We start from the raw sequence: 72,089 nt of genomic DNA on the forward strand, positions 1-72,089 counted from the left end.
TTGCCGGAGATAATTTCTCTGCCAGAATTTCACAAGAAGAAGCAGCTAGAGATGTTGGAGGAGTGACCTAAATATTATCGATCTATTTTGACTAGAATATGGTCGTATGTTTGTGTGTCAAAGGAGTCAGGTACTTATTATGTTTTTGGGCTGAAGATGTTTTGGGCCAACTGGGTCTTTATTCATTTGGGCTTAACACTTGGGCTCAATATTATTTCTTGGACTTTCCAGAAGACACCCGAAGAGTATCTCCAGATTAATTCACTATAAATTCTTTATTTATATTTGTATTTATCTGATAGTTAGTTAGAAGGCAGCAAATTGTATAGGCACAACTGTCATAGTTAGTTATTAGAAGATTCCTTTATTTTTGCATATATACACGAGTTGTACAGACGATTTCTTATTCAATACACAGAAAATTGAATCAATTCTTCCATAAATCCTTTTCTCCTTTAAAAATTTTCATAGAGCTTTAATCAAAGCAATCTGATTTACATTTTTTTTCTTTTCTTTGATCAACTATGGTAGAAACTACTCTTCCTCCTCCAGCTGCACCTATTAGCAACACTTCCCAGATTAGTCTTACTCCTGCTCAATAGATTGATTCTTGTCATCCCTATTTTTTTTTAACTTCCTCTGATAATCCTGGAATCAACCTCATCAACATAAGCTTTGATGGATGTAATGACCTGATAGGTCGTTTTGAGCTTTAGCTCGTTGTTCAGTGGTTTGAGGTTCTGAGTAGCTTCACTTCAAGTATTATGACTTGTATGCGTGGCCGAAATTGAATTTCGGGAAATTCGGAATTGATTTGGAGAGAAAATTCTCATTTCAAAAGCATTAAGTTGGAAGAATTGACTAAAGTGTGATTTTTGAGTAAACGACATCGTAATTGGGATTTGAAGGTTCCAACAGGTTCGTATGATGATTTTGAACTTGGGCATATGTCCAGATCTGGTTTTGGATGACTCGGGAGCATTTTGGCGCATATTGTGGAAGTTGATATTTTGGAAGAATTTCATAAATTTGGGTTGAGCTATATTTCAGTATTATCGATGTCCGTTTGGGATTCCGAGTCTGGGAATAGCTCCATATGGTGATTTTGGTATTAGGAGCGCGTCCGGAAATGGATTTGGAGGTCCATATGTTATTTCGTGGTTATTTGGCGAAAGTTATAAATTTGAAGGTTTTTGAGAAGTTTGACTAGAAGTGAACTTTTTGATATCGGGGACGGATTCCGATTTTGGAAGTTGGAGTAGGTCCGTAATGTCGAATGTGACTTGTGTGCAAAATTTGATGTCAATCGGACGTGATTTGATAGGTTTCGGCATCGAATGTAGAAATTGGAATTTCTTAGTTTCATAAGACTCGAATTGGTGTGTGATTCATATTTTTAGCGTTGTTTGATATGATTTGAGGCTTTGACTAAGTCTGTGATATATTTTGAGACTTGTTGGTATGTTCGGACGGGGTCCCGAGGGGCTCAGGGGGAGTTTCGAGGTGGTTTTAGACCATTTTTGGGCCATTTTTAGCTGTTGATTTTTGGGTATAGCAGTGCGCTACGCGATCACGATGAGTAAAATGGGAGAAATTGGCCAGTGATTCGCGATCACCGAAGCCCTTTCACGATCGCGTAGAGGAAAGTTTCTGCTGCACTAACCCGACTTTGGAAGTTTGTATCTTGCAATCTTTAAGGAATTTGAAGATGATCTAAAAATAAAAGTTGTAGCCCTTTGTGTCTAGTTTTCAAAAAATTAAACCATTTGGCATTTGGAATTGTGTACAAAAAGTAATGAGTGGTACATAACAGCCTATCCGGGAAGAGTTTGAAAATTGCGAAAAAGAAATTTGTGTTGCACAGGGCTGATGTTGGAAGCTTATATCTCGTAATCTAAAAGGAACTGGGAGATGAGTAAAGCATGAAAATTATAGTCCGTGGAGTCTAGTTTTCAAAAGTTAAACTATTTGCAATTTAGAGTTTTGTACAAAATGTTATAAGCATTATACTAGAGGCTGTCTGGAAGAGCTAGACATTTGTTTTTCGCGATCGAGAAGCATTTTCCGCGATCGCAAAGGGCAAATTTTGGGCTGAGAAATGTTTTGCTTTGTGATCGCGAAGAGTAAATACTTGGGTAGAAGCTATATTTCGGGGTTTTGGCTTTTTAATATATTTGGACATATGGAGCTCGGATTGAAGCAATTTTTTAGGCAATTTTCACCATATGTATTGGGGTAAGTGTTCTATCCGAAAGTAATTATACTTCATGATTATATGGTTATATTCATCATTTATTTTGGATTTATATGGAAGAAATCAAGATTTTTGCAAAACTTTTCAAGAACGAAAATTTAAGATTTGGAGGTCAAGTTGTTATCAGAAATTGATAAAAACTCGTATCAGAATGGGTTGTCGAATTTTTTGAGTTTCATCGGGTTCCGAGATGTGGGCCCCACCGCCGACTTTTCAAGCGGAGTTGAAATTTTTTATAAATTGTTAAATTTCAAGCATTGGAGTATATTTTTAATAATTTGCATGTTGTTTGACTAGTTTCGGATTTAACGGCACCAAGTTGGGGCTTTAGAGAGAAATTGTGACTGTAAATTAGGCTTTAAGACGATGTAAGTCTCCTTTCTAATCTTATAAGAGGGAATTTACCCCATAGTGAACTAAATTATTATGTGCTTCTATTTGTTGAGGGGCTACGTACGCACGAGGTGACGAGAGTTTGTACGTAGCTACAAGTTATGCCTATGTGCGGATAGTTCTAGGCTTACATCATGCCTTGTTGATATTGTTATTGATTTATATTTATTGTTTGCCTTGAGAAGGAGCAGGACTGAGTTTGCTTATTAAATGTATTGAAAGGAGTTGAAATTGAGAAAAAATTGGGATCTTAAAAGTTTTCATTTGAACTTTGTATTTTGAAAAGAATGGAAGAATACTATAATAACTTAAGAAATCTATGTGTAATCGCGTCGCAAGTATGATCCGTGAGCGGGATAATTCTTTAAATTTATATTTGACCGCGTCGCAAGTATGATCCGCAAGCGGGGTAACTCATTCTACTATTCTCATGGGAGCGGGCTAATCGCCTCGGTAGGTTAATAGATGCATCTATAGTTTGCGTCGTTCGACCCTCGGCAGTACACAGTTTACAATTATGCTAGATCGGGCCGAACGTCCTCGGTGGTATTTGTGTGTGATGATAGAACTAGAAGTTCTTTTTTTTAATTGGTATAAATTTATTGTTTGGTGTGATCATAGGTTTTGAAGGAAGGAAGTGGTTTAAGCTCTTGAATATGGTGAAGACTTGTTCAGTTATTTCTTATTCTGAGTCTTATTGTTGTATATCATGCTTAATTGGAATTTTGTATTATCGTATTGTTGGCCCTTAGTAAGTGTCGAAGTCGACCCCTCGTCACTACTTCCTTGAGGTTAGACTGGATACTTACTGGGTAGGCGTTATTTTCGTACTCATACTACACTTACTGTACATTTTGTTGTACATGCACATGTATAAATAGTGGCCTTGTGGGCGCAACAGCGTGGTTGATACGGAGACTTAGGTGAGCTGCATCTTATGAGACGATCCGCGGCTAGCAGAGTCTCCTTCAGAGTTCTTGTATTTTCTTTTCTGTCCAATTTTTTTATTCCGGACAGTTATTATATTTTGTTTTACTTCTTAATAAATGTTCATGCACTTGTGACACCAGGTTCCGGGATGACTAGAGGATATTCAGTATTGAAATTGGAAACATCATTATTATTTTGTAAAGTTCATCTTTTACTAGTTAAATTGAAGGAAATTTATGATTTTAAAAATATTAAAAAGAGAATGAAATTAACTGTTTTGTGTTGGGTTGCCTGACAGTGGTGTCCGGCGCCATCACAACCTTTAACGGATTTTGGGTCGTGACAATATGGTATTAACTAACTGAACAATCAGTATTACCTAAGGTTTTGAGATTTTGAATTGATTGTTATGGCAATTCGTGTGTTGTTATCGCACAATGTTTGTGTAATGGTAGGATGCTTGTTTAGGCGTCGAGACAGTGAATGACCTGAAAGGATGTGATGACCCAAAAGGGGCATCACTAGTTTTGAAAGTAAATTCAGTGTTCTGAGGCCTTAAAAACTTATTTTTGTCTCACCTCGATTTGTGTGCACAGTCCGGGCGCGTTTCCGGAAAGCTTTTATGTGAAAACTAAGTGAAATAAGGAAATTAACTTTTAAAATTGAATAAAGTTGACTTTGGTCAACATTCTTGGTAAACGGACCCGGACCCATAATCCGACGGTCTCGTACGGTCCGTAGTAAAATATGGGACTTGGGCGTATGTCCGGAATCGATTTCTGAGGTCCCAAGCCCGAGAAATGAATTTTTTAAAGAAAATTATTTTCTGTAAAATATAAAGGTTTTTAGAAGTGAATTGATGCATTTTCTGGATGGTATCGGGCCCGTATCTTGGTTCTGGAGCCCAATACAAATTTGAAATAATAATTAAGATGAATCTGTAAAATTTGGTAAAGATTGGAGTTGGTTTGATATAAAACGCACCTATAGTTGAGAAAATAGTAACTATGATGTTCTTGAGTGATTTCATGAATTTGAGGTTTAATTCATAGTTGTTGATGTTATTTTGATGATTTGATCGCGCGATCAAGTCTGTATGATGTTTTTAGGTTGGTGTGTATGTTTGGTTTGGAGACCCGAGGGCCCGGGTGAGTTTTGGATAGGCCACAGAGTGAAATTTGACGTAGGAGAATTGTTGGTGTGTTGCAGATGTGTAACAGGCCTCTGATCTCGCAAATGCGAGATCGGGCATCGCAATTGCGATGCAAGCAAGGGTCGCAAATGCGAGACTTTTGTCGCAAATGCGAAGAACCTAGGGCCAGGCTTGTCTCGCAAATGCGAGGCATACTTCGCAAATGCGAAGTCTTCAACACATGCCTAGAAGTCGCAAATGCGACGATTCCTTCACAAATGCGAAGGAAGCAGGAGTCGCAAATGCGGCATATACCTCGAAAATGCAATATATACCTCGTAAATGTGAAGGTAGAAGGGTCCTTAAGGGTTCGCAATTGCGAACCCTGGTCGCAATTGCGACATCAGACACCTGTTAAATGAATTTCAGACGGGATTTCAACCATTTTTACAACTTTCTCAAAACCTAAACTCTCTTGGGCGATTTTCTAAAGAAAAGTTCTTCTCCAAATCAATTGTAAGTCATTTCTAACTCATTTTTTTTAATCTATAACATCTTTTCACATGATTTCAATCCAAAATCAAGGGTTTTCATGGGGAAAATTGAGTGTTTTAGGTAGAACTTAGGATTTTTAAATTTTGGGGATTTGGACCTTGATTTGAGGTTCGATTTCAAAACAAATTATATATTTGAGTTCGTGCGTGAATGGGTAATCGGGTTTTGGTTCGAACCTCGGGTTTTAACCATATAGGCTCAGGGTCGATTTTTGACATTTTGGGGAAATCATTGGAGAACCTATTTTCATGCATTAGAATTGATTCATTTAGCATTTATTGATATCGTTAAGTAAATTGTGTCTAGATGCTAACGAATTGGTGGTGGAAACAAGAGGTAAAGCGATAGTTGAGGCTTGAATTGTATTCGTAGCATTGAGGTAAGTGTTTGGTCTAATCTTAGCTTGAAGGATTAGGAGTTGAGTCTTATTTGCTATGTGTTAATTGTTGAGTATGACATATAGGCATGGTGATGGGTATCTATACGTCGGTGTCAAGCATGCTCGTGAGTCTTATACTATGATTAATGTGACTCTGTTTCGTATTGTACATGCTTTATATGATGATTTCTATTGTTGAACAAGGCTTGTGGAAGTATTATTGGTAATTGAACATTGTAGAGCATTGGCTCAAGTTGGGAATTGAGTTGTGAAGTAAATGTGGAAAAGAGAAGAGGTTTATGATGTTGTCTCCCTTGCCGGGATGTTATTGCTTTTGATATTATCTCCCTTGCCGGGATATTATTACTCATGATATTATTTTCCTTGCCGGGATATTGTTATTATGCTATTGTTCCCTTGCCGGGATTTTATTGTGGTATTATTGATTCCCTTGACCAAATTGCTTTGTGATTGTTGCTTGGGTGAGGAAGAGTGTAAAGCACGAAGGGTGATGTCGTGCATGATTTTGAGAGTGTTAAAGCACAAAGGGTGATGCCGTGCCACACGATGTACAATGTCGTGCCATGATATGAGTGATAATGCACGAAGGATAATTCCATGCCATGATTATGTGAGGTAAAAGCACGAAGGGTGATGCCGTGCTGATTATATTGATTCTTATGGTGAGGACGAGAATAAAAGCACGAAGGGTGATGTCGTGCACTTGTCTTTGATTTCCGATTTTTGTTGATAATTGAATTTTGGTGTTCTTTACATTTATTTGTTGGTTTTTTGTTATTATTTGTTGTTCCCCGCAGCACGTTTCCCCCCATCCTTAACTGTAAATTTCTACCTTTACTTTCCCGATATGATTTAACTGCACAAGTTTATTTGGTAGTCTTGTCCTAGCATCGTCACTACTTCGCCGAGGTTAGGCTAGGCACTTACCAGCATATGGGGTCGGTTGTGCTGATACTACACTCTACCACTGTGTGCAGATCCCGGTGCTGCAACTCTTGGACCGTAGTGAGGTTGCTGCCTTCAGTCCATCAGGCGACCCGACGTAGTTCTGCAAGCGTTCACAGGCCTTGGCATCTCCTTCTATCTTTCCATACTGTTTCTTTTATTTATTTCAGAAACAACTTTGTATTTATATTTCGAACCCCTAATTGTAGTATTCCTAAACAATCTGTGAGATTGTGACACCAGTTCTGGGTAGATTTTGTTTATGGATTTGTATCGGTATTATTTAAATTGTTACATTTTGTTCTTCCGCTTATTTAATTTCGCTGCTTATATAATGTTAATTCACAATTGTTAAAGGATTAAAAATGGAAAAGGTAAAATATTTGGAATGATTGGCTTGCCTAGCTTTCACTAGTAGGTGCCATCACGACTCCCGAGTGTGGGAAATTCGGGTCGTGATAAGTTGGTATCAGAGCTCTATGTTACTTAGGTCTCACAACTCACGGACAAGCTTAGTAGAGTCTGAGGGATCGGTACGGAGACGTCTGTATTTATCCCCTAGAGGCTGCAGAGTTAGGAAAAACTTCACATTTATTCTTTCCGGTCGTGCGACTTGATTTCTCGATGCTAATTGAACTTCCACTCTGTTCTTTCACAGATGGTGAGAACACGTACCACTTCATCATCTGACCAGCAGCCCGAGCCCTCAGTAGTAGCTCCTGCGAGGGGCAGAGGTCGAGGCCGTGATAGGGCCTGAGGTAGAGGCAGGTCTCAGCCTAGAGCTCGAGCAGCAGCACTAGCGGCGGAGCCTCAGATTGAGTTTGACAATGAGGTTCCAGCCCAAACAGTTCCAGCCGGACCAGCTCAGGTCCCAGAGGGGTTCATCACCACCCCGGTACTTCAGGATGCTCTGGTCCGTCTAGTGGACCTTATGGAGATTGTCGCCCAAGCAGGCTTGCTTCCTGTAGCACCAGCCGTCTCTCATGTTGGAGAAGGAGCCTAGACTCCTGCTACTTGCACTCCGGAGCAGATGGCTCCCCAATTTCAGACTCTAACACCTCAGCCAGTTGGGGTAGTTCAGCCTGGTGTTGTGGCACAGACCGTAGAGGGGCCAGCTATGTCTGCTGATGCCTTGTGGAGATTGGACAGGTTCACCAAGCTCTTCACTACTACTTTTCGTGGTACATATTCTGAGAATCCCCAGAATTATTTGGACAGCTGTCATGAGGTTCTTCGGAACATAGGAATAGTAGAGACCAATGGGGTCGACTTTGTTGCTTTTCGTTTGTCTAGATCTGCCAAGACTTGGTAGAGAGATTATTGTTTGGCTAGACTAGTTAGGTCACCAGCTTTGACTTGGGATCAATTCTCTCAGCTAATTATGGAGAAGTTTCTTCCTATCACTCAGAGAGAGTACTATCGAAGGCAGTTTGAGTGTCTCCAGTAGGGTTCTATGACTGTTACTCAATACGAGACCAGATTTATTGACTTGGCCCGTGATGCTCTTCTTATACTTCCCACTGAGAGAGAAAGAGAGAGAGTGAGGAGGGACTCGTTCAGCCTATTCAATTGCAGATGTCTTAAGAGACGGGGAGCGAGATTTCTTTTCAGGATGCGGCCAATGTAGCTAGGAGAGTTGAGATGGTTCTATCATAGGGGAGTGGTCAGGGGTCTGACAAGAGACCTCGTCATTCGGGAAGGTTCAGTGGTGCCTCATCTGGAGGCAGGGATTCTTTTGGTAGGGGCCATTGACCATTTTATTCAGCACTTCAGGCTTCTCACGGTGCTCTAGGTGGCCGTGGTTCTCATTTGCAGTATTCAGATCAGTTGTCCTACAGTGCACCGCCAGTTCCTATTAGTGCACCTCCACTCCAGAGTTTTCAGAGTGGTTATTCAGGCCGTCAGGGTCAGCAGTTTCAGCAACCGAGGGCTTGTTATACTTGTGGCAATACGAGGCATATTGCTAGATTTTGTCCTCGAGCGCCAAACAGTTCTCAGCATCAGGGTTCTCGTGCCATGGTTCAGGCACCGAGTGTTCCACCGCCACTCAGCTAGCTTGAGGTGGAGGTAGAGGTATTAGAGGTGGAGGTCAGGCCGCTAGAGGTGGAGGCTAGCCAGCAGGAGGCCTTCCCCGAGATGTAGTTCAGAGTGGTGGGGCCCAGCCCCGATGTTATGCTCTTCCAGCCAGGCTTGAGGCTGAGGCTTCCGATGCAGTTATCAATGGCACTGTTCTGGTTTGTAGTAGAGATGCTTCAGTTCTATTTGATCCAGAATCTACGTACTCATATGTGTCATCTTATTTTGCATCGTATCTGGTCATGCCTAGTGATTCTTTGAGTGCTCCTATATATGTGTCTACGCCGGTGGGTGATTCTATTGGGGTAGATTGTGTCCATCGTTCATGTATAGTTGTGATCAGGGGTCTTGAGACTCGAGTAGATTTGTTACTTTTGGACATGGTTGATTTTGATGTCATATTGGGGATGGACTGGTTATCACCTTACCATGCTATCTTGGACTGTCATGCTAAGACTATGACCTTAGCCTTGACGGGTTTACCTTGTTTAGAGTGGAGAGGGACTCCTAGTCATTCTACCCGTAGGGTTATCTCTTATATGAAGGCTCGACGTATGATTGAGAAGGAGTGTTTGGCCTATTTGACATATATTCGTGATTCTAGTGCTAAGGTTCCTTCTATGGATTTTGTGCCTATTGTTCGTGAGTTTCCCGAGGTATTTCCTTCAGACGTGCCGGGTATGCCACCCGACAGGGATATTGATTTCTGCATTGATTTGCCTCCGGGCACTCAGCCCATTTCTATTCTGTCGTATCGTATGGCCCTGCCTAAGTTGAAAGAATTGAAGGAGCAGTTACAAGACTTACTTGATAAAGGCTTTATTAGACCTAGTGTCTCACCTTGGGGTGCGTCGGTGTTGTTTGTTAAGAAGAAAGACGGATCGATGAGGATGTGTATAGATTACCGGTAGTTGAACAAGGTTACAATCAACAATAAGCATCCATTGCCAAGGATTGGTGATTTGTTTAATCAACTTCAGGGTGCCAAGGTGTTTTCAAAGATTGACTTGAGATCTGGCTACCATCAGTTAAGGATTAGGGCATCTGATGTCCCTAAGACAGCTTTCCGCACTCGGTACGGGCATTATGAGTTCTTGGTAATGTCATTCAGATTGACAAATGCCCTAGCAGCTTTCATGGATTTGATGAACCGGGTGTTCAAGCCTTACTTGGATTCGTTCGTGACAGTCTTCATTGATGATATTTTGATTTATTATTGCAACCAGAAGGAGCATGGGCAGAATCTGAGAGTTGTTCTTCAGACTTTGAGAGATAGTTAGTTGTATGCTAAGTTTTTAAAGTGTGAGTTCTGGTTGAGTTCGGTTGCATTCTTGGGTGATGTGGTTTCAGCATAGGGTATTCAGGTAGATCTGAAGAAGATAGAGGCAGTCAAGAACTGGCCTAGACTCGCATCAGCTATAGAAATCTAGAGTTTCTAGGTTTTGGCAGGCTATTACGGTCGGTTTGTGGAGGGGTTTTCATCTATTGCGGCCCCAATGACCAGGTTGACCTAGAAGGGGGCCCATTCAGGTGGTCGAACGAGTGTGAGGCGAGCTTTCAGAAGCTCAAGACCGTTTTGACTACGGTGTCAATGTTGGTTTTGCCTACAGGTTCAGGGTCATATATAGTTTATTGTGATGAATCTCTTATTAGACTTGGTGCGGTGTTGATGCAGGATGGCAAGGTCATTGCTTATGCTTCGTGAAAGTTGAAGATTCATGAGAAGAATTATCCAGTTCATGATTTGGAGTTAGCAGCCATTATTCACGCGTTGAAGATTTGGAGGCATTATCTGTATGGCGTGTCATATTAGGTGTTCACGGATCACAAGAGTCTGCAGTATTTGTTCAAGCAGAAGGAGCTAAATTTGAGGCAGAGAAAGTGGTTAGAGCTGTTGAAAGACTATGATATCATTATCTTATATCATCCGGTAAATGCCAATATGGTGGCTGATGCTTTAAGTAGAAAGTCAGCCAGCATGGGCAGTCTTGCGTATATTCCGGTCGGTGAGAGACCGCTTGCTTTGGATGTTCAGGCTTTGGCCAACTAGTTCGTGAGGTTAGATGTTTGTGAGACCAGCCGTGTGTTAGCTTGAACAGTTGCTCGTTCTTCATTATTTGAGCGTATTCGAGATCGGTTGTGTGTCCTTAGGGACACAGAGCAGCACGGTGGTGCCAAGCAGGTTACATTTGGAGATGATGGAGTTTTGAGGATGCAGGGTCGAGTTTGTGTGCCTAATGTGAATGGGATTCGAGAGTTGATCTTAGAGGAGGCCTATAGTTCCCGGTACTTTATTCATCCGGGCGGCGCTAAGATGTATCAGGATTTGCAGCAACATTATTGGTGGAAGAGGATGAAGAAGGATATTATTGTGTATGTGTCTCGGTGTTTGAATTGTCAGCAGGTAAAGTACGAGCATCAGAGACCTGGTGGTTTATTCCAAAAGATTGAGATTCCTGAGTGGAAGTGGGAGCGTATCACTATGGACTTCATTGTTGGACTCCCACGGACTTAGAGGAAGTTTGATGCAGTGTGGGTTATTGTTGATAGGCTGACCAAGTCAGCACATTTCATTCCTGTGGAAGTCTCATATTCTTCCGAGAGGTTGGTTGAGATCTATATCCAGGAGATTGTTCGTCTTCATGGTGTGCCTGTGTCTATCATTTCGGACTGAGGTACACAGTACCTCACATTTCTGGAGAGCAGTTCAGCGTGAGTTGGGCACACGGGTCGAGTTGAGCATAGCATTTCATCCTCAAACAAACGGGCAGTTCGAGCGTACTATTCAGATTTTGGAGGATATGTTCCGAGCTTGTGTCATTGACTTTGGAGGCTCGTGGGATCAGTTTTGCCTTTAGCGGAGTTTGCCTACAACAACAGCTACTAGTCGAGCATCCAGATGGCTCCTTATGAGGCTTTATATGGTAGGCGGCGTCAGTCATCGGTTGGATGGTTTAAGCCGGGAAAGGCTCGATTGTTGGGTACAGATCTAGTACAGGATGCCTTGGACAAGGTCAGGATCATTCAGGATAGGCTTCGTACAGCTCAGTACAAGTAAAAGAGTTATGCCGACCGTAAGGTTCGTGATGTGGCATTCATGGTCGGTGAGCGGTTTTGTTTTGGGTGTCGCCTATGAAGGGCGTAATGAGATTTGGGAAGAGAGGCATCCTTAGCCCTAGATTCATTGGCCCGTTTGAGATTCTTGATCAAGTGGGAGAGGTGGATTACAGACTTGCGTTGTCGCCGAGTTTATCAGCCGTGCATCCAGTGTTTTATGTGTCCATGCTTCGAAAGTATCACGGCGATCCATCCCACGTGTTAGACTTCAGCACTGTCCAGTTGGGCAAGAACTTGTCCTATGAGGAGGAGCCGGTAGCTATTCTAGACTGGCAGGTTCGTCAGTTGAGATCGAAGAGTTTCCCTTCTGTTCGTTTTCAATGGAGAGGTCAGCCTGCTGAGGCAAAGACCTGGGAGTTCGAGTTCGATATGCAGAGCCGATATCCCCATCTTTTCTCCGACTTGGGTACTTTTCTTATGTCCGCTCGAGGACGAACGATTGTTTTAGATGTGGAGAATATGATGATCTAAAAGGGGCATCACTCGTTTTGAAAGTAAATTCAGTATTTCGAGGCCTTAAAACCTCTTTTTGTCTCACCTCGATTTGCGTGCGCAATCCAGGCATGTTTCTGGAAAGCATTTATGTGAAAACTAAGTGAAATAAGAAAATTGGCTTTTAAAATTGAATAAAGTTGACTTTGGTCAACATTCTTGGTAAACGGACCCGTACCCGTGATCTGACGATCTCGTAGGGTCCGTAGTAAAATATGGGACTTGGGCGTATGTCCAGAATCGAATTCCGAGGTCCCAGCCCGAGAAATAAATTTTTTAAAGAAAATTATTTTCTGGAAAATATAATAGTTTTTAGAAGTGAATTGATGCATTTTCTGGATGGTATCGGGCCCGTATCTTGGTTCCGGAGCCCTGTACAAGTTTGAAATAATAATTAAGATGAATCTATAAAATTTGGTAAAGATCGGAGTTGGTTTGGTATAAAATGGACCTATACTTGAGAAAATAGTAACTTTGATGTTCTTGAGCGATTTCATGAATTTGAGGTTTAATTCATAGTTGTTGATATTATTTTGATGATTTGATCGGGCGAACAAGTCCGTCTGATATTTTTAGGTTGGTGTGCATATTTGGTTTGGATCTCCAAGGGCTCGGGTGAGTTTTGGATAGGCCACGGAGTAAAATTTGACTTAGGAGAATTACTGGTGTGTTGCAGATGTGTAGCAGGCCTCTGATCTAGCAAATTTGAGATCAGGCATCGCAATTGCGATGCAAGCAGGGGTCGCAAATGCGAGACTTTTGTCGCAAATGCGAAGAACCCAGGGCCAGCTTTGTCTCTCAAATGCGAGGCATACTTCGCAAATGCGAAGTCTTCAGCACATACCCAAAAGTCGTAAATGCGACGATTCCTTGGCAAATGCTATCACACCTCCTTTTTTACCACCCGAGAGGGAGATATAAGGGAGTTTTTCCAATTAAAGTGACATTATTCGAAATGAGATTATTTTATTTAATTTTTTCAGAGTCGCCACTTGGGATAATTTATTTGGTGTCCCAAGTCACCGGTTTGTTTAAAATCCCAAATCGAGGAAATTGATTTTATTTAAAAGTCTGCGAAACCAGAAATTCTAGATAAGGAACTCTGTTAACCCGGAGGAAGGTGTTAGGCATTCTCGAGTTCCGTGGTTCGAACACGGACGCTTAAACTATTAAAATTGGCCTAATTATTTGATTAATTACATGTTTTAAACCTATTGTGCATTTTTAGCTTTATAACCGTTTTTATTTATATAAAATCGCTTTTTATGATTTATGGAACTTATCTCTTGAACAAGTTACGATTGTCGTACACTTGTCGTTTTGGAACACGTCGCGAACCACGCTACATGAAATGCACCCGCGATTCACGACATGTGTATTTTATTAACATTCGAAGTTGTTATGATCGGGTTACATGAAATGCACCCCTGAATTTGGGAATTAGGTATCATAACTATGTCACGGGAACCGTACCCATAGCCACGATAATTTATTAACAATCGCGTCTAAAGCAAGCTACGAGTATTCAAAATATTTTCTACACTAAGTTATAATATTAATGTGAGGGTCATAGATTAGGTGATTCAATTGTGAATGGCACGCCTCGATTTATTTTTAAAAGATTTGTATTTCACTAAAGCAAACTAAGGATGCTCCTATTTAAATCTAATTTGAAATTAGGTATCACAACTACGCCACGGGAACCATACTCGTAGTTGTAATGATTTAATTGCGTGCCTAAAGCAAACTACGGTATTCATGAGTTCATTTGTTCAATTCCTAAGTTTAAGACTATGGATTAATTTGACGAAAGTAAGTACATTGTTGAGTTACTAATTATTCTGAGAAAGCAATGTAGTGTGAGGAATTGCAGCTAACACATCTTAAACGAAATGAATCATATTAGGTACGCTTAATCTTAACATTCATACTGATTATGAATATATCGTCTCTTCCTAGTATCAATTTCTACCAATTATACAAATGACTCTCAGCATCAATTCCTTTTGGTAGATCAAATGAGATGTACATATGGGCTTGGTCACGACAACCATAAGAAGAACGGGCCCAATAAGACTTTATGTGGCTATGTCTTACATAGGCATCCAGTGTGCCTTATTTACAAGCACACACGAAAATAGACTTGTCTTACTCCCCCAAGCCCAATAGATAAAACTTAAATGTGAAATCAGTGTTGCAGTATTCCGGATCAAACATACAATTACGCATGAACTGGATCGCTATATTTAAAAAGGAATTTTTACATTCTTATACCATATAAGAAATCTTATTACCCTCAATGTTTAAGGTTTGATATAATTACATTTAGTATACCAAATTACCAATTCTATACCATAGTATATTTTAAGGGTACAATTAATGCAGCGTATATCCCTCCTTAATTCAAGGTACCGTATATCCCACCTCTCCCACGTTTCTCTTTCCCAAACCCTCACCCTCACCCTCACCCACGTTTATGTACTGTTATTAAACATAAAAACCTATGATTATGGAAACATAGATTTGCAGCATTGGGTTTATGTAGTCATCAGTTCAGCTCCAAGTCCAACACTTCGTTTTTCCTAGGTCGTTAAAGTCATCTTTGCAAACACCAATGTGGTTACCATCCTGGACTAGAAATCTTTAGATCTAATAATCTAATACTATCACAAACATAAAAATTCAGAAGTAACAAAACAATCTCCATTAGACAATAGATTCTACATGTATAAGTGGGAAAGAGGGAAAGAAAATGCATTTTACGGAATAATGATAAATAGTAGGGACTGTCTAAAAAACCTCAAAGAACCATTTACGAATTAGGATTATACTTGATATATATCATGATATTAAAGTATGAGATCACATAGGAAAAGATTCAATCAAATATGAAATCTTCCAAGTTTGACTACTCCTCAACAAGCAACAATCCCATTCAATTGTAGCTTAATTGGTATTTTCAACATAATTGCGTTTTTTGTAGAAGTTTTAGACGTTTTGGATTTGTGAAAACAGAAAACAATGCATCTACAATCAGAATACAAATAATCTACAATTCATCTACAAAATATCTACAAACTGGGTATATTGAATTTTAATATCCCAATTCTCATTCGATTGTAGTTTAATTGGGATTTTCGACATAATTGCATTTTTTGCAAAAGATTTGTAGAAGTTTTAGTCGTTTTTGATTTGTGAAAACAGAAAACAAAGCATCTGCAATTAGAATACAAATTATCTACAGTTTATCTACAAAATATCTACAAACTGGGTACATTGAATTTTTATATCTCAATTCCCATTCAATTGTAGCATAATTGAGATTTTTGACATAATTGCGTTTTTTCATAAAATTTGTAGAAGTTTTAGCCGTTTTTTATTTGTGAAAACAGAAAATAAAGCATCTACAATCAGAATACAAATAATCTACAATTTCTACAATATGTCTATGTCAAAACCAAGTTTAGCCGTTTTTTATTTTTCATAAACTTCTTCTTCTTTCAATCTGAAATTCAGTCAAAACCAAGTCTAATCTTCACCAAAACCCCTCAAAATTGAAATATAAACTCCAAACCATATTCCCGATTATTTTCAACAACACCCAATCCAAACAAATAATGATTTTTGAAAATCCAAATTTGAATTCAAAGCTTTCAAGCTTTTTAATGGTTGTCAATGGTGGAATTGCTGCTCTCATTTCATTTGTTTTGTATTACTGAAATTTGCGATTGAGAAATAGAGAGAGATGTAGAGAGAATGCCGACGAACTGAGCTTTTGCATAAGTGATTTCTACAATTTAATTCGAATTTGTTGACGATTTTATCTTTTTTTTGATTTGTGGCTTAAGGAAAAATTTCGAAGAACAGAGTTTTTGCAGAAAAGAATATATGTAATTTGATTTTAAATTGAAGATATAAGATTTGCGTTTCAAATTTGATCTGAAGGTCGCTAAATCAATTAGAATATTATGTTCCTGATTTGTAGCGCGCCTAATTAGGAAGATTCAGCTACTAATAATTAGTATTTATTGAATGGTATAATAATTGTAGAAAAAATATGAACATAGCGGGTAAATTAGAAACTATGCACATATTTGGTAATAAAGTTTCATATATGGTATATGAAGAAAAAAATCTCATTTAAAAATAGATTCCATTCTAATTTGATCCAAAACATAAAATATTTACACTCAATGAGTACTGTGGAGCAAGTGTCCGATTCAATTGACAACAATTCAGTTTACGACTTAACAATTAGTAACCTTGTTATTAAACAAACAGTCTAACAGATTAAAACAAACGTCCATAGAATGAATCACAGAATGGACATGTTGTTCATCAAATCGGACATCGTATGCCAAATAATATCGGATTTTATTTATTAATTTGGAATAGGCAAATACAGAGAAGTCATGAAACTTACTTGGTGTTAGAAGGAAATCACTACCAACCAAATAGAAATTGAAGCGGAGAAACAGATGGAATCCGTCTCAATCAACAAGAACAGCAGCAACCCCACAACGATTTTTGACCAAATGAGGTTTCAAAACCAGAAAATTGAAGATAAACGAATGTATTTCCGACTGATATCTTTTTCAAGTTGCTTTCCTTTTGCCTTGTTTCTGTTCTTTGCCCCTTTATTCTTGAAAATCTCTCTTATTCTTCTTCGAAAATACAGAGGTGAGCGAGAAGGAGGGAAGGGGTCCTCTTCTTCGTTGTTTCAAATGGGAGGGTGTTTTGGGTCTCTCATGCGTTGAAGCTGAGAAAAATGAGGAAGATGATCGAATTGGGGGGGGGGAGGGGACGTCGCTGATCTGATTTCTTGGAGTAAACGGCAGATTCCTTTTATGGGAAGGGTCCTTGAATTTAGGTCTAGGAGCTAGGTTTTAACTAAAGGGGATGGTTTTGGGTCGGGTCGGGTCGGGTCAAGCAGGTTTGGGGCTATTTTGGGGGAATTTGGGTCTTAATTTATTGGGCAATTTTAGGAATTGGCCCAATTTTAAAAGAAGCAAGACCAAAAAAAATGTATTCTTCCTATTTTCCTTTTCTTTATTTTTTTTTCTTTTCTTTAATTAATTAAAATCCTAAATCAATCTACTTCTGTAGAAAAATAAAATTCTTTATCTATTTTTAATATTAAAACAACTAATTAACTTAAAACTACAGAAAAATACTAATTTAAAAGGCTAAAATCTAAATATGTAAAAATGACCATTTTTGTGATTTTTTTTTTTGCTTAAAAAAATTAATTTCTACATGCGAATTGAACCTAAGATGGCATAAAATTAAAACGTGATAATTTTTTCTTATGATTTTTAAAATATTAAAAATGCATGAAATGTAACTAAATAAAGAAAAAACTTATAAAATCCCTTAAAAATTATTTTTGGTCTATTTTTAGGAGTTATTTTCATGTAGGGCAAACATTAGGTGCTCACAAATGCGAAGGAAGCAAGAGTTGCAAATGCGACATATACTTCACAAATGCAAAGGTAGCAGGGTCCTTAAGGGTTCATAATTGCGAACCCTGGTCGCAAAATCAGAGACCTGTTAAATGAATTTCAGAGAGGATTTCAACCATTTTTACAACTTTCTCAACACCTACACTCTCTTGGGTGATTTTCTAAAGAAAAGTTCTTCTCCAAATCATTGTAAGTTATTTCTAACTCATTTTCTTTAAACTATAACACCTTTTCACATGATTTCAATCCAAAATCAAGGGTTTTCATGGGGGAAATTGGGTATTTTGGGTAGAACTTAGGATTTTCAAATTTTGGGGATTTGGACCTCGATTTGAGGTTCGATTTCAAAATAAATTATATATTTGAGTTCGTGGGTGAATGGGTAATCGGGTTTTGGTTCGAACCTCGGGTTTTAACCATGTGGGCTCAGGGTCGATTTTTGACTTTTTGGGGAAATCATAGGAAAACCTATTTTCATGCATTAGAATTGATTCATTTAGCATTACTTGATATCGTTAAGTAAATTGTGTCTATATGCTAACGAATTGGTGGTGGAAACAAGAGGTAAAGCGATAGTTGAGGCTTGAATTGTGTCTGTGGCATTGAGGTAAGTGTTTGGTCTAATCTTAGCTTGAAGGATTAGGAGTTGAGTCTTATTTGCTATGTGTTAATTATTGAGTACGACGTATAGGCATGGTGACGGGTATCTATACGTCGGTCTCAAGCATGCTCGTGAGTTTTATACTATAATTAATGTGACTCCGTTTCGTATTGTACATGCTTTATATGATGATTTCTATTGTTGAACAAGGCTTGTGGAAGTATTATTGGTAATTGAACATTGTAGAGCGTTGGCTCAAGTTGGGAATTGAGTTGTGGAGTAAATGTGGAAAAGAGAAGAGGTTTATGATGTTGTCTCCCTTGCCGGGATGTTGTTGTTTTTGATATTATCTCCCTTGCCGGAATGTTATTACTCATGATATTATTTCCCTTGTCGGGATATTGTTGTTATGCTATTGTTCCCTTGCCGGGATTTTATTGTGGTATTATTAATTCCCTTGCCCAAATTGCTTTGTGATTGTTGCTTGGGTGAGGAAGAGTGTAAAGCATGAAGGGTGATGTCATGCATGATTTTGAGAGTGTTAAAGCACGAAGGGTGATGTCGTGCCAATATTGTGAGGTAAAAGCACGAAAGGTGATGTCGTGTTGCACGATGTACAATGTCGTGCCATGATATGAGTGATAATGTACGAAGGATAATTCTGTGCCATGATTATGTGAGGTAAAAGCACGAAGGCTGATGTCGTGCCGATTATATTGATTCTTATGGTGAGGATGAGAGTAAAAGCACGAAGGGTGATGCTGTGCACTTGTCTTTGATTTCTGATTCTTGTTGATAATTGAATTTTGGTGTTCTTTACATTTATCTGTTGGTTTTCGGTTGTTACTTGTTGTTCCCCGCAGCACGTTTCCCCCTCCTATCCTTAACTGTAAATTTCTGCCTTTACTTTTCCTCTGTATGTGATTTAACTGCACGGGTTTATTTGGTAGTCTTGTCCTAGCCTCGTCACTACTTCGCCGATGTTAGGCGAGGCACTTACCAGCACATGGGGTCAGTTATGCTGATACTACACTCTACACTGTGTGCAAATCCCGGGGTTGCAGCTTTTGGACCACAGTGAGGTTGTTGGCTTCAGTCCATCAGGTGACCCGAGGTAGTCCTGCAGGCATCCGCAGGCCTTGCGTCTCCTTCTATCTTTCCATACTGTTTCTTTTATGTATTTAAGAAACAACTTTGTATTTATCTTTCGGACCCCTAATTGTTGTATTCCTAGATAGTTTGTGAGATTGTGATACCAGTTCTGGGTAGTTTTTGTTTATGGATTTGTATCGATATTATTTAAATTTTTACATTTTGTTATTCCGCTAATTTATTTCGCTGCTTATATAATATTAATTCACAACCGTTAAAGGATTAAAAATGGAAAAGGTAAAATATTTGGAATGATTGGCTTGCCTAGCTTTCACTAGTAGGCGCCATCACGACTCTCGAGGGTGGAAAATCCGGGTCGTGACAAAGGAGGTTTTACACAGTGCATGATTCAAAGATTTAGTATTCTATTTCCAACAGAGGAAAGGCAATCAGACTAGGAATGTTTAGATTTGGGTTGAGGGAGTAACGAGGCTTGGTATTTTCGAGCGTGGTAGAGTTTTCAATTGTGATGGGGTGTCATCGTCCTTGTTAAGCGCGTTAAGGTTCGCCGATGTTATGGCCTTCTTCAATTTGCCTTCGAGGCAGGGTATTGTGAAATGGTGCTTGAGATGCGGTTGTCAGAGATAACAGAGTGTAGCAATTTCGGAATTGAGTTGGTACTTCTAGTATTGATGGCTCGAGAAAGATGATCTTCTAAGAGGTTTAGAGTTGGTAGAAGCTCATTTGTTCGGGTGTTACGGAGATGGATTCGAATTTGGGGCAATAATTGGGCGATGAAGGACAATGAAGGACATGTGGGAGGTGTTTTGCGGTGGTTGAATTGCTAGAAGGTCAAGTGTGAAAAGTATAACTCGAGGAGTTTCTTAAAGGAGAAGGTTGAACCAAAGTTGGAGAGTGACAGAGTAACATATGAGTTCTATGGTAGGATGGTCACACGCCTTGAGGAAAGTCTAGAGCCATTTGGGAAATTCATGATGGACAACGACTAGGTCCACAAATTTTTATTTAGGTGCAACATGACTTTGAGGTTGGAATGCGTTTTTTGGACTTTTAGTTGATGCCAATGGGGAAGAAGGAACCTCGGTGGGTCTCAGGGTTATGTAATTGTAGCTTCAAGATAAGTGGGAGAGCCCCACTATATATGATTAGACTGCATAGTTGTCTACTTATGCGGTTTCTGGTTATCTGTGTGTTAGTGGGTTATTACGACTAAGGAAAAAACATCGTGATAATTTGAGCAAAGGATTTGAGGAATATGTGCTATCTTTGGCCTTATCGGTTCATGTTTAAGTTTTGGGAAGACTCGGAGTCTATGCTTCGTGTGGATATGATGTATAAGGAAAGAAATTCATCCGGTTGCTTCTTGGAGAGGGTGTTCATGTGCTAGCAGGGACTTGGAGTGTGACTATATTCGGGAATAAGTCAGAGTGAGTGACTCTCAACAATGACCCTAATAGGTTTAAATTAAAGTTCGGTGCCTAAGGATTTCGATTATGTGGTATGGTTAAGTATCGAGCTTTTGCAGCGGATTATGAAAAGGGCTTGGAATGTTCTATGTTATCTTCAGTGTGCGGTGTAGCATTGGAGGAACGGGAGAAAATAAATTCGGAACTCATAGAGGAATTATCAGAATGGGTGTACCAGTTGAAGATGCGAATGTGCACATATGGAGGGTATGAGATGATTCATGGGTTTTGAGACAATGTGGTCTCGTGAAATGGGACACATGAAGAGTGCAGATTGAGTTCGTTATATTTTGAATGGAGCCATTATTATTTCTAAGGAAAGTCCAGATTAAATTAGAAGAAGTTTGTTCGGCTAACAATGGTTGAATCGTCATGGTGGTGGCAATGATTAGTTCCTTCAGCGTGTTAAGTTATGCAGGTGATTGGTGGCGGTACGTGCGAGGCTTGGAAACCACTGTAATTTGATTTATTTAGAGATATTCAATTATAATGGTCTGATAATTGTAGATGGATCCTGAAAGAGTTATGGTGGCTTAGACCCTTACTTGAGGATTGTATTTTCTGCAGTTATGGGAATTCAGTCGCGTGTTGCAATGGTTCTTCTGAAATGAGTTAAGTGTAAGGTTTCTATATGATGAAGTGTGTATCAGAGTTATGATAGAATTCTTGTGCTCTCACGCAATGGTAGGATAGGTGCAGTGAGCGGCATGAAATTTGAAAGTTGAGGATCGAGGTTGCAATTTGGTATTGACAAGAATGTCACGAGCTCGGATGAGCAGGAAATGATTTGAATGTTTAGAGGAAGCTGGTATTGTCTTTAGTGTCACCTGAGGTCGGTGTCATGTGTAAGAGGCTTTGTGTACTAATTTGCGGATCCTTGATTTGCTTTACAACATTAGTATGGCCGGTGGTATGGATGTGCAAACTTGTTACTTGGAGCGGAATGTCGTGGGAGCGTGGCCACGGGAAGATTGCATAAGTGTGACATGTAGTCACTTGATTGATCGAAGATTGGAACCAAGTATAGAGATTGTGGTACTATCGTTCATGTGAGAATTTATGCTTGGAGGGCGCTCAGTTTATTTGGTTGTGGACTGTGGAAGTTTGTTCTAGATCAATGGCTGTTCTTGTGTGTCATGGGAAGAAGGGTTATTGTGGATCCTTGAAAGGTTACTGGCCTAGTGCGATACAATCAGAATCGGCTTGAGGTCTATGGATGGATCTAAACGTGAACGTGGGCTCTATATTAGGCCGGATATATTCATTTCAGCATAGCGCTCCTTGTGGAAGAGTATTCGGACGTTGGATGTTATTTATCATCGGCTATTTCATGTAATACTATATTATGCCGTGTGATTTGTGAAACGGCTTGATAAATTTCATATGTATTGAGGTTCCGTGTAGCGATGGTATTATGTGAGCAGGATAGCTCTCGAGATTTAGATCATATATCGCACCTTAGTTGTGCTTGAGATTTGTAGCGTATGGCACTATCCGTCTCCACAGGGATGGTATTATGCACTTGGCGTGCTTGTGGCCGATATTCGGGTATTTTGCAGTAATGAGCATTCTAGCTCAGTAAGTATCTCCTTATATAGACTTTATGTGTGGATCAGGTTGTACGCTGCAATAGTGTGATGTTGAGTACAATCCCCTATATCTTCGTAACACCTTTTCGGTTATCTAATTAGTTACGTTGGTTGAGTAGTCCTTTCCAAAGTTCGTTTTCCTTATGTATCATATTCGAGTTGGTAGCTTATTGGCACATTGTGGAATCATATGAGACTCTTGGTCGTGTCTGAGGTGGCTTATTGCATAAGCAGGTCGTATTGGGTGAGACAGGATTTTTGGATCCGGGATAAGTCGATCAGATTTATATGAAGCATATTAAAGAGCAAATATCGTTATTTGGTTCATAATGGGGTAATGGTTCTTGTTAGGAAGAGAGACTCAATGAGTTGTTGACTCGGCAGTCGGTTATGAAATTTCTACACATCTCTTCTGTCGTGGCAACATTGCAAGAGTTAGAACATGACTTATATGTGTGTCATGAGGTGTGTTGTGGGCATCAGATTCATGGAATTTCGGCTATTGTTATGAGAGGATGCAATTATGGTCATGTGAAATATTAGGTTCATGGTGTGAATTTAGAAAAGGTATGCAATCATGTTTTGGTACGGTGTGTAGTGACTAATACGATGTTCGTATGTTGAAAGCAGGCCCCGTGGAGAGTTCCGGATGTTGGAATTTGACTCTAAGGCTTATTTGACTATATAAAAGGGAGAATCTTTAGATTGACTCGAGCTAATGTGCTCAACTGGGTTATGGTAGTACGGGCAGATGCATGAGGTGTTAAACAGTGATTTTGGACAACTCCGGAGCAGTTCTTGGCACGTTCGAGGACGAATGTATGCGTAAGTGGGAGAGAATGTAACAACCCGATCGGTCATTTTGAGTTCTAGCACGTCGTTTAGCGGTTTGAGGTCCTGAGTAGCTTCACTTCAGGTATTATGACTTGCATGTGTGGTCGGAATTGAATTTCGGGAAGTTCGGAGTTGGTTTGAAAAGAAAATTCTCATTTCGGAAGCCTTAAGTTGGAAGAATTGACTAAAGTGTGATTTTTAGTAAACGACCTCGGAATCAGGATTTGAAGGTTCCAACAGGTTTGTATGATGATTTGGACTTGGGAGTATGTACAGATCGGGTTTTGGATGACTCGGGAGCGTTTCGGCGCCTATTGTGGAAGTTGGCATTTTGGAAGAATTTCATAAATTTGGGTTGAGCTGTATTTCAATATTATCGATGTCCATTTAGGATTTCGAGTCTGGGAATAGCTCCGTATGGTGATTCTGGTATTGGGAGCGCATCCGGAAGTGGATTTGGAGGTTCGTAGGTCATTTCGGGATCATTTGGGGAAAGTTATAAATTTGAAGGTTTTTGAAAAGTTTGACCGGGAGTGGACTTTTTGATATCGGGGTCAGATTCCGATTCTAGAAGTTGGAGTAGGTCTGTTATGTTGAATGTGACTTTTGTGCAAAAGTTGATGTCAATCGGACGTGATTTGATAGGTTTCGGCATCGAATGTAGAAATTGGAATTTCTTAGTTTTATTAGACTTGAATTGGGGTGTGATTCGTCTTTTTAGCGTTGTTTGATGTGATTTGAGGTCTCGACTAAGTCCGTGATATGTTTTGAGACTTGTTGGTATGTTCGGACGGGGTCCCAAGAGGCTCGGGTGAGTTTCGGGGTAGTTTCGGACTATTTCTAGGACATTTTTAGCTGCTGGTTTTTGGCTATAGCAGTGTGCTACGCGATTCCGGGGAATTGGTCGCAATTGCGATGAGTAAAATGTGAGAAATTGGCCAGTGATTCACGATCGCCGAAGTCCTTTCGCGATTACGTAGAGGAAATTTTTTGCTGCACTGACCCGACTTTGGAAGCTTGTATCTTGCAATCTATAAGAAATTTGAAGATGATCCAAAAATAAAAGTTGTATCCCTTTGTGTCTAGTTTTCAGAAAAGCAAACCATTTGACATTTGGAGTTGTGTACAAAACGTTATGAGTGGTAAACTACAGCCTATTCGGAAAGAGTTTGGAAGCGAAGAAGAAATTTGTGTTGCACATGATTAACTTTGGAAGCTAATATCTCGTAATATATAAGGAACTGGGAGATGAGTAAAGCGTGAAAGTTGTAGTCCTTGGAGTCTAGTTTTCAAAAAGTTAAACCATTTGTAATTTGGAGTTTTGTACAAAAAGTGATAACTATTATACTAGAGGCTGTCTGGAAGAGTTAGACATTTGTTCTTCGCGATCGCGAAGCATTTTCCGCGATCACAAAGGGAAAATTTTGGGCTGAGAAATGTTGTGCTTCGCGATCGCGAAGAGTAAATACATGGGCAGAAGCTATATTTCGAGGTTTCGGCCATTTTAAACATATTTGGAGTTATGGAGCTCGAATTGAAGCGATTTTTGAGGCGATCTTCACCATATGGATTGGGGTAAGTGTTCTATATCCGAAAGTAATTATATTTCATGATTCTATGGTTATATTCATCGTTTATTTCGGATTTAAATAGAAGAAATCAAGATTTTTGCAAAACTTTTCAAGAACGAAAATTTAAGATTTGGAGGTCAAGTTGTTATCGGAATTTGATAAAATTGGTACGCAAAAGATCAAATATGTCCCTGTACTATCAAAAATAGTTTAAAATTATCCTTCATTTAAGTATCAGCCCATAGATGTCCCTACCGTTATACTATTGCTCAAATTTACCCCTAATTTCAACAGAGGGGCACGTGGCACTACAAAAACTGAAGACACGCCCCTAACTCTAATACCTGGTTCCAATTTAAAACCCACTTCCTCCCCTTACCCGACCCAAATATAAAATGAAGGTAAAGAGTCATACAATAATGTGACTAAGGGGAATGAGAGAGGCCCGTCACCGGCAAACACCCCTCGTTCTCCCCCCAAATCTTTCATTTATTTTTCTTCTTTTTTTAAGATAAAGTTTAAAATGGCATTAATTATGAGCTAAAATTTTCAGAAAAATATCTAAACAGAGTAGACGTACTTACAATGGAGCACCTCTACTGGGTGTGGCGTTTTAGTTCTAAAACAGAGTTCGAACTACTAAGCAGTAATCAATTATCAATGACAAGCCAGGTTGATGCTTTCCTAGTGTGTTTATTCAAATACTACTTTGCAGTAAACAAATATGATGCATTCTTTGAAGTAGGAAGAGATTACCAATAGGCTACTTCTCCATTGCTCACCACTCTTATAGCAAAATCACAAGATAGAGTTCGCCGGTGATGAGGAAAGTAATTTTCAGATTGATCGCCGGTCCAGAAATCCGATTGATACCAATAATTTTCAAATTGCTACCAATAATTTGCACTCAAGGTATTCCGTCTTCGTCCTGCTCAACCTGAAACCTTTGGACTCAAGGGTATGTCTCCAAACCTCTAACCTCTCGCTGACGCCGCGTCGTGTCTCGTCGATTAGGACTATGTCATCAGCAAATAGCATGCACCATGGCACCTCCCCTTGAATATGATGCGTTATAGCATCCATCACCAGGGCAAATAGGAAAGGGCTGAACGCAGACCCTTGGTGCAACCCCGTAATAACCGGAAAATAATCGGAATCGCCTCCTGCTGTCCTAACCCGAGTCTTAGCTCCATCATACATGTCCTTAATCGCCCTAATGTAGGCAACCGGGACCCCTTTAGCCTCTAAGCATCTCCATAAGACCTCCCTAGGAACCCTGTCGTACGCTTTCTCTAGATCGATAAACACCATGTGGAGATCCTTCTTCTTATCCCTGTATTGTTCCACCATCCTCCTAATAAGGTGGATAGCTTCTGTGGTAGATCGCCCCGGCATGAACCCGAACTGGTTGTCTGAAATAGACACCGTCCTTCGCACTCTCATTTCTACCACTCTCTCCCAAACTTTCATGGTATGACTTAGTAATTTGATGCCCCTATAGTTGTTACAGCTCTGGACATCACCTTTGTTCTTATACAACGGGACCATTGTACTCCACCTCCACTCTTCAGGCATCCTATTAGTCTTGAATATAACACTAAACAATGCAGTAAGCCATTCCAAGCCTGCTCTACCCACACACCTCCACAGTTCAACCGGAATTTCGTCTGGCCCGGTAGCTCTGCCCCTTCTCATCTTACGCATTGCCTCCATGACTTCATCGATCTCAATGTCCCTACAATTACTTACTTCATGGTGACTGTCGGCATTCCTCGATTCCCCAAGTATAATATCCTGATCCCCTTCTTCACTTAGAAGTTTATGAAAGTAGGTCTGCCACATCCTCTTAATCTGGTCATCCCCCATCAAAACTTTGTCGTCATCATCTTTTATGCACCTCACTTGGTCCAGATCCCGAGTCGTCCTCTCTCTCACCTTAGTGAGTCGGAGTAACTTCTTCTCCCCGCCTTTGTTCCCTAGTTCCTCATACAAACGAGCAAAAGCTGCCGTCTTAGCCTCCGTCACTGCCATCTTTGCCTCCTTCCTAGCTACCTTATATCTCGCAATGTTCGCTCTCTTCTCCTCCTCGTCAGTGCTCCCCACTAACCGTAGGTAAGCCACCTTCTTCGCTTCCACTTTACCTTGTACAACTGCATTCCACCACCAGTCTCCTTTGTGGCCACTGGTGCGGCCTGAAGATACCCCTAACACCTCTCTCGCCGCCTTCCTTATATAGTCCGCCGTCGTCGACCACATAGTGTTTGCGTCCCCACTACTTCTCCAAGATCCCATTGCCGACAACCTTCCTTCCAACTCCTGGGCTTTAACCTTAGTCAAGGCGCCCCACCTAATCCTCGGGCGGCCTCGTACTGACCTCTGCTTCCTTCTTATCATAATACTAATGTCCATCACCAAAAGCCTATGTTGCGTTGCAAGGGTCTCACCTGGGATAACTTTGCAATCCTCGCACAACCTTCTGTCGCATCTCCTGAGGAGGAGATAGTCAATTTGAGTCTTCGCCACCGAACTTTGGTAAGTAACCAAATGCTCCTCTCGCTTCGGAAAACTCGAGTTTGCAATCACTAGATCGAATGCCTTGGCAAAATCCAGCAGTGAGGTGCCCCCTCCGTTCTGTTCCCCGAAACCAAAGCCGCCATGCACCTCAGTATAACCACCTGCAGACGACCCAATATGACCATTGAAATCCCCTCCTATGAATAACCTCTCGGAAGGCGGAATACTACGAACAATGTCATCCAACCCTTCCCAAAAGCGCCTTTTAATCTCCTCATTACAACCTACTTGCGGTGCGTACGCGCTAACGACGTTTAAAGTACACTCACCCACCACCAATTTAATAATCATTAGTCTATCATTCATACGCCTGACCTCTACCACCGACTCCCTAAGATGTCTATCTACCAGGATACCCACTCCATTCTTACCCCTCACGACTCCAAAGTACCACAACTTATACCCATCCGCGTTTCTCGCCCTCGATCCGACCCACCTAGTCTCCTGGACACACGCTATATTAATCTTCCTCTTCTGAAGGATCTTCGCCAACTCTATAGACTTACTCGTTAGCGAACCTATGTTCCATGACCCGATTCTCAACCTATAGACTCCCTTGCCCCCTCTACCTCCCCTGCCTCCCGACCCACCCCCTGACCCCGGCCCCACTCTTTGCCCCACACTCTGCCCCACCTGAGGACATGCCTTTAATCTATCATCCCAGACTGCCGCCACTACCTACGACAAATCTACAGAAGACTCGCTAGTGCACAACGGACAACGAATCAAACTAGAAGGAAACAAGTGAATACCGGTACACCTATTGAATAATTTAACTATTGTGAACTAAAGTAACATCAATTTAGCTAACACCAAAAGGAAAATAGTAGAACGGGAGGTACCAATTCCCGAGAACCAAACCTGTGTTGATTTGCAACCCTCGATGTACTTGCAAGCTCACTCACCGCTTCCCACCGCCCTTTGCTGACGCTCGTCCAGGTTGCTCTCCTTTGCTAGTGCTCGTGCGCCCAACTTGTCTCCAACAACCTTGAGAATTTCCCTGAAAACACAGAAAATACCACGACCCAAAAACCAAAAAGGACTGTCACCTCTACCACTGGTGTAGCACCGAAAGTAACTAGCAGCCGAAATTAACTGAAGAAAAACAACAAGCAAGCTTCTGAAATAGGCGAGGAGATCCGGCAACATAACATCAACAAACCGGTGACCAAACGAGTGCAACTCGATAGCAATGGACAGCGATTCAATCCACCAAATTCCCAGAAATTATTAAGCTAAAATCAGAAATCGAAAATAGCAAAGAAACAAAATCGAAAATCTTCTCTTATTTCTGGTTTTTTCTTGTTTATTCTTTTCAACCCTTTCTAAAATTTCAAATCTGGATTTTTATTCCAGATCTCTCAGGTTCTAGTGAGGGGATGAGAAGAAGAAGTCAGCGACAGCTTCCTCAAGGGGGGGGGGGGAATCGGGGAAGAGATAACAATATAGTGGCAAAAGAACTGGAATTAAAATGGCAAAAAATTAGTGATTGAAACTAAAAAAAGGAGATGCAATTTGTTAAAATTGTAAAATTGCAGTAAGATTGAAATTGAAGTGTATTGAAGCAATGAAGCAAGAATGAATAGAAAATTCGAATAGTTTAGAAATCTGTAAACAGTGAGCATATCTTGTCAATTCAAACACATGAATTCAATTCAAAATTTAGAAATCCTATCATTATCTTGTCATTGTTATGAATAGTTTATACATTGGATACTACATTGGATGCTACATTGGATGTCCATGTTGTGAATAACTTAAAGATTAAATTTTCTACTTTATGTCCATCATCTTTACTTTTTATGCCTATAAAAGGTCATGTAATTGCAATGGAAAAATACACCAAAGTGAAAGAAGAAAACACTTCTCCCTTCTTTCTATCTCTTCTTATTTACATTTTACTGCATTACTTTTATTTTATTACACGTTATCAGCACGAAGCTCTAATTTTATTCTTAACTCCCGCTAAGTTGAGCCATATTTTATTAAGGTATGTATCATTATAATCATCTTATTTATGGCAGTACATATCATATGCTCACTGTTTGCAGATTACTTGTGCGCTTGGGCATCTTAAATAGTTTAAGTACATTGCAGTGATTAAATAACTATTTCCTTCCGTGCTCAACTCTTAGAGGACCTCAAAGTCATCAAACTAGCTATGCACTAATGTCATGGACTCCCTGGATCAAAACATATCTTTAAGGCATTTTGAAGAACTGTGAGAAATGAATTGCCAAGCAATAATTTTTTAATTACTTTATATTTATTGGAACATATAAATAATGTTAGTCACGTTCAATTCTATTAACACATATATATCAAAAATATAAAGTGAAATGAAATAAGTATGTAATTTCTAATTTATGGCAAGAATAAAATGAAATAGTAGATTGTTAACATGATATAACTCTATTTTCATTTCTTTTACCTTAATCGTTTTGTTTTCATTAATTGTTTATTATTATAATTATTTCTCTAACTTATTCATCTTTTATGATAGTTTTCACTATGTCAAATTTATCAAAACTTGAATTTGTGGCACTTGACATCACCGGAAGGAACTATTTATCATGGGTTCTTGATGCTGAAATTCACCTTGACGCTAAAGGTCTTGGAAATACTATTATACAAGGAAATGAAGCATCAAATCAGGATAAAGCGAAGGCCATGATTTTCCTTCGTCATCATCTACATGAAGGGTTAAAAACTGAATATTTAACCGTAAAAGATCCACTTGAATTATGGATTAATTTGAAGGATCGATATGACCACCTAAAACTTACGGTATTACCGAAAGCTCGGTATGAGTGGATACATTTAAGGTTGCAAGACTTTAAAACTGTAAGTGAGTATAATTCTGCTATCTTTAAAGTAAGTTCTCTATTAAAATTATGTGGAGACACTATCACAGATGATGACTTATTGGAAAAAACATTTTCTACTTTTCACGCTTCAAATGTGGTGCTACAACAACAATACCGTGAAAAAGGTTTTAAGAAATATTCTGAGTTATCTCATGCCTACTTGTGGCTGAGCAGAATAATACTCTATTAATGAAAAATCATGAAGCTCGTCCCACTGGGTCAGCTCCATTTCCGGAAGTGAATGTTGTAGCAACATATGATAAGTTTGAAAGAAAACAAAATAATTACCGTGGTCATGGACATGGTCGTAAATGTGGACGTGGCAGGGGGCAAAACAATTATCGTCATTATGGTGGAAATAAATTGGAGAACAATAAGGGTTCTCAAATTAATCATTCAAAAGGTAAAGCTAGTATGTGTCACCGATGTGGTATGAGAGGTCATTGGGCACGCATTTGTCGTACGCCAGAACATTTTGCCAAACTTTATCAAGCCTCCCTCAAGAAAAAAATAAAATAATGTGGAGGCACACTTGACCTTTTAAAATAATGATGATGAAGCAGGTCCCTCAAATAAATATGATTCTAAGGCACATCTTACATATAAAGATGATGATTTTGAAGGCCTAACAAATATTACTCATTTAGAAGTTGGAGGCTTCTTTGAGGATAATGACTGAAGAACTAATCATCTTACTGGGGAATGAAGCTATAAAAGTTGTTATTTTTATGTTTGCAACTAGTTTATTTTTCTTGAGTGTATGTTCCTAATGCATCATGTGCTGCTAGTTTTTACATTCCTAATGTATTTCTTAATATTTTTTTTTCGCTTGTCTTGCATATTTCTTATGATGTATTATATTTTTTTTATGAAGAATATGAAAATTCCCCAGTTTTCAGTTGGACTCAAGATTAATAAAGATGATATATGTCTTATGGATAGTGCTACAACACACACTATTTTAAAAGATAAGAGATATTTCTCTTATTTGGTAATAAAAGAAGCGAATGTTAATACAATATCCGATAGTACAAGATTAATTGAAGGTTCTGGAAGAGCCAATTTATTACTACCAGGAGGAACAAATTTGACTATTGATGAAGCACTATATTGTAGACATAATCTTCTATCAGTAAGTCAACTTGTTCATCAATTACCTTTTGATCTTTTATTTACTAAAGGTGGATGTATACTGCAGGACCCCTCTTTGAGGAAGGACCAGCTCTTTGGTAAAGCTGCAACAAGCCTCTATGTGCTGAAGGATAATACCTCTAGTTTCTGTAGCAAGCCACAAGTTCCAATTTCTATTTCTTCTTGCGATATGTCAAAGTTTTGTTTGTCTGAGTTTTTTCCTTTTGTTTCAGAGTCAATTTGTCATAGGCCTGTATGCCTTGTTTTTTCCAGCCTTTTTGTCCTGAACAATAAAGTGAGAAAATGAATAAAAGTTCTGTTGTTTCACACATGACTGATTTGGAGAAATTATGGCATTATCGTTTAGGACATATACCTTATTATGCAATGAAGAATATAAAAGACATTCTAATATCTTTTAGTGACAAAAAGATTGCTTGTGAAGTTTGCCCTATGACAAGGCAATCAAGGCCACCTTTTTCTAAGAGTAGAATCAGTTCAAAGACCTGTATTGATTTGCTACATATCGATACATGGGGACCCTATAACACGCCAACTTACAAAGGGGAGAAATATTTTTTAACAGTAGTGGATGACTTTTCCAGAACCACTTGGACTTTTCTCCTCTCTGCAAAGTCCAATGCGTTCCCAGTATTGAAATCTTGTCTAGCCCTAGTTGAAAGACAATTCTCTGCCTAGGTGAAGGTGATTAGGTCAGATAATGCCTATGAATTGGGAACAGGACAAGAACAAAGAGATTTTTTCTTTTCTCAGGGGATCATTCATCAAATGACTTGTGTTGGGACTCCCCAACAAAATGGAGTAGTTGAATGTAAGACATTTGTTAGAGACTTGTAGGGCTTTGATGTTTCAGTCACATGCACCAGAAAAGTACTAGGGAAGTCCTTGCTAACAGCAATATAATTGATCAATCGATTTCCTTCCCAGGTACTTAGAAATTAATCCTCATATCAAGTCCTATTTGGAAAAGACCCTGATTATTCCTACCTAAAGCCATTTGGTTGTCGATGTTTCAACTCCACTCTCTCTAGGAACAAGGACAAATTAAGTCCTAGAACTTTCCTTGGGATCTTTCTTGGTAATTCTTTTGAAAATAAAGGATATAAAATCCTTAACTTGAAAGATAATAAAATTTGTATTTCTAGAGACGTCAAATTCGTTGAGTCTGTTTTTCCTTTATTTTCTCTTTCACCACTGTCTAAATTGTTTCCTGCCTATTTTCTTCTACTAATGATCATGTTTTTCGTTCTTCCTCTACTATGAATTCTCCAAATCCATCTCTACAGAGCACACCTCTTTCTAAGTCTGCCTCTAAGTCTAATCATCTATCTTCCCCTTTGTCTCTTATTTATGATTCTATTATTGGTTCAGCTCCCAGAACTGAAGTATTACCCACAACACCTAAAGAGCAACTGCGCCGATCACAAAGAGAACATCATCATCCTAAGTATTTATCTGATTATGTTTGTAATTCTGCTTTCTCTGTTATTTCTCCTAACCCACCTTTGTATCCCTTTTATCATTCTACCTTTTCTGCTATGACACCCCAAAATCAATGCATCATCAATTCTATTTGCCAAATAAATGAACGAACTTCTAACCAACAAGCAATGACGCACCCCGGCTGGAGAGCAGCAAGGGACAAGGAATTTGAAGCCTTGGATTTTAACAGAACATGGGACATAGTGCAACTTCCAGCTGGAAAGAAAGCTTTGCCCTGTAAATAGGTTTATAAAGTGAAACTGAAATCAAATGGTTCTTTAGAAAGGCTTAAGGCACGACTGGTCATAAGGGGAGATACACAACAAGAAGGTATTGATTATACGGAGACGTTCTCTCCGATAGTAAAAATGACAACAATTAGATGCATTCTAGCTATAGCAGTAAAGAAAATGCTTGATGTGAATAATGCCTTGCATGAGGACTTGCATGAAGAAATGTACATGAGGGTTCCCCCTGGATTGAATCCTCCTTCTCCAACACATGTATGTCTCCCTTAGTAAATCTCTGTACGGTCTTTTACAAGCTTCGCGCCAATGGTATGCATGTTTCTCTTTAGCCCCTGCAACGAGAGGATTTAGTTCTTCGCTCAATGACTACTCCCTCTTCTTCAAATTAACTGGTGATTTGATCACTATCCTTGATGTCTACGTAGATGATATTATGATCACTGGGAAGAACAAAGCAGAAATCAATGATGTTAAGCAATTCTTGGACTATGAGTTCAAAATTAAAGATTTGGGAGAAGCTCATTATTTATTGGGAATGGAGTTGGTACGAGAAAATGGAGGACTTGTTGTAACGCATAGAAAATTTGCCCTAGAACTGCTCTCTGAATTTGATTGCATGAACTGTAGACCTGTCTCTACCCCTTTGGAGCCTACTCTTAAACTTTCCTCTGACTCTGGTGCACCCCTTCCTGATCCAATTATGTATCGAAGACTGTTGGGTAAGTTGAATTTTCTAATGAACACAAGGCTTGACCTTTCTTATACAGTTCAAAACCTCATTAAATATATACAAACCCCTTTTTCGAACATTATCAAGCTGTTTTATGCACTTTACGTTATTTGGCTAGGATCCACGGCTTGGTTTGTTCATGACACAAGAACCCTCTCTTCAAATCATTGCTTTTTATGACTCTGACTGGGCATCTTGTGCCGACACTCGACAATCTGTGAGTGACCTTTTCCTGAGTCTAGGAGGTTGTCCAATTTTCTAGAAATCGAAAAATCAACCAGTTGTTGCCCTCTCTTCAGTAGAAGCAGAATACAGATCTATGCGGTGTTTGGTAGTAGAAATTACTTGGATTGTTCGTCTTCTTCACGATCTCAGTACTCCGGCAATCTTGCTGGTCCCTCTTTACTGTGACAATCAAGCCACAATACATATTGCGAGGAACCCCATTTTTTACGAACGAACGAAGCATATTGGGCTTGATTGTCATTTCATTCGTGAAAAATTACTTGATGGGTTAATCTCACTATCCTTTGTTCCATCTTCTTCATAGCTTGCTGATTTATTTAAAAAATTTATTCCCGGACCGATGCATCGTTCTCTTCTTCATAAGTTGGGCGTCAGACCGTCGGCCTCCCACTTTAGGGGGTGTTGCGAGAGATAATTTCTCTGCCGGAATTTCACAAGAAGAAGCATCTAGAGATGGTGGAGGAGTGACCTAAATATTATCAATCTATTTTGACTAGAATATGGTCGTGTGTTTGTGTCTGAAAGGAGTCAGGGACTTATTATGTTTTTGGGCTGAAGATGTTTTGGGCCAACTGGGTCTTTATTCATTTGGGCTTAACACTTGGGCTCAATATTATTTCTTGGACCTTCCAGAAGACACCTGAAGAGTATTTCCAGATTTATTCATTGTAAATTTTTTATTTATATTTGTATTTTTCTGATAGTTAGTTAGAAGGCAGCAAATTGTATAGGCACAACTGTCATAGTTAGTTATTAGAAGATTCATTTATTTTGCATATATACACGAGCTGTACAGAGAGTTTCTTATTTACTGCACAGAAAATTGAATCAACTCTTCCAGAATTCTTTTCTTCTTCTTTAAAAATTTTCATATACAGATGACAAAAAATAAAAAAATAAAGCCAAAGGAACTCCAAAATATGATTTCCAAAGACCCCAACTAATATGATAGCTTCACATCACCCAAAAACAAAATCACCTTGGAAGTTCACGGTTGCGGAAATTATTTTTCAACGAAAGATAATTTGAACCCCTATGTTGTTGGGAAACGTATCAAGCTAATATAAAGAAAAGAATATTTAAGAGAGAAAAGCAATAAATTGCACAAGACAAGACAAGACAAGATTTACGTGGTTCGGCAATTTTTGCCTACTCCACGGCCACACAAAGAATAGCTCTTTATTAATTGAAGAGAGAAAGAAGGAGTTTTGGGATGATCTACAAATGAAAATGTAGACCCCTATTTATAGGCATTGAATGCCCTTCCGAGGTAAGCGCTTACATCATAAGAATGTCGATGTAAGCGCTTACATCATAAGAATGCTGAGGTAAGCGCTTACATCACAAGAATGTCGATGTAAGTGCTTACATCATATTTTCATCTCTTTTTGATTTTTCTTTCTTTTGTTTTGTCTACTTTCACATACAACAATAGGTTTGGTCCTATCAATCTCCCCCTCAAACCTATGTTACATCAAGAAAGAAAATAAAGAAAGATTTGCTATTCTCTGGTGGCGCCTTCACTCTATCAGTCTTGAAGGCTAACTAAGGCAGTGCACAGCCTCAGTTTGTCAACACCGACAACTTTGGTCAACATGTCTGACGGGTTCTTTGATCCTGGTATCTTTTGTAGGGAAAAGTTCCTTTATTTATCAACTCTCGGATATCATGATACCTCAACTGGATATGCTTCGATCTTGCATGAAACACTGGATTCTTGGCAAGATGAATTGCACTCTGGCTATCGCTGAAAAGCTCACAATTGTCTTGCTCTTTACCTAGCTCTTTAAGAAAGTTCTTGAGCCAAATCATCTCTTTTCCAGCTTATGAGATTGCCATGTACTCTGCTTCAGTGGTAGATAGAGCAACACTTTTCTGAAGTCTGGACATCCAACTAACAGCAGTACCACCAAAGGTGAACACGTAGCCCATGGTACTTTTTCGACTATCTAGATCGCCGCCTAAATTTGCATTAGCAAAACCTTGTAAGATAATATTGCTCTTTTAATACAAATTTCCATACCCGAGGTGCCTTTGAGATATCGCAATATCCATTTTACACCTTCCCAATGCTCCTTTCCTGGATCTGACATGTATCTACTGACAACTCCAACTGCATGAGCTATGTCAGGTCTAGTGCAAACCATAGCATATATCAAACTTCCTACTGCTGAAGCATACAGAACTTTGGACATGTACTTCCTTTCTTCATCTGTCTTAGGTGATTGGTCTTTCGATAGATTTAGATGGCTTCCGAGTGGAGTGCTTCTGGTCTTTGCATCATGAAGACTGAACCTGCTTAGTACCTTCTATATGTACTTTTCTTAAGACAATTTTAAGGTTCTTTTCGACCTGTTTCTGCTAATCCTCATCCCAAGCATTTGCTTAGCTGGTCCTAAGTCTTTCATTTCAAACTCCTCTGCAGTTGTTGCTTAACCAAATTGATCTCATTTATGCTAGATCCTGCAATTAGCATATCATCTACGTACAACAGTAAAATAATATAGGATTCATCAAGATTTTTGATATAACAGCAATGGTTCATCTCACATCGTGTGAAACCATTTTTATACATGAATCCATCAAATTTCTTGTACCATTGTCGGGGAGCTTGTTTCAAACCATACAAACTCTTCTTCAACTTACACACAAGGTTTTCTTTACCAGAAACTTGAAAACCTTCAGGTTGCTTCATGTAGATGTCTTCTTCAAGGTCACCATGCAAGAAAGCAGTTTTAACATCTAGCTGTTCCAAATGCAAATTTTCTGCAGCTACGATACTTAGTACCAACCTGATAGTAGTTAATTTGACTACAGGAGAGAAGATCTCGGTGTAGTCAATTCCTTACTTCTGCGGAAAGCCTTTTACTACTAATTGTGCTTTGTATCTCTTCTTACCATCATGCTCTTCCTTGACTCAGTACACCCACTTGTTCTGCAATGCCTTATTTCCTTTTGGTAACTTCGTAAGTATCCATGTTTTATTCTTTTGAAGAGAATTCATCTCTTCTTTCATGGCTAGCTTCCACTTATCAGAGTCTATCACCTACATTGCTTCAACAAAATGTTGTGGTTCTCCAGCATCAGTAAGAAGTAAATAGTGAAGAGAGAGAGAGAGAGTTAACCTATCTGGAGCATTCGTGACTCTTTTAGATCTCCTCAATGTAGGTTCATGAGTAACAGAATCCGAATTTGATTCAGGTCCTGATTCCAGATTTGGTTCTGCATTTGATTCCATCTCTGGTTCCGGTTCTGGTTCTGATTCAAGTTCAGCTTCTAGTTCTTCTTCATATTCGGCTTCTAGTTCTTCATCTTCAATTTCAGAATGAGTTGTAATCCCTCTAGCCAATTCATTTTCTGAGATTTCTTCTAACTCAATTGTTTCAGACATTGTCTGTTTGCTGGTGTTGGTTGGTTCTACTTCAAGCTTGTCCTTGTATATCACATTTTCATTAAATGTGACATTCATGTGTCTTAGGATCTCTCTATTCTGATCATCCCAAAACCGATAACCAAAATTATCATCACCATAGCCAATAAAGAAACATTTCTTTGCTTTAGGATCAAGCTCATCTCTATCATTAGAGTTTACATGCACATAAGCAACAAAACCAAAAAATTTCAGATGTGAGAGAGTTACCTCCTTTCCTGTCCATACCTCCTCAGGAATTTCAAAATCCAGCGGTACAGAGGGTCCCCTATTTATGAGGTAAGCTGCCATGTTAACAGCCTCAGCCCAAAAATACTTCGGCAATCCAGACTGTATTCTCATACTTCTGGCTCGTTCATTCAAGGTTCTGTTCATCCTCTCAGCAACATCATTTTGTTCCGGTGTTCCAAGAACTGCCTTGATCATTCTGATCCCATTGTCCGAGCAAAATGCTTTGAACTCTTGGCTATCATACTCTCCTCCATTATCAGACTTCAGACATTTTAACTTTAGACTTGTCTGATTTTCAACTTCAGCTTTCCATCTTTTAAAGGTAACAAACACATCAGATTTATTTTTCAGAAAATAAACCCATACCTTTCTTGTGGAATCATCAATGAAGGTGACATAATAGCGTGAGCCTCCTAGAGAAGTTACAGGAGCTGGTCCCCACACATCTGTATGCACAAGTTCCAGCTTCTCTTTCTTTGGCGTCCTTCCCACCTTTGAGAAACTAACTCTCTTTTGTTTCCAGTAAATGCAATCTTCGCACAAACCTAATTCAACATGTTTTAGGTTTGACAACTTCTTTTTGGATGCCAAAAGCTTCATTCCCTTCTCACTCATATGCCCGAGCCTCCGGTGCCACAATGTTGTATCACGACCATGATCAACTGTTGCTATAATATCTCTTTCTATTGCAGTTGCATACAGTGTTCCCCTTTGAAGCCTCGTGCCACAACCAAATTCCCTTTGGTTATCTTCCACGATCCGTTGCCGAATGTTGTTGTATATCCTTCATCGTCAATCTGACCCATAAATATCAGATTTTTCTTGAGGCTAGGAACATGTCGTACATTTTGCAATTTCCATAGCGTGCCTTGTGAAGTCTTTATATGAACTTCACCTTTTCCGGCAATGTCGAGAGGTTCGCCGTCTGCTAGATAAACTTTCCCAAATTTTCCAGCAATATAATTATGCAATAATTCTTTGCATGATGTAGAGTTAAAGGATGCACCTGAGTCCAGAATCCAAGATTCGACTGGACTGTCTGCACAACAAATTAGTGCATCACCGACTTGTTCGCAATTACATTTGCTGAATTTTCTTCCTTCTTCTTTGGTTCTCTACATTGACTACTGTAGTGACCCTTTTTATCGCAATTCCAACAAGTAATGTCCTTGCGATTTTTGGATTGTCCTCTTCTCCTTGACTTTGATCTGCCACGACCATAAATCTTTCCTCTTTGGTTGATTCTCCCCCTGCTTTCGGTACTAAAAGCAGATCCTGGGGAATCACTTGATTCTCTTCGGCGAATATCTTCGCTTAGAACCAAGTCTCTAATATCATTCAATTTGAGTTTGGTACTTCCTGATGAACTGCTAACTGCAGTTACTATTGCAGACCAACTCTCCGGTAGAGATGATAGTAGAATCAACGCCCTGATTTCGTCATCAATTGTTATATTAACAGAACTCAACTGAGTTAATATTGTATTAAACTCATTGATATGTTCCGTGACTGATCCACCTTCTGTCATTTTTAAGTTGAACAATCGACGCATCAAATAGATTTTATTTGAAGCAGATGGCTTCTCATACATATTTGATAACGCCTTCATCAGGCCTGCAGTGGTCTTCTCGTTAATGATGTTAAATGCCACATTTCGTGTTAGCGTCAAACGAATCACACCAAGATCTTGACGATCTTATAGATCCCAATCCGCTTTGGACATAGTCTCCGGTTTCACCTCGGTCAGAGGTAAGTGTAGTTTTTTCTAGTACAAATATTCCTCTATTTGCATTTTCCAGAATCCAAGATCTTTGCCATTGAAACTTGTCAATCTTAACCTTCCCTTCTTCCGATGCCATTTTTCACAAAAATAATTTATGTGAATAGTGCTTGTGAATAGTAATGATGATCAATAGTCTCGCACTATTCTTGTGAATAGTATCTACACCAATACTGTACTTTTCTACCAGAATTACACTGTCTGTGCTCTGATACCAGTTGTTGGGAAGCGTATCAAGCTAATAGAAAGAAAAGAATATTTAAGAGAGAAAAGCAATAAGCACAAGACAAGGCAAGACAAGATTTACGTGGTTCGGCAATTTTTGCCTACTCTACGGCCATACAAAGAATAACTCTTTATTAATTGAAGAGAGAAAGAAGAAGTTTTGGGATGATCTGCAAATGAAAATGTAGACCCCTATTTATAGGCATTTGAATGTCCTGCCGAGGTAAGCGCTTACATCATAAGAATACCGATGTAAGCGCTTACATCATAAGAATGCTGAGGTAAGCGTTTACATCACTAGAATGTCGATGTAAGCGCTTACATCATATTTTCATCTCTTTTTAATTTTTCTTTCTTTTGTTTTGTCTACTTTCACATACAATAATAGGTTTGGTCCTATCATATGCAACGTGACAAGGTTGACAGTGAAAAAAAGGAAGATCATTGTATGTTGCACAGGTACGTCCAATTTTATTTTGTATGTTTTTATATAGATAATTATTTATTAGATAAATATTATATCGGTGATTTAGTATGATTCTTCAGAACGTGACAAGGAGGAATGTAGTGCATATGATGAGTTCAATAAAGATCTGTTATAAATGCAGAATTTATGAATATAAGAATTATTTGAGGAAATTCTTTTGTATGTGTCTACTTTTACTCGCGCACACTGCAGAACAAAAATAAGTTGAATTGACCTTTTATTAACTCATACATATATGCGATAATTATTAGTCATTGGATTAAATCTTAAGCTTTTTATGTACTTTTTCTTATGTACATACGAGAATGAGACTGATAACAATTACATATATATACACCCCCACCAGATAGGATTCTGGGTCGGTGAAATCATTCTTCAAATTCATATATGCATGTATTTTATGCATTAGTATAGTTTATACAAACAATTATACTAATTTGTTTGAAGAAGTCAAACTTTGTAAGTACAATTTTCGTTAATTCTTTAAGAATAAGTTATACATTGATATAGAATGAGCAATAATTTAAAAGAGGATTCTTACGAAAATAAGCTGAATGCAAAAAATGAGGGCCTTGTGTATGCCATTTAACTTTGTCGATGAAGATGTGAAATTTTTTCACGGTTATATTAACTTTATTTCTTTAGTTTGGCTACGACTGTCACGACCCAATTTACATATAGATCGTGATGGCGCCCAATATTACCGCTAGGCAAGTCAACGGTGAATTACCCATTTAGTGACTCGTTTTAATATTTTTAAAATCAATGATTTTTAATAAATTATCACGACCCAAAATCTCACATGTCGTGATGTCGCCTATCGCAATACTAGGCAAGCCGACAACCATAAATAACCACGTATCATTAAATCTAAAACATAACGAAATAAGATTAATAGTGAAAATACCATAATAAATAATAAGAAAATATCATAATTTAATACAAAATCCCCAAAAATCTGGGTGTCACTGAGTACATGAGCATCTTACGATAATACAATCTAACTGCTAAAGACAACTGTCTAGAAAGATAGAACACTGCAAATAAATTGAAAAGAAGGAGAGTCGAGGTCTGCGGACGCCAAGGCAACTACCTCAATAGTCTCCAACAGATAAAGCTCTAAATTTAACAACCGTCGTGCTCAGAAATACCTGGACCTGCACACGATGTGCTGAATGTAGTACGAGTACAACCGACCCAATGTACTTAATAAGTAACAAGACTAACCTTGGGAGCAGTGACGAGCTCAGACAGGCACAGTCCAAATACATAATTTAACAGTACAGAAATATAGACATGCTTTTAAGTTTAACAGTTTAAATTCAATACAGATAAAAATATGCCAAGTGTGACTGATATGAGGAATGTTATATTTCTTTATATGCATGTCAGTTACGCATACCATCTGTAATACACACAGTGATAAAGTCATACTCTTGAAGTATTTAATCTCACTCAGTACGCTCAATCACTCAGCGCTCCCAGTCACTCAGTTTTCCTAATCACTTAGTTCTCCGAGTCACCCAATCCTCCCAGCCACTTAGTACTCTCAATCACTCGGCACTCGCGCTCGCCCCCCAACACTCAGTAGGTACCTGCGCTCACTGCTGGTATGTTAGACTTCAGAGGGGCAGATCCTGCCCAAACGCTAATATAAGCCAATCATGGCGTGAATCAATAAAGCCTGCTGCAGCGTGTAGCCCGATCCCATAAATATTTTTCATAATCAGGCCATCGACATCATTCAGTCATTAATCTCTCTAGTCTCTCGAGCTCATAAAATCTCATAACAGTTAGCCCACACAATGACAATATGATGTAACAACAATGGCAATAGAGGTTGGGATATGATATGCAAGGATAGATGTGACTGAGTACATGATAGCAAATTAGTAAATAATGCAACAACAAAATGACCTCTGTGGGTCCCAACAGTACCAACATATAGCCTATAGATGATTTCTATCATGAGTCACAACTCAATTTCCTCTAACACATGGAGAGTACCCGAATAATAAAAAGATTAGACGACTACACGGTTTCACGGAATCGACCGAGTCACAATTTCTACGGCACACCCACACGTTCGTCACCTAGCATGTGCGTCACCTCAACACCAACCACATGACACGTAACTCAAGGATTCATACCCTCAGAACCAAGTTTAAAAGTGTAACTTACCTCAAACCATGCAAATCTCTACTCTAACAAGCCGTTGTCTCGCGAATCAGCCTCTGAGCGACTCTAATCCAACCACAAACAACTTGATACAATCAACACAAGCTATAGGAATCAATTCCATATGATAAAACTAGGTTCGTTAACAAAAGTCAAAAAGTCAACCCCAGGCCCACGTCTCAGAATCCAACAAAATTATCAAAATCCGAATATCCATTTAACCACGAGTCCAACCATACCAAAATTACTCAATTCCAATCACAACTCGACCTTCAAATCCTCAAATTAAAGCCTATGAAATTTTCTACAGTTTTCTCCAATTTTTCCACCCAAAATACTAATTAAATGGTAACAAAATGATAGATTTAAGTGTATTAACCAAATCCGAGTTAGAATTACTTACCCCAATCAATTCTTTGAAAATTTCTCTAAGAATCGTCTCAATCTGAGCTCCCAAAGTCCAAATATGAAATAATACTCAAACCCTTGTTTTTGAAATCTTATATTCTGCCGAGATGTTCCTCTTTGCGATCGCGGAAATTCCCTCGTGATCGTGAAGAACAAAATCATAGCCTTCCAAATTACTCTTCGTGAACGCAGACAACATATCGCGAATGCGATGTATAGAATCCTCAATTTATGCGATCGCATACTCCTTCACGTGATAGCGAAGAACACTCGCATGGACTTCCCAGCCTCCTCCTTCCTTCTTTGCGGACACAACCAAGCTCACACGTTCGCAGACTCCCCAAGCTTCACAATCGCATAACCATTCTTGCGAACGCGTAGCATAAACTTCCCAGCTGACAACAACACTATTTGTAATCGCGTCTCCTTCTCCGTGATTGCGAAAGAGGAAACCAACAACAGACAATCAGCAGTTCCTCAAAGTTCCAAAATGCACCAAACATGATCTGAATCACACCCGAGGCCCCCAGGACCTCAACCAAACTATCACGACCCAAACTGGAGGGTCATGACTAGCACCCGGGTCATTGCCGAGCACCAACGTACATTTTATCTAACCTTCCTTATTACCTTTAAGGGCCGACGAGATCAATATATATGGTAGATATGGATCATGAACAACCAACAATGAAAGATAATGGCATGAACATCTATAACATGGGATGACCAGACAGTCAAGAAACTATACATATGGTACAAGCTACCACGCTGCCATGAAAGACTATACAACAAAAATCAGTCGACAAGGCATACCAAACTATACATGAGTCGACACCTTTCTATGAGCCTGTAAAGAAACATAAGTGCTGCAACATTGCCGGAACATGGCCCCGACATACCCATGATGTCTATAACAAAAATGCATACCAAGACCATGGCAAGTCCGGAGAAGGGATCTTGCTAATAACTGTTGAACTGGACAGCCTACTATGGTGGGGGAGTTACGTCTGCCCATCTATCAGGACCTGCAGCATGACATACAACATCCACAAATAAAAAGGACGTCAATACGAATAAAGTACTGAGTATGTAAGGCAAGGAACCATAAGTACGAACAATAATGTAAGCAGGGATAGAGAATATACAACCTGTAACATCTAGGTACCTCCGAGGCTACTGACATGAAATGCATGATACATATGTATATATACATAAACTTTTAAAACATCCACCTATGTGGGGATCATCATCATCATATCGTACCCAGCCATAATAGGCTCGGTAAAAACGTACCCGACCATCATAAGGCTCGGTAGAATCGTAACCGGCCACGTGGAGCTCGGTAAACCCCAATTGATCAGTGGTTGCACAATAGGTGTTGTAGCCGGCCATCTATAGCGCGGCTCTATATATATATATATATATATATAATGCATGATGGACGCATTGGAAAAATATTCTGAACCTTTCGGAATGACGTAAGGTCGGTATCCTCTGTACATGTTATTAGGAATAACTCTTCATCATGAATCTTATAAGAATAAGGAAGTACCAACAACATTGATAACATAAGAATAAGGGAAGCAACATCAACATCAATATCTCCATAAGAAAGGAAACAATGTAAATACTGCTAGCTTCTAAGAGTAGAGTATCTTTGGAAGCTCGTTCATTACATTATGTACAATCGGAGTCGTGCAACAGAAGGAAAGGGATAGCCTCACATACCTTGTATATATTGTCCAACCTCAAGCTATGCAAATTTCATGACTCCTTAGTCTACAATAAGAGAAGTGACACTATCGTTATCGTTTAGGCGTCGTAACTATTATGTATCGACCACAACCTATTTTACGAGGAAACGGACAGAACCTCCCCTATTTATATGACTTACTACATGTCAAAAAAATCACCAAACATCCCAAACAACATCAATAATAATCATATTGAGCCTCCCAAAACAATCCACCAACCAACAACACTACTACCAAGCCTTTCAATATATATTTCACAAGTTCTAGCTTCAACGACTTCGCCGCAACTTGGATAATCTTAAATACATGTAGAGTAAGAGGTTACTTACCTTTAAACAGAAAGAACAAGTCCAATTCACCTTAATTTTCCATGAAATATCCCTCCAATGCTGCCACAAGAACAAGGAAGTGAAACTAGCAATCAATTAGGGGTTTTCGGCACTAGAATCACTTTAGAAGACTTGAATCACCTAGGGTTGATATTAAAAACTTGAGGGAGTATTTACAGAACATAAACCATTTAAAGAAACCTCCCACACGAGCTGGAACAACACAAAAATAAGCAATAACAAGAAGAACAAAAACTTACTAGCGCTACGGGATTTCCGGCGTTTGATTTGTGTTGTTTGCCCTTTGTTTGGGTCTTGGATCATGAGAGAAACTTGAGAGAATATTTTTAGGGTTCTAAGGTCTGAATACACTGAAAAATAATGACTTAAAATGGGGTTGAGGCATATTATATTTATCCATATGTCTTAAACCGCCTATGTGGGCCCCATAGAGAGTTGTTTGGCGCAGTCTCTCAAAAACGCGAATAGCTCTCTACTCCGAGATCGTATCAATGAACGGTTAAATGCGTTGGAAACTAGACTCATATATATTTAATTTTGTGGGTATATCACCCCATAATTCTAATTAAATTAGTAGAAAAGCTTAGTAGTATTGGACCTAAAGTTTAAGTAAAATTATAGACCTAAGTTGCGACAATATTTGTCGACTTTTGTTTCATAACTCGTTTGACTTCAAGACTTATGATACAGATATTAAATGATTCTAATACCTTAAAACACTACCTTTTGAGTATATTAAGCACCTCTAGGTTTACCAAAAAATATAGTTTACAATATCCTTGATTCGTTTAACTTCTAATACTTGTTAACCACCCTTATACACCTTTGTATAATTTAAGATCAATATGATTAACTTCTTATCATCTTAAAGATAATCTCTTAATGGATTTACATCGACTACCTTATGGCATGAACTAACGTAAGTGAATATGGGTTGTAACACCCTCCCCCCCAGGAACATTCGTCCTCGAATGTAAGGGTTTATGGGGAGTCTAAATCATCGTGGATTCCAACGAAAATTTTTGGCCAAGTTTCTCCTATAATATGGACACTAGCCAAACTTGCAAGCGGTAAAACCCAATGTATTACCTCACAAGGCTACACAAAGCATTATGTAATAATACAATGGAATGAGAAAAACGTTCGTTGTAAGACCAAACGATGGATTGGTCTAGGATTTCGGGGAGAGTATGGAGAAAAGTGGGAAGCAACAATTGGTGAATAAAGAATCGTCAAGAAACAAGAGCATCCCTGGCAGATTATCGACCAAGTTCCAAGAGAGTCGGACAACACGGAGCAGGGAAAGAAGAGGGGGAAAACCATCACCAGCAGGAACATGATCGCCAGAAGGAATATCATCCCCAACAAATAATCTCATCCCCAGCAAGCTTTGGTGATGTAATGGAACACAAAGTTGGAAAAGGAGAAAGAGAAAACCATCCCCAGCAGGAGTGGCACGATTATTCACCACGTTTTAAACTAACAAATTTTTTTATTTGATTTGAAGCAGGGACAGGAAATGTTATAGATGATGAAAAGACATCATGATACAAGAATCTGCATATTACCATTTTGTATTAAGGAAGAGTATTCTCAAGCTATTGCTTACCTCATAGAGCTTTTTCACCTTCTAATGTGTCCTACGTTCCCCTGACATCCTCATTATTTTCATTCTGGAACATGTAAGGGTATTTAGACTTCATCTCCTCTTCTATTTTCCATGTCATTTCTTCGATATTCTTGTTCCTCCACAATACTTTAACGGAAGCTACATCTTTTGTTCTCAGCTTGTGTATTTGTCGATCTAATATAGTCACTAGCACTTCTTCATATGATAAATCCTCTGTAACTTGTACATCTTTGACAGGGATGACTCGAGATGGGTCTCCAATACATTTCCTCAATATAGATACATGGAATACCGGGTGGATAAATTCTAATTCGGATGGAAATTCTAACTCATAAGCAACATGTCCAATTTATCGAAGAATTTTATACGGCCCGATATACCTTGGACTCAGCTTACCCTTCTTCCTAAAATGCATAAAACCCTTCATCGGCGAGTTCCTTAGGAAAACCCAATCACCAACCTTAAACTCCAGATCACGATGTTAGACATCGGGATAAGACTTTTGCCTGCTTTGCACCATCCTCAGACGTTCTTGTATCATTTTCACCTTCTCAATGGTTTGGTGAATCGAATCTGGCCCATATAATTCTGTTTCACCGACCTCAAACCATTCAATTGGTGATCTACATTTCCTCCCTTACAGTGCCTCGTTCGGAGCCATTTTAATACTAGAATGGTAGCTATTATTGTAGGCAAATTCTATGAGTGGCAGATGGTCATCCAATTCCCCTTAAAATCCAGGACATATGCTCGTAGCATATCTTTAAGTGTCTAAATGGTACGTTCAGCCTGTCCGTCAGTCTGTGGATGGAATGCAGTGCTGAGATTCACTTGTGTTCCTAAACCATTGCACCATTCAAGTATTTTCCTGATTTTCCTTTTCCCACTCCATTACTACCCCATACTTTGACTTTTATATGCTCTTTAACGATTCAAGTGCTTCTAGGAGGTACAGGTTCAAATAGTCAAACTATTCAAACACAGGGATGTAGGTTATTGTATGTTTATCAAAGAACAGGCTTCAGGCTCGAAGGGGTTAACTATGGCAATATGTACAGGTGGATTCATAATTATACAGGCTACACAAGGAACTGCCTCAATCATCTCTAAGGCCAAACAACTTCTATTTCGCTTTGCAAACACACAGGGCAAGTTCTAGGTATCGCATGCAAGCACAGAATACAAGTATTATCTCACACACACTTGGCATGTAACTCATTCCGAATTAGTTTGTCAACACACTCATGTGAGCGTTCAAGAAAGACAAGGTGTGCAGAATTAAGACATAAAATTACGAGTCTACAAACGAGCCTAGATGTTGCACCCTCAAGTTCGTTTTAGTTATTTGCAGGTGTGTACATTACGGGTTGCATTCTTGCCTTCACCCATCTTGGTCCAATAGAGTCCTAAGGGTCCTAAAAATATTAAAGAAAAATCTACCTAACCCGGTTCAAGAAAAGCCCTTGGAAAAGAACCGTGGTCAAAAAAAAAACCAAGGAGGAATTACTACACTACCTAAAAAGAAAAATAAAATAAAAAAATCTAAATGGACTACTTCCCTCAAGAGTACTGTCCAAGTGGTCCGTCCTCAGGAAGAGTCTCCTACATTTATTTATTTTACAATCAATGTATATGTACACTAATAATACACCACTAAAGCAAGTCTCCCACCCCACACAAAAAGAATATGACATGTCCCCATGTCATAACACAAATAAAGTGCAGAAGGGTAAGAAGACTTCCCTGAGCATCACTCGGAGTCGGAGACGGTGTTGGGATCCACATGACAAGCCCTCCCCAAAGCACGGAACTAAGCTATCATCCGGCTCTCAGACCTGGCCTACCGCTAAGACATGGCATCCATACGCACATGCAGGCCATCCACCAAGGAGCGAAGATCTTCCACCTCTTCCTCCAAAGAATGCAACATGGGTCGGCTGGACTATGATCTAGAGAACCTTGCCCCAGTATGGGGTTGCCGAGAGGATCCGGCTCCATCATAGGATCTCCTGGATGGTGCCATGGGTGCTGGAGCGTCATCCTCATCATCAAGCTCAATGGTTGTGGGAGCATCTCTGCCCACTGTGATCTTTGAAGCTCTAAATGCCGCTTTTGCGGGCAAAGCTCCATCTGTAGGATTGGTGGGGACACCATCCAGCAGACACAACCTCGTCACAAGTAAGGGGAAGTAAAACCCCTTAGATAGCAGAGGTGACCGAAAGATCATTTCATCTCCAATAATTCTCGCCATATCAAAGTCTTTCTTGGTGACGAAGCACCACACCAATAGAGCCCGTAGGTGGTTCACATCTGTCGTGTTGCCCGTGGGCAATAACCGGCTGCAAATAATGGTGAACCAGCACTTAGCCTCATGTGTGAACGACTTGGAGTGAAGGGTAATGTTTTCCTGTAGCCAGATTGGTCGACCCCTGCGCAGATTGTCTCAATCATAGTGTCCCAAGTAACCCCTTGGGCGTCATGGTAATGATCAATGTCACCAGTGAATTGGGGCAGTTGCAAGACCTGGCGAATCTTCAGAATTGAGGCATCTACCACCCTGCCCCGCACAATCACAGACCGACACAAATTTTCTGGGCAGTTCACGTAGAACTCCCGGACTATCATCGGGTTTGTCGTCTCAGGTTCATCAAACAAGAAATCCATCTCCCTCCGTCTGATTTCCTCATACATGTCTATTTTTTCCATACGGAGGGCAGCCCTGTCAATAGGAATCTCAGGGACAAAGCTTTTGGTGGCTTTAGCATGAAACACGTCCTCTGCCTCCTGTGACTGGAACCTAGTGGCATCATATATTGGCATTTGGGAAGTGCTTGCCGAGCTCTTTTGCCTTTTTCGGGCCATATTACCTGCAGACAATTCAGGGTAACAATTAGATGCATCCTAACATGTGCCAGTCGGATGGGTACTCAGACTTCGCTACCTGATGACACCAAACAGTTTCCTTTTGACAATCAATGCCAGTATACCCAATTAGTAAGGTGCCCAAAGTTGACAACCTCCACTATTGCCCTCACACCACTATTAAATCTACAATTTTGCCATATAATACCCAACACAATCTCCCACAAGTGAATCATGTCAAATGCTACCACCACCACAAACTAAGAAGGGCACAAAGTGCTCCAAAATTTACAACACACACCAATTTTCGGCCATTTAGGCCCCTCTACCAAGCTTCACCATAAAAAAATTTTTTAGGCCTCCAAACATTCTAAAATTTGCCCCCAAGTTAAGCACAATGAAAACCCAACCATTTAAGCATCAATCATGGCCCAAAGAAGCAAATAATAGAGAAAAGGAAAGAAAAGAAAGAAAAAAATAAAAAATTTATACTAAAACATTACCTAGGGTTTAATTGAAACTAATTTAGACTACTCATTGCACTAAGTTATGGAAAAGAAAGAGAAAAGAATAGAGAAGCTTACCTTGAGGATGAATGGAAGGGATAGGTTGTGGAGAGAGAGAGAGATGGAGAAGAAAAGAGGGGCAACAACGGGGTTTGAGGGAGAGGAGATGGTGTGAAAGAGAGAAGAGAATAAAGAAGGGGATGGGGGAATAGTGGGGGGGGGGGAAAAAGGGGGGAAAAGGAAAAAAAGAAGAAAAAAAAATTCTGCAACTTACCTGGCCCGCGCTGGTCTGCCGCGGTCCTACCGCGGTTACACTGGGACCGCGGTAGACCTCTTTCAGAGGGGGTATTTGACCGCGGTCCTATTGCAGTTACGCTAGGACCGCAGTAGACTTCTTTCAGAGGAGGTACTTGACCGCGGTCCTACCGCGGTTACACTGGGACCGCGGTCTGGGGGTGTTCCTGCTACTTTTTTTTATGCATTACACTTACAACACATTCGTGGGTTGCCTCCCACGCAGCGCCTGATTTAACGTCGCGGCACGACGCAGATGAACGCATTTAAGGCTCGCTCGACCTCTGTGGTTCAGTAAGGTGTAGCTCAGACACTTCTTTTGGTTCGCTCATGCCCACATATAGTATCAATCTCTGCCCATTGACTCTAAATGTACGAGAGTCTTTCTTTGTGGCAATCTCGAGAGCACCTGAAGGGAAAACTTCGACCACTCTAAATGGTCCAGACCATCGTGGCCTGAGTTTACCCGGAAATAGCCTTAATTGTGAGTTATAAAGCAACACCATATCTCCATGATTGAAATTTCGCTCCACAATGTTCTTGACGTGCAACCTCTTCATTCTTTCCTTGTACAACCTTGTGCTCTCAAAAGCAAGATGTCTGAACTCGTCGAGCTCATGCAATTCTGTGATTTTCGTTGTACCCACAGCCTCGATGTCTAGATTCAGCTGTTTCAGTGCCCACCACGCTCTATGTTCAAGTTCCACTGGCAAATGGCAGGCCTTCCCGAACACCAGCTTATATGGTGACATACCAATCGGTGTTTTAAAAGCGGTTCTATAGGCCCAAAGTGCATCATCTAACTTTTTCTCCCAATCAGTTCTTGTGGCGTTCACAGTCTTGGTTAGTACACTCTTTATCTCTCTGTTGGACACTTCAACCTGCCCACTAGTTTGCGGGTGATAAGGGGTAGCCACCTTGTGGCGTACATCATACTTTGCAAGCAACTTCTCGAAAGCTCTATTACAGAAGTGAGTACCTCCGTCACTGATAATCGCTCTTGGTGTCCCAAATCTAGTGAATATGTTCTTCTTAAAAAACCCCACCACCACTCTTGCATCATTAGTGGGCAACGTTGCAGCTTCTACCCATTTGGACATGTAATCCACAACAACAAGTATGTACTTATTGCCATAGGAGCTGACGAAGGGACCCATGAAGTCAATCCCCCAGACATCAAACACTTCCACCTCTTGAATTGGGTTCATGGGCATCTCATGGCGATGGGAAATGTTCCCGGTCCGCTGACATTCATTGCAGCGCTTCACCCATTGGTGTTCATCTTTGAACACTATTGGCCAAAAGAATCCGGCCTCAAGCACTTTCGCAGCTATCCTGACCCCTCCAAAATGTCCTCCATAAGCCGATGCATGACAAGCTTGCAAAATAGAAGATTGTTCTATCTCGGGGACACACATACGGATCATATTTCAACACAAATTCTAAACAGGTAAGCCTCATCCCAATAATACATGCGGCAGTCGCGATAAAACTTTTTCTTTTGTACAGATGAAAGGTCATAGGGAACTATACCGCAGGCCAGGTAATTTGCAAAATCTGCATACCATGGCGCTTCCTCAAGATTAGTAACGAGCAGCTGCTCGTCTGGAAAGGTTTCCAGAATATCTTCAACCTCAACTACATTTTCAGCTCCCTCAAGTCGTGATAGATGATCAGCGACTTGGTTCTTTGTGCCCTTACGGTCACGAATTTCAAGGTCGAATTCTTGTACCAGCAACACCCAACGAATTAGGCGCGGCTTAGACTCCTTCTTCTTAATCAAGTACCTAAGAGCTGCATGACCAGTGTATACAATTACCTTAGAACCAATCAGATATGATCTGAACTTATCGAAAGCAAACACCACAGCCAACATATCCTTCTCAGTCACAGTATAGTTCAGTTAGGCTCCATTCAGCATTCTACTAGCATAGTAGATTAGATGCATCAGCTTGTCCTTCCGCTGTCCCAGCATTGCCCCCACTACGTAGTCACTGGCATCACACATGAGTTCGAATGGTTGCTCCCAATTGGGGGCAACAATGATAGGTGTTGTGACCAGTCTCTTTTTCAGCTCCTCGAATGCTACCCTGCAATCATCAGAAAACAAGAAAGGGTGATCTTTTTCTAACAACTTACAGAGAGGGTTGGAAATTTTTGAGAAGTTTTTTATGAATCTCCGATAGAAACCGGCATGCCCAAGGAAGCTTCTGATTGTTTTGACTGAAGTTGGAGGATGTAGCTTTGCTATTACATCCATTTTAGCACGATCTACCTCAATTCCTTTGCTTGACACCCGGTGCCCCAAGACTATGCCTTCTTGTACCATGAAGTGGCACTTCTCCTAGTTCAGAACCAAGTTAGTCTCGATACACCATTTCAGCACACGCGTCAGATTTATTAGGCACTCATCAAATGAATTCCCCACCACTGAGAAGTCATCCATGAACACCTCCATTATGTCCTCTACCATGTCAGTGAATATGACCATCATGCACCGTTGGAATGTGGCGGGTGCGTTGCATAGGCCAAAGGGCATCCTCCGAAAGGCATAAATGCCATAAGGGCAAGTGAAATAGGTCTTATCTCTGTCCTTCGGTGCAATGGAGATCTGGTTGTATCCTGAGTACCCGTCCAGAAAACAGAAGTGTGACCTCCCTGCCAGTCTGTCTAACATCTGATCAATGAAGGGAAGTGGGAAGTGGTCTTTCCAGGTGGCTAGATTTAGCTTTCTATAATCCATGCAAATTCTCCAGCCCGTGACTATTCTTGTAGAGATCAATTCATTGTTATCATTCTTAACTACCGTCATGTCACCCTTTTTAGGTACACATTAAACTGGGCTAACCCAGCTGCTGTCAGAGATTGGGAAGATAATTCCCGCGTCTAACCACTTTATTACTTCCTTCTTCACCACTTCCTTCATGTTAGGGTTTAGCCTTCTTTGGTGTTCACTGGAATGTTTGTGTCCCTCTTCCAGTAGAATTTTGTGCATACAATAGGCAGGGCTGATCCCCTTTATGTCTGCCATGGTCCACCCAATGGCAGTCTTGCACTCCTTAAGTACCTGCAAGAGTTGTTGTGCCTGTACATCTAACAAACTAGATGAGATAATAACAGGTAATATGGAGTTAGGTCCAAGAAATTCATACCTGAGATGGTTGGGCAATGGCTTTAACTCCAGCTTTGGTGGTTCTTCGATAGATGTCTTGGCTGGAGGAGTCTCTCGATTTTCCAAGTGCAAGGGCTCAAATTCTAGAGTTCTATCCCAAAACCCTCTACCCTCTAATGCCAACACCCATTCCACCAGTTCCTCTCCATTCACCTCATCCAAATTCATTAAACATACAGCAAGGGGGTCCTCAATGGTTAACACATCATCATCAGTCTCTACGATTACATCCACAGCATCAATAAGAGAACAATTAGCTAATTCACTTGGTCTCCTCATAGATTTCTGCACATTGAATGTTATCTCCTCATCATTCAATCTCATCTTGAGCTCCCCGATTTCACAATCAATGAGAGCTCTCCCTGTGGCCAAGAATGGTTTTCCCAAATTTATAGGAATCTCTTCATCCACTCTGCAGTCTAAGATCACAAAATCTGCAGGGAACACAAATTTCCCTACCTGAGCTAGCACATTATCCAGTATACCAGAAGGTTGTTTCACTGTCCTGTCAGCCAGCTGCAACAACATAGATGTGGGTCTAGCTCTTCCAATGCCCAGCCTCTTGTAAATCGCCAGGGGTATAAGATTGATGTTGGCCCCTAGATCACATAGTGCTTTAGCAAAAGCAAAATTACCAATAGTGCATGGAATTGTAAAGCTCCCTGGGTCAGACAGCTTTTCTGCAATTTGTCTAGTCACCACTGCACTACATGTTTGAGTAAGAGTAACTGTGGCCAAGTCTTGAAAATCAAACTTTCGGGACATCAAGTCCTTCATCATTTTTGCATACCCAGGCATCTCCTTCAAAGCTTCAATCAATGGTATGTTTACCAGGATTTGTTTCAGCATTTCGAAGAACTTCTTGTATTGTTCCTCCTTTTGGTACTTAGCCAGCCTCTAAGGGAAAGGTACAGGAGGTCTCTTCTTCCCAATCAACTGGGATTGATCCTTATCAACTGCTACATCAACTACTAGTTCCTAGACTGTCTCAGCTTCTTTCTCGGTTACATTCTGAATGCTATTTTCTTCCTGGGCAGGCTGGACTGGAACCTCCGTCAGTTTTGTTGACTCATCCAGCTCAATGGACACTGGTATAAGTGTCTCAGCTTGTCTAGTTTCTCGAGCCCTCTCTTGCTCTACATCTAGATCTCTGCCATTACGTAGACTTACCGCCATCAACTGCTTTGGGCCTTGATCTTTTGGATTTATCTGGGTGTCTGCAGGTAGTGTCCCATGAGGATGATTGTTCAGAGACAGAAATTTGGCCCACCCACTTCAGTATTCTTGATTGCTTCATCATGTGCATCCACTCTCTTATTAATCTTTGCATTAGACCCAATAACCTGTTGCATCATTGCCTCAAGTCTAGCAAACCCATCTTCTTGCCTTCCACCATACTGCTGCTGAGGAGGGTGATACCCCTGCTGCTGATTCTGATTATTATATCCCTGTGGCCTTGGGTAAGGTGCCATATTGTTAGGGGGTCTCATACCTCCCATGTTTCCATTGTTGAACTATGGATGGACTGGCCTGTATTGCTGATTTTGCTGGCCCCAATTCTGACCACCCTATCTCTGGCCTCCATAATTAGACACATAATTCATGTCTTCAGGGTAGTGGTAATGATCATGTTCTGCATTCCATTAGTTACCGATTGGCTGACTAATGCAGATGCGCACAAGCCCCCATTGGTAGTATCTACGATGTGTACCTGCTGCTTCTGCGCTGACTCTTCCACCTTTTTGGTGAGTATACTCATATGTATCAATAAGGTGGCCATATTTTCAGCCATAGAGTTGGATGGATCTAAGGGCACTGAGTGAACCACTGGAGTGATAGGTGCATTCCTGGTTGTCTATCCCGAATTTTGTGCCATCTTGTCAAGCAGACTCTGGCCTTCTCTCCATGTTTTGCTCAAAAATGCTCCACCAGCTGAAGCATCAACAATGTTCTTCACGCTATTTGACAATCCCATGTAAAACCGCTGCCCCAACATCAGATCTGGAATACCATGGTGCGGGCATATAACCAGCATCCCTTTAAATCGCTCCCATGTTTCATGTAGTGTCTCCATTGGTCTCTGTTTAAAACTCAAAATTTCATCAATTTGTTGAGCAATCTTATTGGGTGGGTGGAACTTGTTATGGAATTGCCTGACTAACTCATCCCAAGTTGTTATAGAATTTATGGGAAGTGAGTTTAGCCAAGTCTGGGCAGTTCCTGTCACTGAGAATGGAAACAATAACAGCTTGATTGCTTCAGGAGTTACGTTGGGCTGCCTTTGGGTTTTGCAGATAGAGAGGAAGTTCTTCAAGTGCTGCTGAGGATCTTCGACTTGCGACCCCGAAAATAGTCCCTTGTTCTGCAACAAGTGCAGCATGTTATTCGTAATTTGGAATGACTCAGCATGTATCTGCGGAACTACAATGGCTATGGATAGATTTTCAGCTGTGGGTTGTGCCCAGTCATAGAGAGCAGCCTCTGGCACTATTGGTACTGCTGGGTTTTCCTCGTGATCCCCCATGACTGTTTCGAATTGTGTAGTTGTTGGTTGTTGTTTGTTTTTTCCGATTAGCCCGATTCAAGGCCTTGAAAACTTTCTCGGGATCTGATAATGCTTCAAATACTTCACCAGATCTCGATGAGTTTCTAGGCATGCACCTGTGCAACCAAGTCAACAAACGTTAAAATTTTAATGTAAAAATTGGGTATAGAGAAAAAATGACTACAATAAGAATTTTTGTACTTCTTTCAATTATAATTGATAACTCCGTTAATTCCCCGACAACGGCGCCAAAATTTGATCACGCCCAACTATGCCTTATAAAAGGACAATGCGGGCGTTGCAAATATAACCTGAGTATTTATGCCCAGAGTCGAATCCACAGAGAATTAACCTATTAATTACTTTTGTTGGACTTACTAAATTCTTTAGAATCAACTTCCCCAAACGTTGTGAATAACAATTGATGGTATATTAATAACTAAGATTAAAAGTCAATAAACAGTTATAAACTAAATATGCTTAAGTTGTGAACAATAATGAGAACGTTCTAAGGTAGTGATTTCCCCTATTGATGGAATCCCTTCTGTTTATGTTTCATATAGATTTACCAACACCTCTCTATCAACCATGAACACTCTTTTTACCGTGAATCTCTCCCGAGTAATCATGATAATTTACTAGACGCACTCTCCCGAGATACGCTAGCTGGCTTTGTTTATTACAGTTCACTTTAGATTGCACCCAAGACTTCGTTATCCCTAATCCCGCTTTTAAACCCGCAGTTATAGATCCCTCTTATACTTTGGGAGTGATGTTGTTCAACAATTACCTAAATATGCACTCTCTCCCGAGTTATGCATACTAAATAGGCACAACTAATTGAGGATCCTGTCAATTAACTACAACTAACACGTAGTTGAACAAATAGAGATTAAACTGGCAAACTATATTAACATAATCAAGAAGTTCATCCTTCAATAGGTTCCATCAAAACCCTAGACAAAGGATTTAGCTACTCATGACAATGGGTAAATAAACTATGAAAATATTCATGATCAAAATTGCAAGAAAAATAAAGAGAAAAAGAAAATATGATGTTTTTGGTGATCTCTCACACTTGTTTCTCTTGCCAAAGTACTCTCTAAAACATTACATGTCTCCCTTGGACGAGTTCTATTGTTTAATATAGGGTTTTGGGCTAAAAATCCCGTGTTTTGCACTTCAGTCCCTCAATTTTCCGCTTCCTATCGTGGTCCTACCGCGGTTACACCAGGACCGCGACCAACTAGCCTATCAGAATCCGCAACAACCTTCTGCCACGGTCCGACCGCGGTTACGTCGGGACCGCGGCAGTCCATCTCCAGTTCTGGTTTTGCTACCTTCGCGTGGTGCACTTAGCGGATATCGTAAGATTGGCCTCTTTTTCTCCGTAATTGATTCCAAAAGTACTCCATAGACTTCTTTTATTGTATATAGCCTGCAAAGCATGAAAAGCACTAATCAGAGCATTTTGTTATCACTTTTTACCATAAAAACTATATAAGAAGGTAGTTCTTTAGGGCCTAATTATAGTTCAATTCACCTATTATCAATGACCTCCAAAAGTTAGCCGTAAATTGAGCTCCTCAGTCTGATATAATAGATATCGGCACACTATGAAGCCTAACAATCTCCTTAATATACAACTTTGCATAATCTTCAGTCGTGTAAGTTGTCTTAACTGGCAAAAAATTGGCACATTTTGTAAGTCGATCAACTATCACTCAGATGGAGTCAAACTTATTATAAGAGCGAGGTAATCCAACAATGAAGTCCATATTAGTCACCTCCCATTCCAGGTCAGAATCTCTATATTCTGAAGCAATCCATCGGGTTTCTGATGTTCGATCTTTACTTGTTGACAATTAGGACACTGGACTACAAATTCTGCAATAGACTTCTTCATGTTATCCCACCAATACTGCTTCTTAACGTCATGATACATCTTTGTCGAGTCGGGATGGATGGAATAATGGGGTTGATGAATCTCAATCATAATATTCTCTCGCAACCCTACCATATTAGGCACACATAATCGGCCATAGTATCTCAGTGCCTCATCTCCTCCAATCTCGAAAGCCGTAATTTTACACTGTTGAATGCTCTTTCTCAATCTTACTAAGGTAGGATCTTCGTATTGCCGTGCTTTTACCTCGGCTAACAAAGATGATTTTGCTGTATTCTGTACAGTAACACCTCCGTCATCAGAGTCTAACAATTTGATTCTCATATTGGCTAGCTGATGAACCTCGTTAGTCAACCCTTGTCTATATGCCTCAATGTGTACTAAGCCTCCCATTGCCTTACGACTGATAGCGTCTGCCACAACATTGGGCTTTACCGGGATGGTACAATATCTCGACATCATAATCTTTCAGTAATTCAAGCCACCTACTCTACCTCAAATTCAACTCCTTCTGCTTGAAGATGTATTGTAAACTCTTGTGATCTGTGTAGATGTCAACATGGACACCGTATAAGTAGTGCCGTCATATCTTCAAAGCATATATTACTGCAGCCAATTCCAAATCATGGGTCGGGTAATTCTTTTCATTCTTATTCAATTGTCTTGATGCATAAGTAATCAACTTCCCACGTTGCATCAATACATACCCCAAACCTATATCTGAGGCATCACAATATACCACATAACCTTCTATTCCTTCAGGGAGAGTGAGCATTGGCGCGGATGTCAATCGATTCTTTAGCTCCTGAAAACTTCGTTCACAAGCGTCAGACCACTGGAACATGATAGCTTTCTGTGTTAGCTTAGTCAATGGTGCTGATATAGAGGAAAACCCTTCTACAAACCACCTATAATATCCTGCTAGCCCCAGGAAGTTGCGGACTTCTGATGGTGTTGTAGGTCTCGACCAATTCTTTACTGCATCGATCTTCTATGTATCGACACTAATACCCTCGTCAGATATCACATGGCCAAGGAATGCTACTGAGTTCAGCCAGAATTCACATTTGGAGAGCTTAGCATATAACTTACGATCCTGAAGCGTCTGTAATACTATCCACAAGTGGCCCACATGTTCCGCCTCCGAACGAGAATACACCAGAATGTCATCAATGAATACGATCACGAACACATCGAGATAGGGCTTGAATACACTATTCATGAGATCCATAAAAGCTGATGGGCCATTTGTTAGCCCGAACAAAATCACCAAGAACTCAAAGTGCCCATATCTTGTCCGGAGGGCCGTCTTTGGAATATCCTTCTCCTTAACCCTCACCTGATGATACCCTGAACATAAGTCAATCTTGGAGAAATACTTGTTCACCTTGGAGTTGGTCAAATAGGTCGTCAATCCTTGGAAGTGGATACTTGTTCTTTATAGTAACCTTATTCAACTGTCGATAATCAATACACATCCTTAACGACCCATCTTTCTTCTGCACGAACAAAACCGGCGCACCCCAAGGTGAGGTGCTAGGCTTAATTAAGCTCTTATCCAGCAAGTCCTTCAATAGCACCTTCAACTATCGAAACTTGGCCGGGGCCATCCTGTATGGAGGAATAGATATGAGTTAAGTGTCAGGCAACACATCAATGATAAACTCAATCTCCCTTCAGGAGGAAGGCCTGGGAGTTCATCTGGGAAAACATCTAGAAATTCACTAACCACATGGATCGATTGTAGATTAGGCGGCTTCGCCTCCGCATCTTTAATGCGAATGAGACGATAAATGTAACCTTTTGAGATCATCTTCCTTGCCTTAAGATAGGAAATAAACCTACCTTTCGGCATAGCAATGTTCCCCTTCCATTTAATGATGGGTTCAACAGGAAACTGAAACCTAACCATCATCGTACGACAGTCAACATTTGCATAGCATGAGGCCAACCAGTACATTCCCATTATCACATCGAAATCAACCATTTCTAACTCAAATAAATTCTTCGAGGTTTGACGAGTACAAATCATCACTATGCAACCTTTATATACCCTTTTAGCAACCAAAACATTTCCTATCGGAGTAGATACCACAAGTGGTTTATTTATCAATTCAGGTTCAACGCCAAACTTATTAGCCACAAAGGGTGTAACATATGAAAATGTAGATCCTGGATCAATTTGCACATATACATCGTAAGAAAACACAGACAATATACATGTAACAACATTCGGAGATGACTCGAGATCTTGTCAACCTACTAGAGCATAGGTTCAATTTTGAGCACCACTCGAACTCGACACTACACCTTTACCTTTACCACGACCTGTCTACTACTGAAAACCCCGTGCTAGAGGTCGAACCAATGAAGAAGAACCAGACACAGATCCAGTCGACTGAGCCATACCACCACCTCCTCTATTAGGACAATCCTGCATCATATGGCCAGGCTGTCCGCAAGAATACCACGCATCAGAACCTCGACGGCACAGTCCAAAGTGGGACTTGCTGCACTGATCACAACATGGTGTTGGGGGTCTCGTCTGACTAGTATCCCTGTGATATTGCGAGCATGATGCCCGTGAACTCTGACCTGGACCAGAATAGGTAAATCAATCATATCGAGGCCTCTAAAACTATGGAGGAGCACTAGCTACAGGTGGCACCGAACTCCTCGAAGACTCGGGCCTAACATTGCCTCTGAAGTCATCAGAATACCCTGCAAATCTTGCCCTCTTATGATGGCCCCTATCCTTCTCCCTATCTGCCCTTTCCTGGCACTTACAATCCTCTAGAGTCTGGGCATAAGCCTCAATACGAGAAATATCTATGCCCGCCACCAAGGAGGCTATCGTGCACTCATTTATCAGATGTGGTCCCAACCCGTTCATGAATAGATGCACCCTATCGCTCATCTTGTCCACCATATGGGGAGCATACCTTGCTAAAGAATCAAACTGCATACTATACTCTCGCACACTCATATTACCTTGTCGAAGGTTCAAGAACTTATCAGCTCTAGCTCAATGTATCTCAACTAGAAAGTAGTGACGAAGAAAGGCTTCAGAAAATTCCTTCCACACAGCTGGGGGAGCGTTCGGACTCCTGTATCTCTCCCAACTATCATACCAGAAAATCGATACCAAGTTTATCACGATCCAAACTGGAGGGTCATGACTAGCTCCCGGGCCATATTTGCCGAGCACCAACGTACATTTTATATAACCTTCCTTATTATCTTTAAGGGCCGACGAGATCAATATAAATGGTAGATATGGATCATGAACAACCAGTAATGAAGATAATGACATGAACATACATAACATGGGATGAGCAGACAGTCAAGAAACTATATATAAGGTACGAGCTACCACGCTGCCATAAAAGACTATACAACAAAAACTAGCTGACAAGGCATACCAAACTATACATAAGTCGACACCCCTCTATGAGCCTATAAAGGAATATAAGTGCTACAACATTGCTGGAATAGGGCCCCGACATACCCATGATGTCTATAACAAAAATGCATACCAAGACCACAGCAAGTCCGGAGAAGGGATCTTGCCAATAACCGCTGAACTGGGCAGCCTACTGTGGTGGGGGAGATGCGTCTGCCCGTCTATCAGGACCTGCAGCACGACATACAGAGTCCACAAATAAAAAGGACATTGGTACAAATAAAGTACTGAGTATGTAAGGCAGGGAACCATAAGTACGAATAACAATGTAAGCAGGGATAGAGAATATACAACCTGTAACATCTGGATACCTTTAGGGCTACTGACATGAAATGCATAATACATATGTCTATATACATAAACTTTTAAAACATCCACCTCTATGGGCATCATCAACATCATATCATAACCGGCCGTAATAAGCTCGGTAAAAACGTACCCAGCCATCATAAGGCTTGGTAGAATCGTATCCGGCCACCTGGAGCTCGGTAAAACCCAATTGATCAGTGGTTGCACAATATATGTCGTACCCAGCCATCTATAGCGCGAATCGGTAGAGTAAAATAGATACACACACACACACACACACACACACACACACACACATATATATATATATATATATATATATATATATATATATATAATTCATGATGGACGCATTGGGATAATATTCTGAACCTTTCGGAATGACGCAAGGTCGGTATCCTCTACACACGTTATTAGGACTAACTCTTCATCATGAATATTATAAGAATAATAAAGTACCAACAACATTGATAACATAATAATAAGAGAAGTAACATCAACATCAATCACCCCATAAGAAAGGAAACAATGTAAATACTGTTAGCTTCTAAGAATAGAGTATCTTTGGAAGCTCGTTCATTACATTATGTACAATCGGAGTCGTGCAACAGAAGGAAAGGGATAGCCTCACATACCTTGTATATACTGTCCAACCTCAAGCTATGCAAATTTCATGACTCCTTAGTCTACAATAAGAGAAGTGACACTATCGTTATCGTTTAGGCGTCGTAACTATTATGTATCGACCACAACCTATTTTACGAGGAAATGGACAGAACCTCCCCTATTTATATGACTTCCCACATGTCAAAACAATCACCAAACATCCCAAACAACATCAATAATAATCATATTGAGCCTCCCAAAACAATCCACCAACCAACAACACTACTACCAAGCCTTTCAATATATATTTCACAAGTTCTAGCTTCAACGACTTAGCCGCAACTTGGATAATCTTAAATACATGTAGAGTAAGAGGTTACTTACCTTTAAAAAAATAACAACTCCAATTTGACCTTAATTTTCCACAAAATATCCCTCCAATGCTGCCACAAGAACAAGGAAGCGAAACTAGCAATCAATTAGGGTATTTCGGCACTAGAATCACTTTTGAAGACTTGAATCACCTAGGATTGATATTAAAAACTTGAGGGAGTATTTACATAATATAAACCATTTAAAACAACCTCCCACATGAGCTGGAATAACACAAAAATGAGCAACAACAAGAAGAATAAGAAACTTACTAGCGCCACGAGATTTCTGACGTTTGATTTGTGTTGTTTGCCCTTTGTTTGGGTCTTGGATCATGAGAGAAACTTGAGATAATGTTTTTAGGGTTCTAAGGTCTGAATACACTGAAAAATAATGACTTAAAACGGGGTTGAGGCATATTATATCTATCAATATGTCTTAAACCGCCTATGTGGGCCCCACAGAGAGCTGCTTGGCGCATTCTTGCAAAAATGCGAATATCTCTCTACTCCGAGATTGTATCCACGAATGGTTAAATGCACTGAAAACTAGACTCATATATATTCAACTTGGTGGGTATATCACCCCATAATTCTAAGAAATTTAGGAGAAAAGCTTAGTATCATTTGACCTAAAGTTTAAGTAAAATTATGAACCTAAGTTGCGACAACTTTTGTTTCATAACTCGTTTGACTTCAAGACTTATGATACGGATATTATATGATTCAAATACTTTAAAACACGACCTTTTGAGTACATTAAGAACCTTTAGGTTTACCCGAAAATACAGGCTATAACATCCTTGATTCGTTTAACTTCTAATACTTGTTAGTCACCCTTATACACCCTTGTATAATTTAAGACCAATATGATTAACTTCTTATCATCTTAAAGATAATCTTTTCATGGATTTATGTCGACTACCTTACGTCATGAACTAACGTACATGAATATGGGTTGTAATACAAACATACCAACAATTCCTAAAACATTATCCAAACTCGCTCGAAGCCTCAAATCACATCAAGAAACAATAAAACCACGAACCACACATCGATTCAAGCCTAATGAACTTCTAACTTCCAAAACTAATGTCGAAACATAACAAACCAACTCCGATTGACCTCAAATTTTGCACACAAGTCATAAATGACACAATGCACGTTTTACAACTTCCAAAACAAAAATTCGAGTCTGGTAACCCCAAAGTCAACTCTTAGTCAAACTTCTCAACTCTCAAATCTTCAATTTTCCCAATTTTCACCAATTCAAGCCTAAATCATCTACGAACCTCCAACTCAATATCCAGACACTCCTAAGTCCAAAATCACCCTACAGAGCTATGGGAACCATCAAAATACTATTTTGGAGCCATTTACATTTAAGTCAACATCCGGTCAACTTTTTCAATGTATGCCCCCAACCTTGGGACTAAGTGTCCCAATTCATTCCGAAGCATCTCCGGAACCAAATCAACCACCCCGATGAGTCACATAACTACAAATGAGCACAGAATAAGCAATAAATGGGGGAACGAGGCTATAATTCTCAAAACAACTGGTCGGGTCGTCACGTTCTCCCCTTTTTAAAAAAACAATTGTCCTTGAACGTGTATAGAATCATACCTGGAGTCTCAAATAGACGTGGATATCTGCTCCGCATCTCCCGCTAAGTTTCCCAAGTAGCCTCATTGACTGGCTGCCGTCTCCACTGCACCTTCATTGAAGCTATATTCTTTGACCTCAATTTCTGAACCTGCTGATCTAAAATAGTTACAGGCTCCACATCATAAGTCAAATCCCCGTCTAACTGAACTGTTCTGAAGTCCAAATCATAAGACGAATCGTCGAAATACTTCCAGATCATGAAAACTGTTGTGAGCACGTGATTTTTGCCATGTATGAATTAATCCCATAAATTCAAAACAAAATAATTTTTCCATTTATTTGCAATTTCGTAGATTTTTGTTTGTTATTGTTTGCATTTGTCTATGCATGTTTATTATTTAATTAATGAAAAATACAAAATATATTGCATTTGCATTTAGGATTTAATTTTACATTTTAGGATTAAGTGACAAATTAGTTATTTTATAAAAATGAAAAAAAATCACAAAAAAATAGTTTATTTTACACTTTTAATTTTAATTTTGAATTTTGGTAGTTCTTCCTTTAATTTGGTTTATAATTGTTTGTAGTAACAATTATTAGGGTTAATTAATTTAATTTGGTAGGATAATTAGTTTTAGGATTTAATTTAGTTTTTAATTTTGAAAAAAAAGAAAGAATTTCGAAGAAAAATGAATTGAAAAAAAAAGAAGAAAAAGAAAAGAGAAAAGAAAAGGAATTTTGGATAATTGTCTTAAAATGAAAATGGGAAATAAGAATAGAATTGGGCTACTCTTTAAGTCCAAACACTCAGGCCCAACGTTATTTCCTTCTATACCCGTTCCAAAAACTGAGCCCAAACCCGCCTCTACCCGATCTGCATATACTGTGACCAAACGACCCCGTTTTGGTTAATTCTAATCTGGACCGTTGATCTTAGTTGATCAAACGGTCCAGAACTGGTTTATTCTCTATATTTAAGTGTTTGAATCAGTCCCCCCCTCATTTCTCGTTTCTCTCACACACCCCATTCCAAAGACCCGGAAACCCTAGCTAGCCGCCCCCAAACCCTCCACCGCTGGTGGTGGTGCCACCACAAACTGCCACCAGACTTACACCGAATGTTCCCCTCCACCACCTCATCCCAAATCTCCGTTCAATTTCTCTCAAATATACCCAGAACCTCTCGAATCTCAGTTTACAGGTGAAAACCTTAGCGCCTCCACAGTTTCTCTAGTGGCGGCGGCGCCTCCATTCAATCCCAAAATAACACCCTACAACCCCCTTTACCCCATCACTCCAAATCCTCACCCCGTTTCCTTCGAAACTTGCCCGAAATCTTTGAATCTTAAATCTAAGGTTAACCTAAGCCTATGCATGCAAGGTCGTTTCTATGAGTCGTGATGAGTTCTCAAGACTGATTTTACCACAAATAATGTTGTTCGTCTGTTCTTGATAAAGAACAGGCGTTTGAAATTATTTGAGGTTTAAATCAGTATCAGTTTCGATTTCAAGTTGATGGGTGAGTTTTTATTTCTTTCTCTGTCCATGATTGTTCGTCCCTTCTCTTGTTCTTTTCCTTCTCTCCTATGTCGGTTTGAATGGCATGTCCTCCGTCTGAATTTGTTGAAAAGTTTCGAACCATGACTTTCCCTTTAGCTTAATTTAGGGTTCATTTTGTTAGTTTTTCAGCTCCTCTTTTCAAGTTTTTAATTGTTATTCTCCGTGTTCTTAATTTTATTTTAGGTTATGGCATGTTCTGTTAATTAGCTTAAGTTGGATTTTGTTAATTTGTTAATTTAGTTTAATTCTGATTTGGTATTTAGCTTAAAAGAAAATCAATGGTTAGTTTAGATTTTGGGCTTTTGTAGTTGTTCATTTGTTTTCCTTTCTGTTTCTCGTTCGAGTTAGTCAATGGGAGTTCTGATTTTTTGTTTGGGCTTTGGGTCATTTCTAACCCATTTTCAAGAGGAGCCCGCTCAGTTGGGTTTAATTCACTGGGTAGACTTGACCCATGAGGTAAGCTAGGGTAATTGACAGTGGTTTTAAGGGTAGTTTAGGGAGATTGGGTAGGGGAATCTCTTGTAACTGATTGAAAGAAGCTTCCTGGAAGCTGGCTTTGGGACTTTACTGAAAATACTGATTTTAAGCTAGGGATTGAATAGCAAAAATGAAAATATCAAAAGGTTTAAAGTGCAAATAAGAATCCCTTTTATGCTACCCTAATAACTTGCCTATAAAGGCAGCTTTTCTTGCCTTTCAAGGAGAGCCAAGAGCTGAAAAGAAGAAAAGCTCAGAAAAATACAAAAAATGGCAGGAATTTTACTGTTTCATTGAATTTTAGTGAGTGTGGATTCCTTTTCAACTTTTGAAACTACTTTTACTCATCCGAGTGGGAAAGGGACTGAACTTGGTCGCCAAAGTTGGGTCTAAAGTTTTGTTGGGTTGCTTAGTGTTTGAGTTTGTTGTATTGAGCTGCTGCACATCATTTCCGGGGTTGGGACTGGTGTTGCTGGCTATTTCAGTGCTGATTCTTATTGCTGCTCCTGTTGATTTTTCATTTTTGTCTTTGTTCATTCCCAGGTACACATCTCTACACTTTATCTGAATGTAAAGCTTGATGTGGGAAATCAGAAAAATAAAATCTGGAGCTCTGAATTGTATTAACAGTTAGCTGTGTTCACATTTTAGTCTACTTGTCTACTTTTCTTTTTTAGGAAATTTCGCTTATTGCCCTTCAAACTCTGAATATGTCATCAGAGACTGAGCTTCTGAATATCATATGACCTGGTAGTTTAGTTTGATATCCATCTTAGTGTGATTCTTTAAATGTAGTCATTTGCATTACTTCTTCGTTTTAAGGTCAGGATTTGAACTTGTTCAAATGCAGTCAATTCGATTTTTTTTAGACTTTAAATGTGTACTAAGTAAGGTTTTTAAGGCTATTATAGTATGGATTTGAATCTTGTATGCAAGTTGAATTGGTGGTTCAATGCCACAACTTTGAGTCTGATTTATGCGATAAGCCTCGATGTTAGGAAATATCTATTTTCCATAGCAGGGGTCTAAGTTTGCTTCGTTATTTTTCTTTAGATCTAGCTTAAATTGGTTTCATGTTTAGCTTAGTTTATTTTTTTCTCTTTCAGAATAAGAATGTTGTATTATAATCTTCTATTGCACTATCCTTTGAAATTCAAGTGAGGCGTTTTTGTTCAGTTATACCTTGGTTTATATGCATACCAGTCAGTTATGTGCTGGCCAGGGCCAGTAGGCCCAGCTCACTTTTGGAAATGAGGAGTGGCCTCGCCGTTCTCGTTTGTCCTGGGCCTCCTTTTAAGTCTAAAAGTTTTATTGTTGTTGATGTTAACTAACAGGGGTGGCCCAGCTTCTGAACATCTAACGCCCCTCCCCCCTTCCCTAATAGTTGAACATCTAGGCCTTAAATCGTGTTAGTTCAATTATTTGTGGTAATTAATTTGAGGCAAGCTATAATTAAACGCTTAGTAACAAATGGCTCTTGTGTTAATTTTATAATATAGATGTAAAATAACAAATATTCGTAGAGAAACCTTTAGGGCCGTTTAAAAATACTATCGTGGTTGTGGACACATTCGCGTGACATGATTACGGTTTCTAAAAATAAAATTGGAGTATGCGTTCGCGCAACTTCGGACAATTTCCTTTAACAATAGAAATATTTTACTAATAGGCCACTAATCAATTTTAAGAGTTTTGAAGTGTGCCATATACAATTTAATTATTCACGGTACTCATGTTAATAACCTAGATAAAAATATGACAAATGTTGGTAGTTTGCTCTAGGCACATTTAATACACTATCATGACCGCGCATACGTCCGCATAACTTCGGCCAAACTTTTTGACAATAATAAAGCGTTATTAATTGTGGACACATTCGCGTGACATGATTTTTGACGCGCCAAACAAATGGGTACACGTACGCGTGACCCATTTCAAGATAATTTTTAATTTAAAAGCAGTAAGGGGTAAATGCACATAGGATCTAAAATCAGTAATTAAATAATTTTAACAAGCCAAGTATGATCAAAGCGACCGTGCTAGAACCATGGAACTCGGGAATGCCTAACACCTTCTCCCGGGTTAACAGAATTCCTTACTAGGATTTCTGGTTCGCGGACTGTAGTACATGGTCAATCTTCTCCTCGATTCGGGATTTAAACCGGTGACTTCGGACACCCTAAATTATCCCAAGCGGCGACTCTGAATCTTTAAACAAATCTCGTTTCGATTTTCCTTCAATTAGAAAAACTCCCTTATATTTATACCCTTTACGGGGTGTAGGTAAAAAGGAGGTGTGACAACTGTAACACTAGATGAACACTCGATAGACTAGGAGGTAATGCAAGCTTGTAAGCCATCTTTCCAATCCTCTCAAGCACTTCAAATAGTCCAAAATACCGAGGGCTCAACTTACCCTTCTTCCCGAACCTCATAACACATTTCATATGTGAAACTCTAAGCAACACCGTCTCTCCCACCATGTAAGCAACATCACGAACCTTCCGATTGGCGTAACTCTTCTGTATAGACTGTATCGGGGGAAGCCGGTCTTGAATCAACTTAACCTTGTCCAAAGCATCCTGAACCAAGTCCGTACCCAATAGCCTAGCCCCACCCGACTCAAACCAACAAACTAGAGAATGACATCGTCTCCCATACAAAACCTCATACGGAGCCATCTGAATGCTTAATTAGTAGCTGTTGTAGTAGGCGAACTCTGCAAGCGGCAGAAACTGATCCTAAGAACCCCCAAAATCCATGACACAAGCGCATATCATATCCTCCAATATCTAAATAGTGCGCTCGAACTATCCGTCTATCTGAGGGTGGACTAATGTACTCAACTGAACCAGTGTGCCTAACTCTCGTTGCAGTGCTCTCCAAAACTATGATGTAAAATGTATGCCCCGATCAGAGATGATGGACATCGGCACACCGTGAAGGCAAATAATCTTGTGGATGTAGATCTCAGCCAATCGCTCCGAAGAATAGGTAGTCCAAACTGGAATGAAATACGCTGACTTGGTCAACCGATACACAATCACCCAAATAACATCAAACGTCCTCAAAGTCTATGGGAGCCCAACTACGAAGTCCATGGTGATACGTGTCACGACCCAAATTGATGGGCCGTAACGGCCATCTGGTACCTTACTCAACCGAGTACCAACATAACATATATTTCTTATTGTACTTTCATTGATAAATGGGCCAAACGGGCCGTCATGGACTAGCCAAAATAGACATAAGGGAATACTTAATATAGGACGACCCAACCTAATATAAAAAATATTATACATGTGACATAAGGGCCTATAAGGCTAACATGATGATTTGTAAACTCGAGACATAGACCGGCAAGGTCATACAAGCATTCATATACATGACATCTGTTTACAAGCCTCTAAGAGTACATACTCATCATAAAGGTCGGGACAGGGCCCCGCCATACCAAACAATATGCGCCTAAATCATACTGACCAAACAAGCTACTCCGGAGCAAATAGAGCGCACCAACATCTTCCGCTGAGCTGATAACCTACTTGGAGGACTCTCGACCTGTCTATCGGAACCTGCAGGCATAAAACACAGCGTCCCCAGGAAAAAGGGATGTCAGTACAAATAATGTACCGAGTATGTAAGGCACATAAATAAGTACATAAAAGACATGGAAGAAATATAGAGTACATGACTCAACCTGTAAGTCTGGACAACTTAGTAAATCATGAAGTACTTATAGTGTCATGCATATGCATATGAATATCATGTCGTACATAAGTACATGTGTTCATAATATCATCAAGCCTCTGAGGGCATCCCATCATATCATCTCGGCCACTATGGGTAAAATCATGAACGTATACCAGTTGATCAGGTGGTGGTGCGTATATAACGGCGTAACCTTTTCCCATATTACATATACATATATACGCATATATAATTCCATCTGGTCATGGGTCAATGTACATGAATGCAATGCATGAGAAGTACATCAATAAAATCTCTTGGAATGTCATAAGACTATTATGCCTTTGATTAATATCATGAAACAAACTTTATCAACTTATGTATTTTCTTAGACCCATGAACATATGATATAATTATATGACACATGGGGAATCAAAAACATAAATATCTCTAGTATTTCTATAAATAGAATCATTTATGGAAATGGTGCATTTACTCGTTTCGTTTGTGTCGTATAGATCATGCCAAGAGAAAGAAGGGGTAGCCTTAACATACCTGAGTTGATTCTCTTGACAATCCCTCTAACACATGTCAATTGTGACAACACGTAACGGCAAGATTGGAGTAGAAAAAAGTCCGTATGATATTCTTGAGAAAGATTGCACCGTACTCCATTATAATTGCAAAATCTCACTTTGATTTGAATTGTTGAAGGTCTTATCTTACATATGTGACTTATGGTTGTGACTTATGTATACAAACATTTATTTTTGAATGTATGTAATAATGGAATTGTGAGTTAAGTATCTTAAGAATGGATATGGCTCACGTTTTTATGTGTCTATCCATTATTAAATGGAAATGACTCACTTTCTTATAGAATTGCCACATAACATAGTTACTTTTGAGTCACACTTCTTTGATTCTTTTGCTGCCACGTTACTACAATTAACCTTATCCAAATTTTCACCCATTCTCCTTAATCAACTTATTAATCCCCCACTAATTAAATAATTAATTAATTACCCATATAATTAAGAATTATACCAAATTACTTATAATACTACTCACTTGTAACACACCTCACTATCATGACCATGTGGTACCTTGTATGGTACTAGTCCATAAATACCGGATATTTTAGCTCGGGCCGTATTTTATCCCAAAATGTCAAACTTCGACGAAATTCATTTCCTTTGATTTGCTAACCCTTTCTCCTTCACGAATTTACTCATCACGTGTTTAAAATAGAATAATACTTATAATCTCAAAATAATCCCATTACCAAACTTATGTTGATTAACTTACGACAAAACCTTAACATACGAAAATGCGGATGTAATATCTCATTTCCAAGCTTTTATCAATTTACTTATGGCGTACTTTTACGTATGAAAACATGGGGTGTAACATCATCCCCCCCCCGGGAACATCCGTTCTCGAATATTGACTGATGCACTTACCATTCTCATAACCCATAGCTCTTGCGAATACTGTAAAACTCTTGTAGCCATTTAGGCAACTGTTCTTTGAATAAATACAAAGTTCAGGGCATTCCCCTATTTAGGCCTCTTTCTCATACCACGGTTTGTGGTCAGAATTCTTCCAATCTCGTAACTCTTGCTACCTTCTGTCATGTAGCCTGTACGACTTTTTCCTTGTATGTACGCCTATGCGACTGTTCTCTCCTCTTTCCTCCAGCTTTTAGCCAATCTTTAGGCCTCACTTTGCAAACATATACAGAGCTTGATAAAATGTCCCGTTGGGCATATGTAGGTATTCTGAAGTTCTTCACACGGTACTTTGTCAAACTTATGAATATTGTTATACCTTATTCATATATCCGCTTATCCATTCATATGACTTTACTGCATCTAGGTAGGTCATACTATATAATAACTCTTAGTTCAATTTATTGTTACTAAGGTCTATTACCGAACTTTGGGTTGCTTTCATTGCTTATCCCATATGTATAAATCTAAGTCCTTTAATGCTTTCTCATTACGTGTTCATTT

At 39.7% G+C, this 72,089-nt stretch overlaps 3 protein-coding genes and 1 non-coding gene across 4 annotated transcripts; 2 read left to right on the top strand and 2 right to left on the bottom strand.

Moving 5' to 3' along the window:
• Positions 1–33,373: 33,373 nt before the first annotated feature.
• Positions 33,374–36,011, top strand: LOC138889984 (uncharacterized mitochondrial protein AtMg00810-like). Its single transcript, XM_070173333.1, has 4 exons — positions 33,374–33,508; positions 33,550–33,562; positions 33,679–33,972; positions 35,863–36,011. Exons 1-4 carry the CDS (start codon positions 33,374–33,376, stop codon positions 36,009–36,011), a joined length of 591 nt encoding a protein of 196 aa, XP_070029434.1.
• Positions 36,012–36,053: 42 nt separating this feature from the next.
• LOC138889985 (secreted RxLR effector protein 161-like) lies at positions 36,054–36,424 on the bottom strand. The gene is made up of 2 exons (XM_070173334.1): positions 36,292–36,424; positions 36,054–36,190 (listed from the first exon to the last, which is right to left on the bottom strand). Exons 1-2 carry the CDS (start codon positions 36,422–36,424, stop codon positions 36,054–36,056), a joined length of 270 nt encoding a protein of 89 aa, XP_070029435.1.
• Positions 36,425–51,787: 15,363 nt separating this feature from the next.
• Positions 51,788–54,385, bottom strand: LOC138889986 (uncharacterized). Its single transcript, XM_070173335.1, has 2 exons — positions 53,213–54,385; positions 51,788–52,243 (listed from the first exon to the last, which is right to left on the bottom strand). Exons 1-2 carry the CDS (start codon positions 54,383–54,385, stop codon positions 51,788–51,790), a joined length of 1,629 nt encoding a protein of 542 aa, XP_070029436.1.
• Positions 54,386–55,542: 1,157 nt separating this feature from the next.
• On the top strand, positions 55,543–55,649 carry LOC138890923 (small nucleolar RNA R71). The gene has a single exon (XR_011407286.1). It is a non-coding gene; the product is annotated as a small nucleolar RNA R71 (small nucleolar RNA).
• Positions 55,650–72,089: the final 16,440 nt, after the last annotated feature.

This window comes from Nicotiana sylvestris, chromosome 4 (assembly GCF_000393655.2).
Source record: "Nicotiana sylvestris chromosome 4, ASM39365v2, whole genome shotgun sequence".
NCBI lineage: Eukaryota > Viridiplantae > Streptophyta > Magnoliopsida > Solanales > Solanaceae > Nicotiana > Nicotiana sylvestris.

Excerpts from the sequence above, each read along its gene's own strand:
- LOC138889984 (XM_070173333.1), top strand. The coding sequence starts at position 33,374 with ATGACAACAATTAGATGCATTCTAGCTATAGCAGTAAAGAAAATGCTT. Across the intron at positions 33,973-35,862 it reads TATGTATCGAAGACTGTTGG|GGAAAAGTTCCTTTATTTAT; the intron begins GTAAGTTGAATT and ends TATCTTTTGTAG.
- LOC138889985 (XM_070173334.1), bottom strand. The coding sequence starts at position 36,424 with ATGTCCAAAGTTCTGTATGCTTCAGCAGTAGGAAGTTTGATATATGCT. Across the intron at positions 36,191-36,291 it reads AGGAAAGGAGCATTGGGAAG|GCGGCGATCTAGATAGTCGA; the intron begins GTGTAAAATGGA and ends ATGCAAATTTAG.
- LOC138889986 (XM_070173335.1), bottom strand. The coding sequence starts at position 54,385 with ATGCTGAAACAAATCCTGGTAAACATACCATTGATTGAAGCTTTGAAG. Across the intron at positions 52,244-53,212 it reads CAATCTCTGACAGCAGCTGG|GATATGTTGGCTGTGGTGTT; the intron begins GTTAGCCCAGTT and ends GTGACTGAGAAG.